Below are 72089 nucleotides of genomic sequence, written 5' to 3' on the forward strand. Positions count from 1 at the left end.
TTGTTAAAGACACACTTATAAGGATGACAAAATATTCTGAACTCGAGTCGTCAAATACTTCGCAACCAATTCACGGTGTAACAAATTTAGTTTTAAAATCGCAGGATGATCCTAGTTATAATTTAAGTATTCAACCACTAGTATTAAATAAGATAACCGATAACCTTCCAGTTTCCGAGATTAATACCTCATCTCTCAACTATTTAAATGACTTGTCCTTAGCTGACAGAGACTTCCACATTTCAAGACCAGTAGACATATTACTGGGTGCTGAAGTCTTTACTGAAAATCTGCGAGATAAAAGAATACGTGGACCGCCAGGAAACTCAGACGCTATGGAGACCGCATTTGGGTTTAAAATTGTAGGTTCGGCCAATTCTTTGATAAGTTACGATAAGGACGATACTCGTCCTCCTATTCATAATTTTTTGACTACTTCTAAGGAATCAATTGAGACACTAGTATCCAGATTTTGGACATTAGAAGAAGCACCTTCGAGTGAAAAACCAAGTTTTTCATCTGAGGAAAAACAGTGTGAAAAATTTTATAAATCAAACATACATCAGGATAGCACTGGGCGCTACGTGACAGCACTACCCTTTAATAGAGATCCATCTTGTTTAGGAGATTCACTTACAACTGCGACACTTCGCTATCAGAAGTTAGAACGCAAAATTAACCAAAATGACACTCTGCGTCGTGACTATGATAAGGTCATGGAAGAATATCTCGAAAATAAATTTATTTCTCCCATACCACTTAGTAATTATAACGAGCCATTTTATGTCATACCTCATCACGGAGTTCAACGAGCGGACAAACTCACTACAAAACTTAGAGTTGTCCTAAACGCCAGTCAGGTGACTACGTCGGGTCTTTCTCTGAATGATTGTTTACATCCAGGTCCTAATTTACAAGCAGAATTACCCGACGTTATTCTAAAATTCAGATTATTTCCAATTGCACTCAGCGCGGATATCAAGCAAATGTTTCTAAATTTAATTGTACGTCCTGAAGATCGTCGTTTTCTCAATATCCTGTATGAATTTAAAACTGATGACGTAATAAAGATGTACCAGTTTAATCGCGTGTGCTTCGGTTTGAGATGTAGTCCTTACTTAGCTATGCGTACCGTAAAGCAGCTAGCTAAAGATGAACATGATAAATATCCATACGCTACCAAAATCGCGTCCGAAGATTTTTATATGGACGATTTAGGCACGTCCACTCGCACAACGGAAGAAGGTGTTAAGTTGGCGCTAAGTCTAATTGAACTTTTCAAATTAGGAGGTTTTGAATTAGTTAAATTTGTAAGCAACTCGGCGGAAGTAATGAATGCTATTCCGGAAAGTAATCGTTTAACTAGTAAAGTTAAATTTGACAATGAAGAGGATAACCTTAAGATTCTCGGATTAGATTGGTGTCCTAAGGAAGATGTTTTAACAGTTTCTGTAAAATGTAGCCCAATACCTAAATGTACCAAACGCACAATGTTGTCAACGGTGGCAAAGTTGTGGGACATCAATGGCTATTGTTCTCCAGTAATCTTATATGCGAAATTATTAATCAAAGCTTTATGGATTCGTAAGTTAGGGTGGTATGAATTGCCACCTGAGGAAATAAAAACTACCTGGCAAAAGTTCTTAAAAGAATTGCCTCTGCTAAAAAGATTTAAATTGCATCGATTTTTAGGCTTTGAATCGGAATTATGTACTTTAAACATATTAGGGTTTGCAGACGCCAGCGAACGCGCGAACGGCGCCTGTGTTTATACGTGCATAGAAGTTCCAAATAATCCCAATAAAATAAGTCTAATTCTAGCCAAGAGTCGTGTAGCTCCACTCAAAATTGTGTCTTTAGCTCGATTAGAACTTTGCGCAGTCTTATTATTAGCAAAGCTTATTAAATTCGTCATCGATACAATTTCCTTAAGGTGTACAGTAAAAAATATATATGTCTTTAGTGACTCGACAGTCGCTCCACACTGGACTCACTCATCACCACATCGTTTTGACACATTCGTCGCAAATAGGATCACCAAGATTCAAGAACTTCTTGATCCCAAATATTTTTACCATATCAATGGTAAGCAAAATCCAAGCGACTGTATATCTCGCGGGTTGACACCCGCGCAATTAATTGACCACCCTCTGTGGTTAAACGGTCCACCGTGGGCTAGGGAAGATTGCTCTACGTGGCCTATAAATAAATTTTCCTTTGAAGAATCCGAAGATAAAAAATTGGAATACAAACGTTCTAAAGTTTTTCTAACAACGAATACATTCGTTAATAATTGTTTGGAGTTTTACGAATTGTCTAAAAGAGTTTCGTGTTGGGACAGGCTTCTTCGTATAATTGTATATTGTTTACGTTTTTTAAAACGGTTACCTCGTTCGGTGACAGTTACAGTCTCAGATTTGATAGAAGCTGAGAAGGTGGTTATTAGAGCGGTCCAAAGCATGCATTTTTCAGACGAAATAAGCCAATTAAAGGGGTCTCAGGTCATATCAAAACAGTTGAAACGTCTGAGTCCCTTTATAGACGAAGAAGGTATTTTACGCATTGAAGGAAGATTATCCAAAGCAGATCTTCCTTTTGAAACCAAACACCCAGCGCTTCTTCCAAAACGAGACCATGTGGTCGATTTAATAATAGATCGGTACCACAAATTTCACTTACATACGGGATCGGGACTCCTTATGTCTATCCTGCGCCAAAGATTTTGGATTCTTTCTGCCAGAAGCGTCATTAGAGGGCGAGTAAATAAATGCAATGCCTGCTTCCGCATGTCTCCGTCACATCCAACTCCGAAAATGGCTGATCTTCCATCATATCGGATACAGGAGGCAAAAGCTTTTGTCCACACAGGTGTTGATTACGCGGGTCCTCTAAACATTACTCTCACTAGAAAGCGCGGACAACGTTCTCAAAAGGCTTATCTGTGTCTTTTTATTTGCTTAACAACTAAGGCCGTACATATTGAACTTGCTTCGGACTTATCCTCCGATACTTTCTTAGCCGCGTTCAAACGTTTTTTGTCGCGAAGAGGACCTGTATCATGTTTGTACTCAGATAATGGTACAAATTTTATTGGAGCTAAGGCACAGTTAGAAGATATTTATAAGTTAACCGTATCGCAGGAATACCACAATATTATAAGCAAAGAAATGCTTAAGCGTCGTATAGAATGGAAATTAATTCCACCTCATAGTCCACATTTTGGTGGAATCTGGGAGTCAAATATTAAGAGTTTCAAATCACACTTATATAGAGTAATAGGAAGTCAATTACTGACTTATGAAGAACTCCTTACGGTATTAGTACAGATAGAGGCTCTCCTCAATTCTAGACCCCTTTGTGTGTTATCGGGCGAACCTCATCCGGAAGTCCTTACTCCCGCCCACTTTCTCATGTCTACACCTTTGCAATCTCTTCCGGCCTTGGAAACAAACAGTTATAGTCTAGGTTATCGTAAACGGTTATTAGACAGTTTAGTCCAAGAATATTGGAAAAAGTGGAGGTTGGAATACTTGCATACATTGCAAGTGCGCCAAAAGTGGTGTACACCCGATCACCCGGTAACTGTGGGTACTTTAGTTCTAATTATACAAGACGACATCCCTCCTTTACGTTGGCCTCTAGGAAGAATAGAAGAATTATACCCTGGCACCGATGGTATTGCCAGAGTGGCTTTGGTCAGAACCCAAACCACCAGCTTCAAAAGGCCAGTTGTTAAACTGTGTCCAATTCCAAATCAATAGTAGTTTGTTTATCTATTGTTTTTGCATTTTTTTATCTCAGTTTTTCTTTTGTTTGTTTGTTTTTGCATTAAGTTTCCAATTGTATTGAATTGGACGTTTCCGAACAAGTGAAAGTGTTGAGAGAATTACCTCAAACCTCTTATGGTTCAAATTGAAATGAATTATTTAATTATCCCTTTATTTAAGTATTTTTCCATATTATTTCTCTCTCTTCAACATTCGTGTTTGATCGTTTTGGAGTTCGTGGTTCTTTCGGTTTGCGTCGACGGTTTCGGAAGCTCTAGGAACTTCCAAGGCGGGGGGCATGGTTTGGCCGGTACTTATCGGTAGTACGTTTTGAATTTCGAACGACGCCCGACTGCCCGAATACAAGACAAAAGAAAACAAAAAGTAAAAAATAGTTGCAATTTGACTCTTCACGCGGGCGCTCTATATATTGAATTGTTGTGAATACCTCGCTGTATTTTATTGAATTGTTGTGAATACCTCGCTGTATTTTGTGACCCCATCACCACCATCAAGAGAGAATCGCCCTGATCCCAGCGCTGGATCAAGACCATCTATAAGAATAAAAGGTTAGTTCTTTATTCATACGTGCTATTTGATATTTATCGAACTCGCCTTCCCTTGGTACTTGAAAGTTCGAGCATAAATCATCGAACTAACTCGGGAGAGTATCACGACTCCAAATCGATCTAAATATTTCTACCTTGTAGAATCGTCGTCTTATTGTTAATACCATAAGACTGGTCCTTCGAATTATTTTTTTTTGAGTTTCATTTCGCACTGTGGCGAAACCATTATATATATATATATATATATATATATATATATATATATATATATATATATATATATATATATATATATATATATATATATATATGTATATATATAAATATATATATATATATATATATATATATATATATATATATATATATATATATATATATATATATATATATATATATATATATATATATATATATATATATATATATATGTGTATATATAGGGTCCGCCATCTAAAGTTTTTTTTTTCAACTAGTGCTTATTTCGTGAATGGTAACACTTAGCTCATGTCTGATTTAACAGATAATTAGTTTTATTCTTCCGCTGAGCGAATATGGTTGTGTATACGCTTGAACAACGCTGGGAAATATTGCGACATTACTTTGAAAATCATGGTAATGTTGCAGAATGTGTGCGAAAATTGCGTACGGTTTTTGGAAGAAGAGAAGCACCGTCAGCTCCGTATGTTCGTTATCTTGTGAAAAAAGTGAAAGAAACTGGCATCCTCATCGATAAACCAAAGCGTGAAAAGCCAAAAACAGTGCGTACACCCGAGAATATCGATGTTGTGGCAGAAAGTGTGCGTGAAGCGCCATCAACATCAATTCACCGTCGTTCTCAACAATTGAACATTTCGGAGACATCATTGAGACGAATTTTGCATAATGACCTTGGTATGACGCCATACAAAGTCCAATTGGTTCAGGAGTTGAAGCCAACTGACCATCCAATGCGTTTTCGCTTCGCTGAGTGGGCCTGCGATCGACTTACAGAAGATGCCGATTTTGCCAAAAAAATCATCTTTTCGGATGAAGCTCATTTTGATCTTGGCGGGTATGTAAACAAGCAAAATTGTCGTATTTGGGGCACAGAAAACCCGCACGCATACATTGAAAAGCCGGTACACCCAAAACGAGTCACTGTTTGGTGCGGATTTTGGTCCAGAGGCATAATTGGGCCATTTTTCTTTGAAAATGAGCAAGGAGTGGCCGTTACAGTCAATGGCGATCGTTATCGGGCCATGTTGAACGAATTTTTGTTCACAAAAATTGAAGAGGAGGATATTGGCAACATTTGGTTTCAACAGGACGGCGCTACGTGCCACACAGCCGAAGCTACACTCGATGTTTTTTATAGCATTTTCAAAAAAAAAAAGTTATTTGGCGGACCCTTTATATATAAATATATATAATACATATAATCAAGGATAATTAAGCATATCTGAGGTCAAAACTAGAAATAAAATCATTTTACGCAGACAATTTCTCTGTACTTATGTTTGCTTTCTCTGTACTTAAGTTTTTTTATCAAATCTTACCATTTTTGTTTTAAAAATCACCTTAAGACACACATTTAGGGGTTAGCTAGAGAAGTGGTATGAACTTTTGAGGGGATAATTTTAGGGTCCTAAAAACACTTATGCTAAAATAAAAAGTATCTATAAAAAATGAATTTGATGTCTAATTCCTCTGGTCACAAAAACATATTTATCCGTTTGGTTCTATGTAGTTCCTACTGTATCCCAACTAACCCACTACCTACAAGAGTTGCAGTTTAACTTTTTACTTTTTCCTAATATATCACCAACACTACGTGCTCCAAACGGAGTCCCAAATCTCTATATAATATGACGTATATACATTTTCCAAAGCAGAAAAGCAGCTGAGTTTGCCTTGAGGAATAAAGTACCCATCCAAAGAGTCTTAGTTTTGACTTACCTACTGACAAAGCGACATTTTACTATGAAATAAAATAAGTGAGCTAAAACGAATATTCTCGAAGCACCTATTTTGCGATGCTGGTTTGGAACTATACAAAAAGGTAAGTACCCATTCTTACATCGATACAAAATAACCCAGTTTCAATTATCTAACGCTTGTTTAAAAATTTATTTGTTTGTAAAATATTTGCAGCTTATACGTAATATAACATAATAATAAAACCCTTATCCGCACCCCAATGGTGCATAGGGCACGGTGTCATATAAACGCAGTGTTATCTTAATCGTTTACGCATGAAGGAAAGGTGATCAGCCCGCCGCTTCAAGTACCAGTCCATGGTAATATTGAATAAACATTACAGTGAAAACATCACTTATATTTATTTTACCCCCCTTGGGAATCGAACCCGGGACCTCCAGAACGGTAGCCAAGCGTGCTGACCATTACACTACGGAGGCGGACAAAATACGTAATAGGCTGACAAATATCTACTTTGCCATGTTGGTTTGGAAATGTATAAAATAATATACTTATTTTTTAAGTGAATATACTTATTTTACTCAGTATAAAAAATAAGTATATTTTTTTATACTGAGACAAAATAACTTAATGTAAATTATCTTTTGCTTCTCTGTATGTTTAATGTTTTGTATTTACAGCTTATACGTGACTTGATACCTACTTACTTTTAATACCTACTTTGTGATATTGGTTTGGAACGGTATAAAAAGGTACGATGCTATTTTTTATATCAAAACAATATAACCCTATGGAAATTTTGTTTTCGCTTGCTTGAAATTTTTTTTTTATATTTAAAGCTTATGCGTAACAGGTTAACAAGTGCCGACTTTGCGATGCTGGTTTAGAAAGATAAAAAATAGGTGAGTACTTATGTTTATACTGGGACAAAATAACCCAATGTAAATTATCTTGCGCTTGTTTACAAATCTATTCGTATTTTATTTATTGTTTCGGCATTAACTTTGAGGGAAGACATGTTACAACGATTAAAGAAAACACTTGTTTTATACCACTTGAGTTTTATTATAGACTACATGTTCCATATAAAGGCCAAATTATGAATTATCTTGAAAATTTAGAAATCCAAAAAAACCTGAATTCTAATAATAATTTATTAAATAATATATTGTTTCAAAATTCTTCACCCTTGCTTTCCATTTTTCCTTTGTTTTCAAACTCCGTTCCTTGACTAACCCCTTCCCCTTACTTTCCCCTCTCCTTATTTTTAGAACAATATTATATTTTATATTTTAGTTATTATACAGACCTGAATGATGGAAGTTTAACTTCTGAAACATGTAGTCTATAATAAAACTCAAGTGGTAAAAAACGAAGTGTTTTCTTTAATCAATATATTCGTATTTACAGCTTATACGTAACAGGCTGACATGAGACAAAAAGCAAGTTATATATTGCACTACACCAGTATTACATTTGGATTATGGCTGTATCGTTTGCATAGCTATTGCTAATATTTATCCAACATATCAGCTGATTGCTTTTATCGTTATTGAATATTGAACTAATATTTGCTTTTGATAATATTCCCTCTAGGGATAAATTCAGTATATATATGTGGAAATAGTAAAATTTGAAAAGTCAGGATATACCAGTAAATATTTTTTTTTTATAAATGCACTTTTAAAGATTTACTGATGTTTAATAAAATAACATCTACAATATACATTTTTTTACAAATATTTATTTGTCTAGTGACTGGGTTTTATCGTTACCTACATCATCAACTGGTGCAATACTAGACAAAATTCGATTTTATACACACAATAAGAAAGGAGTTGAAAACCATGATTTTATATATTTTTTCTGTCCAAATATATCTAGGTTCAAACAAATGTTTCCAATATTAATATTCCACCAATACGTTCCTTCTGCATACCGTCCCTTGCACTTGCACCCAGTACAAACCCCTATTTGCGTTACCATAGATTCAGGAATGAGGTCACTAGGGTAAAATTCAAATAAATTTTGTACTTTTTATATCTGTGAAAACGTTCCAAGAAATTGTTAAAAAAAACGACTTTATGTCTCTTGATTTATCTTTTTTTAATCACCCATAAAGTCTTAATTTTAAAGGATCTACAAAACTGTCATAAAGTGATGCTTACATATTTCTTACGAATTTATACAAATGTGTAACATGACAGCATATCTGTATAAATCAGTTGGGTAGTTTTTGAAATGAATGAAATTTAGTATCAGGAGAGCATCTTTGTAACATCGTACCTACTCATAACAAGTAGACTTATATTATAGATCTTTAAGTCAGATTCAAATTTAAATTGAAAATATGGATCGAGTAAGATGTAATTCCACAAGCTTTTGTTAGTTTTTAACAAATTTTTTTCAAAAAACAATAAAACAACCGTTTCTTTTTTGAATTAATGATCTCTTTTTGTAATTACTATTTTTTATATACTTTAGGCGATTTACATAGTTAGATAGACCATATATGAACTCTTCATATCTCCAAAGAGCCTTCAACAAGCTTATCTTTTTTCCAAAGAGTTATAAGTTTTAGTTCTCATATACATAAATTGTATAGAAATCATCCTTTTTAAGTCTTGGTATGAGTTTCATAAAGCAAAAGTCTAATTACTGGTTCAAAACCTTTTTTGGTGTGGTCAGGACTTTCCAGAAAGGAAGAATGAATAAAAAATATATATTCGCAGTCCTCCCCTGTATCTTAGGGCTTCTAGAAGCTCACAGAAAGATCTCTTCATCGCCTATAGGGTGGCAGCACTTCCCTCATAGGCAATCTATAAGATAAATTATATCGAAGGGCGGAAGGTAGAATTATATTTCTTTAGATTGTCATTTCAGTATTTGGCAAACCATTAGGAACTTAATTTATCTTGTATTGTTTGAGCATATTTCCAATATAAGAAGATATATAGCTAGCATCTTTTATATCGGCATATTCGCAACACGATCTCGTAATTCGCCAACCTTTTGTGCGGTTCTAGAAATAGTTTATATTAAGAGAATTGGCTATTGGATTGTTCTCGACTCGGACGATATCTGTTATTTAATATTGAGTTTCCAAAATCAATTTGGTAAATATTTCTCCCCTAAAACTATTCTGAGCAAAGCACGTTTAGTAATGTTATTCAAATCAATTAATACGAAATACAACGGTCGGGCTGGGGTTTAATGTAACTTTATATAATATTATAATGCAATTAGTTGATTGTAACAGCTTGAACTCACTACCAAGAACTAAGGAGAATAATCATTGTGGGGTAATATATCCAGAATGAAATACGGTTTTTGGATTGAATTCAACTTTTATTTACAAATATGATATGTGACGCGTTTCGTCTTATTAAGTATGTATTCAGACGTTTTTTTTTACTAATTAACTAAATAAATAACCACCACGCCGCTTCACTGCAAGGATAGGCAGAGATAATAAAACATCACACCAATCTGTCTTTTCAAACATTCTTCGGCTCTACTGCGTTCATACATTTCTTCATACATACCCACCGATTATTCCGACTCCAGAGACCTGACCACTTTAAAAGATAAAAATTTCTTGATCATCTAAATTTTTCTCAGTCTTTCTCTTATACCATCTCCAACTACATTTGCCTCGTGTATTTGTTTTTCCGCCCATTCCTTACTCATTCATTCCACGTGCTCAAACCATTTCAAAACACATTTCTTAATTTTATGGGTAGTACTTATCTGAGCTTTTCATTATCTTATTTACAGTATTTACATTTTTATACGATTCAAAAAACACTTTTTTTCTGATTTTGATTACTGAAAGTATCCCCTTTGTCTACAAATTGAAAGGTTAACAAAAATGATTTACTTATATTTTGTTTATTAAGAGCATTTTAAACTTTGTGGTACGGTAATATAACACTCGCTTATCATTCATCGTTTAAAGTGGTATTGCATAAAGTGAACGATGAATGATAACGAGAGTGTTAAAAATGATACACCTTACAGCGAAATAAATCATTATAATATGATACATTTACACAGCAGGATGTATTCATTCGCAAGATGATGCACTTCAGTTTCACGACGCGTAATATTTTATACAAGACATCGAGGGAAAAGAGAACGCTCCAAATCGATTCATATGGGAAAACTAAAATTTATTGCGAACATAAAAAACGTTTTTTACAACTTCCATATACCGTGTTTTGCGATTGCCCCAAATTACGTTTTTACTTTTCTCTAATCTTACTTATTAATAATAATAAAAATAATATCTCTGAGAAATTCGATCCGGTTTTTCCAGACCTAAAATTTTTGTCTTTTTAAATTAATGAATAATTTTCTTGTCTTTGTTCGTTCGATTTAAAAAAAGCATTAATCTATTAATATTTAATATTAATATTAATATTAATCTTAATATTTTTTAACAAATGTTTTTTACAGGTTTCTAGTTTTATATTGTTCATATGGGATATATTGCTTGTACATTACTTAAAGGCAAAATAAAAAAAATACTAATTATAATGAGTTTCAGTATGAATGATGATTTTTTTTATCTTTTATTTTATTTATATTCTTAAAAACGTAGTTAATTACTAATTCATAACAAAACGAAAAATTTTCTTTAATAATGTATGCTTATGTATTGATTTCGCATTTGTTTTATCGAATAATATGATGATTTAAATATAAAAATAAAAACCACTTTTTGAGTAAGTACCTATATTAATGTTAACACGACTAGTTTTTAATACTATTGGAGCTCTCATTAACAGGTGAAAATACAAGCTATTGGTATTTACAAACTGGAGTTTGTATTTTCACATCTTGATGAAAACTTCTGCAATTCTTGAAACTAGTCGCTGTTATTTTATTTTATTTTCTTTGTTCGGGAATTGTATAGCTTTACATTTTAAAAAAGTATTTAATAAACAATAGATACATTTACAATAAAAAAAAACATTACATTACATTAACAAAAATAGTTACATTAATAAAAATAAACCCAATTAAAATTCCACATTTATGTTATAATAACGATTAAACAACATTAAAAATTATTAACTCAAAAATGGTCTAATTAATCTGTTTTTTTTTATATTAAAATCAATGTATGGCGTATGGTTTTACGCGTATTACAAAACATAGTCATATAAAAAATATAAATAAAATATTTATTACTTTGCAAAAGTAATGTTAAAACATTATCATGCCTTCTAAATCTCTAAAAAAAACAAGTTTGTTTATTGTATTATAGGGTAGATTGCAACATACAAGGTTTTTACGAGATTTAGCAGAAAAGTCTTAGTAGATTTAGTAGAAAAGTCTTTATTAATTTAGTCGGTATAGAGGAGACAAAAGACGGTATATATGGATTTATAAAGTACCTAATAGCAAATGTGTAGTTACTCCGCACTGTGTTCTTGTTAACACCCCAAAGTTACTGTAAAAGTGTCACTTCCGACCAACATCCGACATTCATCCTTGTCTACGAGTTTGGCACTAAACAGAGTTTACGAGAGAAGTCCTCCGATACAATATATTGTGAAGAATTGCTTCGAGCGAGAGGATGCCAGCGACTCTTTGTAGCTACTTACGCGGATTAAAAGTCGTGAGTTTATTTTGCTGTGAAAAAGCGATAAAGATTTTACTAAGATACCACGCGTAACACGCGTCAACAACGTAAAGAACCTAACTAGTTAATTTTCTAGGTATCTCAACTTGGTATGAAACATCGATCGTTCCCCTTTATATGAAATAAGATGTAAGTCTGAGCATCCCAGGGCTTGAAACTTGGCATTTGGATGGCCGAAGCGTTCACTTTATACACTTTTGTAACGTTCACCATTCTGCCTATTACCGAATATCCATATTGCATTAATTTTTTAAACCTGTATATATGCAATGGTCTTGGATCCCATTTTGCCAACTCCGTGCTATACTTCCAAATATTAGGGTTGAAACCAAGACTTCATTACTTGGAAGCAAATCACATTCCTTGTACACGTTACTTACCTTTGATACCAGCTCCTGCAGGACTTCTGTACTATTGACAATACGTTACAGCAGTTTTTTTTCTTCAAGTACGCGGTCCGGCACCTTTTTTAACGGATCACTTTTTTTAAATTTTCGAAATCAATTAGACAAAACAGTATTTGTGCTTACGTATTTACAAAATGTTTTAACATAATTCGTCAAAATGGTAAAATATGGCATTGTAATGAATATTTAAATTATATTTGAATATTTATTTTTTGTGAGTTCCGGGACCTTTTCCGGGAGTTTAGAAGTGAGTTCCGGCACCTTTTTTGTTTTAAAAAAAACCCTGCGTTCTAGTAATTATAGAAGCAATCTTTTGAAACTGAGTTTGTTTTACCAATAGAGGTTATAGGCATTGCGGCGCCCGTTATCCATAATTTTAACAGTAAGTAAATATATGTTGACGCAGTGACCTGGAAGTGAAGGGGTGAGGAGAGAGCAAGGGAGCCATAAACGTGGCCAAGAGGGGGACAGAGGGAGTGAGTAAATTCATAATTTCTATAGTACATTGCCATCGCTCTGTACCCTAGAGAAAATCTTTTAGGCAGTTTACAGTTGGCTTTCTTGTTATTTTTTTCGATTATTGGTCACTTTTAAATGAAAACATATCATTTTACTCTATGAAAATATCAAACACACGCCTATGCTAAAAAATGTGGAAAATGTGAGCATCGTCCTCTCGACGTTGACTTTTCACTTTTGAGAATGTGTTCCCATTTTGGGCAGGCCAAAACACCTCCTCGATGCTCCATACTCCTGTCCACTCGTGTATATTATGAAGCTAGGAGATCCGCCTTCTTTCAACACCTCTTTGAACCTCGATTTTACTCGCGATGACCAATTGCAGTAGCTTGTACTTTTCTCTTCTGAGCACATGTTCCAAATAGAACTATTTCCAGGATTTAATGTTCGATATTAGTTCCCCATTCGTTCTGGGTCATTGGAGAACTCTTGCATTGTTAACCATGTCCGTCCAGGGTATCCGAAGCATTTATCGATGTATCCGCATCCCAAATGCCTCGAGCCGGTTAACGCTACTCATTAGAATAAAAAAAAAGTAAACGGATTCTTTTTAAGTCCATTTAAAATATTTGTTGTTAGTCAGGTGGCAATTAACTTGACGAAAAAATAAATAATTAAATATTTAAATAATGTGCATTGGATCTCCATGAAAATTTAACCAGTATTCAAATAATGACATATTTAATACATATCGCTCACTCCTTTCAAGAACGTCATAAATCAAAAAACTTGATTTTTTAGGAGAACGTTTTTAAAGTTTAAAAATATAACATTATGTATTAAAAATAAATATCAATTGAACTTTTTATTGTGCAACAGATCTTTTTCGGTAAAACCTGAAGGTTTTTTATCCATTTGAAAAATATTTAGTTTATTTTTAAATAAATAATTAAACAATACCTTTTCTTCAAAATGCAAAAACGACATTTTCTGCCCTGTAGCGGGTAAATATTAAGTTAAAAATATGAAAATCTGAAAATTGACGATTTTTGATTTATGACGTTCTTGAAAGGAGTATCATTATTCATTCAGTTAAAGGATATGTCATTATTCATTACAGTTTGTATTCTGTTACTCTTGAGTTCATTGCGTAAAGCCTTGTTGAAAGAAAGTTATTCCTCATTAGAGCTAGTTTGGGCGCCTCGCCCTCTAATTGCGTGAGTCCCCAAACCCTTCGTAATGTCGTTAAAGCGCTACCTCATGGATCACGACTTTGATGCCAATTGAGGAAAATAATCTTCATCGTTAAAAAAACCTTTTTTATTGCTTGAATGATGTTTATCAATGTTAGAAACGGAACGTTTTAGTGCCCGTAGTAGAATTTAACTACCATGAGCTGTCAATTACTGTCGTGAATTTCAGAAACTAAAGTTATGTTTCCACGTTCCTCACAAACCGAGTAGTGTTTCGATTAGTTCTCTTATGTCAGCATACTCGTATATGTATTGCAAGTGCTCAGAATTATTATTAATACACACACTTTACATTTGTATATCATGGCATGCACTCCTAGCTTCCTCTACATCCATACATCTAGTCACATATCGACGGCCCCTACGTAGAGTACTCCATCTGCAAATCTGTTACTTTATAGGAGAGAGCTTAGAAGATTTTTTCAACGTATTTTTTCTATTAACTAACGTTTTTAACTGAAATTCTAAACTAGTATTATACATTCAAAAACACGATAAAATAATGTTTTAAATCATTTTAAAACTTAATGTTTTGTCAAAATTAAGTAGTTAGCGTTTTAGGAGTTCAGTTCATTTCGAAAATTCGATGTAGATAGCGTCCTATACGCCTAAAAACTAAGCGTATTTTTTTAATTTTTTTTTTATATTTGTTGATAACGGTCAGTTGATAACATACACCAAATATCTCAAAATTGACAAAAATGGAGTTAGAGCACTTTACGTAGAGCACGTCGATATGACCTTCAATTACGTTGACTTTTGTCACGTACGGATTTCAGATTTTGATTAATTTAAGTCGTTCTTGATCGCCCTCGTTCTGTTCTCTCATTTTCTCGTCATTCGTTCGCTCCATATATCCAAACCACCCACAATGTAGTCTTATGTAGGGGTGCAACGAAGACGATGGAACGAACCAGAGTCATATGTGGTAATTAATTTTATTTTGTTCATGTCTGTTTTATTGTATACAATAAAAATCATATTAAATAAAATGAAAACACATTTATCAGTTATTATTATTTATTTATTCAAGTATCATGTTTTGTAAATATTGAAATTTTATCAATGTTTCTTTATTTGCGGCTTATTTCACTCTTCTGATATGTTCAATTGATAATGCTTCCCATTTTTATTTAAAAAAACTTGTTAGAAGTTTGTCTGAACTAAAAAATTTTACTAAAATTATATAATGTATGATAAAAATATAAAATCTTTATTTTGGTTATTTTATTATTATATAAAAAATAAACGAATGATTTACTAAAGCATATTTTTTTAGTTCAAACATTTTTGGATAGTTTATTTTTAAATATATTTACGTGTATAGACATCTTCACATAGTTTCTGAAAGCTCTTAAGTTTTTAATCCCGAGCAGTTTACTTCATCATACTAACTTGGCAAGAAGTTTGTAACAGGCTAGTTAAGTTCAGCGTTTTGTCAATAGATGTCACTAGTATAAATATATATTTTTAAATCATATTTCAATTTTTAAATCAATCAGAGTCAATTCATTGTGGATTTGTTTTTCAAAATGGAACTACATTCAGTAAAACCCATATTTTACGTTTTTTTAAGGGACTGAAAAATAAAAACTTAAATTGAGGGAAAATTTAAATGCATTTTTATTTATTTATTTTTTGTGAAAATTGTGAACATAAGTTTTTTTTTCATACAAAAACGTAAATGAAGGGAAAAATGTAAATGTATTGAAAAAAAACATTCAAATATTATTTGTTTGAACATAACGACATCTCAACATAGATGAATCTATGACAGATCACGTAAGCCCTGTAAATACCCAGACATCAATATTCTTCTTCATCCATGCTGAGATGTCAAAATGTAAATATAACCCTCGTGTAAAAGAAACCCAGATTTGTGCACAAGGATTTCAACAAACCCAAAATGTTGTGTATAAAATTACTGGTCAAATGGTAAGCTGCATAAAAAACAGAAAATCATATTTTCAGGCGTCGGCAGTTTTTGTCTGAACTTCGGAACGCGGACCTGACTCGCGAGGATGCAAGTGTTTTTTTTTAAATTACCTTACGTCCAAGTGACTGAAATCTATCTACGGCTTTTGCAACACCGCTTATCATGACCCTACGCAGGCTTCAACTTTTTAAGTTTTATAGCCTATGGCTACTCTTGAGTGGATTTACTCTTTATGTTTAAAAGTTACTATAATTTCATGTAATTCATGAGTGAAAATTCTAGTCAAAAACACTCGCTGGATACAAGTGATGCTCGCGACCTATTATAAGTTAGTCCGCGCTCAGCTAAGAAAAGGCGAGAGATAGCACGGGCATTGGCCCGATAAACGTAAGTTCAAAGTAAAGTGATCACTCAACCAGCCTATGACAGGGTCAGACGTGGCTATTAACTTACATAAACTCAGTCGTGTGGCGGTTGACCTACGAGTTTAAAGGTGGATTGTGACGCAATACGTTTTTGACATCCTATTAGGATGCTGACCACCTATTGACAAGCTATCCCGCGTCCAAGTCTGCGCCCAACTAAGCACAGCACTTACGAGAGAGAGGGAGAGTTATTAGAGTTCAAGATGGGCCGATCCCGGCGGCACTGCAATGCCGGGCCAACCCGCGACAGGAGTGGAGCAAGCCCCGAGCATCCCGTCACATTCCAAAAATCAGTTTAATATACTGGTCCCGCATTGCGGGAACTATCAGATATTAAGCTGATAAGAACAGATACTACACTTTGATCTTAGCCAACAGGCCGAGAAGCGATACCTGATACGGCAAAGCCCCGGGTATATATTGAACGCGAAAGACGTTAGGTGTGCGCGTTGCGAACGAATGTAGCGCCATCTGGTTTGAAAATTGGAACTAAAATTCGTCACAGGGGATGCTAAGACGACAAAATAATATAGCGTATACACCAATGAAATTCCATAATATTACATATAGCTCACTCCTTTCAACAACGTCATATATCAAAAACTTGATTTCTCAGGAGATCGTTTTTAACATTTAAGAATATATTGGGTTGATGCAAAAGTAATGACCGTTTTTTATGATCCCAGGTAAAAAAAATTTTTTTCACAAATTATGAATAGTATCTTCATTTTTATGATTTCATTGTACAAAGGATGCTTTTCCTCTACTTTCTATTCAGTTTTGGCCTAGCCAGAGTACAGTTATGACCCTTTGTATTTTTTCAAAATGTCGCTCGATAAAGTGCATTTAGTCATTGTTTACTTTATGAATTCCGTAAAGACAATACCGCGAGTGTGGCAACCAAAAACATTTGTGAAGTGTTTGGAGCAGATGTCATCAAAGTTCGACAGGTACGAAGATGGTTTACAAAATTCCGATCTGGAGATTTTTCACTCATTGATAAACCACATACCGGGCGGCCATTGAAGTCTGATGACGACAAGTTGAAAGTCATAATTGACACCAATCCACGTCTAACCATCAGGGAGATTGTGTTAACCAAACAACCGTATTAAGAAATTTGAAGCGTATGGAAATGGTTTCGCGGTACGACATTTGGATACCTCATCAATTGTCGGCTGCCAATTTATTGGATCGTGTTTTAACGTGCGTTGTTTTGAGTGCGAGACAAAAACATGAACCTTTTTTGCATCGTTTGGTGACGGGAGATGAGAAATGGGTCGTGTACAACAACGTGACAAGAAAAAGACATTGGGCTATTCCTGGACAAGCCCCATTAACAACTTCGAAGGCCGAAATCCATAAAAAAAGGTTATACTTTGTGTTTGGTGGAATAATAACGGTATTGTGTATTTTGAACTCTTGGAACATGATAAGACAAGTACAGCAGAACGATATTGTCAGCAATTATCCAAATTGAACATGGACCTTCAAAAGTATAGACCAGAATTGGTAAACAGAAAAGGGGCAGTGTTTCATCACGACAACGCGCGACCATATGTGGCTATGATGACCCAACACAGGCTAAATGAGTTAAATTGGGATGTTATCAAGCATCCACCGTATTTTTCAGATCTTGTTCTTTCTGAATTTCATTTACTCCGATCACTGCAAAAAAATTTAAATGATGAAAAAAATTATACAATACAGCAGGTAAAAACATCCCTTACTTAATTTTTCGAATCAAAATCCACGGAATTTTTTACTACTGGTATTAATAAGTTGATAGAAAGATGGGAGAAGGTTATAAAACTGATGGAAATTATATAATTTATTAAATAAATAATTTACAAAAAAAAAAATAAAAAAATTAAAAAATGTAAAAAACGGTCAAAACTTTTGCATCAACCCAATAATAAAATGTATACAAAAAATATATCAAGCCATTTATTGAACTTTTTACTGTGCAACTGATCTTTTTAGGTAAAACCTGCAGGTTTTTTCTCCATTATAAAAAAATTCTATTTGAAAAATACTTAAAGAATACATTTTCTTCAAAATGCAGAAGCAACACTTTCTGTCATGTAGCGGGTAAATAGTATCTAAGTTAAAAATATGCCGCTTTTGCTGGGATATAATACATTTCCAGGGCATTCCGCAAACATGCACAACTGAAAATTGACGATTTTTGATATATGACGTTGTTGAAAGGAGTAGTTCAATTTTTTTTTAAACCAACTGTAAGGGTAGGCAGAGAAAATAGAACGCCACACTACTCTGTCTTTACAAACATTCTAACGACTCATAATAATGCATCTCCTCCATACATACTCGACGATTTTTTCAACTCCTGATCTGAACGCTTTCAAGTATGTATTCGACATATCTGATAATGATTTATAAATAGATTTTATATATGTATATGGTATTGAAAAGCACAACATTTTTGGTGTGTTCTAATCCTTGTTCCTTAATCTGGATTTTAACTTATTTTTTGGAGTTATTTTTCCCTTTTAACTTCTCAAGATAGATGAAGAAGAATATGGAAGTCTGGGTATTTACAGAGCTTACAACCTCTCATAGGCCGGCTTCAGTGATTGGTAGAATGTTGAATATCACACTTGTAAAAAACAATATCACTTAAACCAGCCCTGTAAATACCCAGACTTCCATGTTCTTCCTTATCTTTGTTAAAATGTTTGAATTGTGTTTAATATATATATCGCGTGTATTACATATTATATAAATAATGGTCTACTGCAAATCATACATCACTTTGTCGCACATTTGTAGATATGTATGTTCATTCTTATTTCATCCTATTTTGCCGACTCCATTTTTGGGGTTGCCATTACATAAATGGTTATACTTTTCAAGTCAGTTAAACTTTTTTAAACTCTTATTTGTTATTGTTTTTCTTCTCATGCCACTCTTGTCGGAGGTTGGCGACCATCTCCTTAAACATCACTCGATCCTGGACCAGCCTGATGAGAGCCGCTGCTTCCGGTATTCCAAACCACTGTCGAAGATTTTTGAGCCAAAATGTTTTTTTACCCAAGCCCCGTCTGCCCTCCACCTTTCCCTCTACTATTAGCTGTAGAAGGGCATATCTCTTATCTCCACGGAATATGTGGTCAAAGTACACTCTGTTCACAGATATTTTACCTCCATTTTGATTTTTTTATGATTTATACTTTAATTAATTTAATTATTTTTAAAAAATAGAGGTAAAATATCTGTTAACAGAGAGCATGTGGCTTTTCGTCTTTTGACAGTAGTTATGTTATTTGTTATGGAGTCTTAATTACTTGCTTTAATTTTTTCATGAGAATCATAAACATGAATTAATCGTTGATTTCTATTACATATTTCCTTGGATTCCCGAAGTAAGGATATGTAATACCTTGTTCACCCCTCCAAGATGGATATCAGTTTCACCGTCCTTCCTTTTTTCATATCCTGATCACCTCAAGTCCCATCTGTAATCATACAAAAATAAAGTAATATTTTAATACTATCTTTTCTTTTCTGCGGATGATCCAGAATGTTTAATTTACAGAGAAATTATTATATTTTTGTGATTTATACAAAAATATAAATTCAGTAATATATTGTATATGTGTTGCCTACTTTCAAAATCCGCCAGATCCATGTAAGTCGATTTTTAAAAAAAATATTAAATTCTCCGGGTAACATATTTATATGTTTCAAAGATTTGTGTATCATTATATAAAATATTGTGCAATAAATAATTTTCCCATTTTTAGGAATTTTATCAGTGTTTTAAAAAAAAAACATGAGAAACAAACCGATAATGACGTCATCTTAATTTTTGAACTATCCCCGCTCTCTGATTGGCCGATATGGGTCAGAGGGCAAGTTTCATAAATATATCGCGAAATTTGAAATATAACGCTGTTTTTGAGTATTTTGTAGCAGGGTTTTCAATTATATAAATATTTTAAACAATAAAACCTACGATTGGCATTCCGATAGATTTATTTTTACATTTATTTTAAAATCTTATAAAATTGGATCTTGCGGATTTTGAAATTGGGAGACAAATATAAAACATTAATTCAACAAATTTACATGGCATCAATATGTTTGTTTCAATTTGTGTATGTTTATTTAGGTAGAATGTTTTCTAGGGATGGAAAGATTGACGAATATAAAGAAAGGAAAATGAATGCTGAAAACATAATGAATGGTGCACTAAAATCAATTATGGCAAATGAAAACCTTCAGCGAAAGGTAAACTGGCAGTACACAACGAAGTCCTGGTTCCAACCCTAATGTATGGAAGAGAAGCATGCAGTTGGCAAAAGAAGGACAAAATGCAGTCAAAATGTAATCCCTCGGAGGAATGTGCATCAAAACGGTGTATGAAAGATGATCGAATGGTGAAATAAGGAAAAAATGCAAGGCTGAAATAAGCGTTATAGATATACTTATATTATTAAATTAAGAAATCTGTGGTAGCTTGAGATGGTTTGGGCATGTGGAACGAATAAGTGAGGAAAGAACGGTAAAACAAGTTAACATTTAATGTCTTTTTTGTTGTTTTTTTCTAATTTTTTTTATAACAAAGAAGAACAAAATGTAATAAGCCAAAGTGGCTTGTATTAAGTATTAAGAAAATATAAATCGAATTGAGGTCGACTTATGACTACACTAACCGCGGGACCACATTTATTTTATCAATAATATATTTTTTTTTAAATAGACAGTATCGCTTCTAGAGAGGGTTGTGGTCTAACTAAGGGGCCCAAGGTACTCACTCTTTATGGTAATGGAAGCGATCTACTTGATCTCTACGCCCTGAAAGATTCTGATAACCTTAAAATAGATAAGCGCCGAATCTACCTTCCCGGTTGAACGTTATCAGTAACGTAAGTAAAAAAAATCTACTTTAGTCGTTCATATAAAATTAGACGAAATTTTTTATATATATAAGGAACTTACAATAAACCATTTTCAAGAGTATTTTTATTCTATTTTTTTATTATTTTAAGTTCAGTAGGTACTTTTAGTTGCATAAAATAATTACATCAAAATACATACAAAAATGTCTGAGCATTTTTTTCATAATATGACTTAAGACACATTGCTTTGTGATAACCGATATATAGATTTAGACTTGCAAAAGTTGTGGATAATATCGATAAGATTATAAAACATAGTGTGGCGTTCTATTATCTTTGCCTACCCTTGCAGTAATGGCGTGATGGTGGTAGTAGTACTAACATTTTGTCACATTCTACTTGATAATCTCGAAGTCGAAATAGGGTGGCATTTTCTTTTTAGGGTGGGACCACACAGATTTGCAGAATTCGTTATGATCGGTTCGACAAATTCCATTCGACATCCGTAGACCACCCCTAGGAAACGTGTCACATTCCTTTCTCGATATCTACCCCCACGGTTCCCGTTTTTCCGTGTTAATTGCATATTGTAATTCATTCAAAAAGGGTACTTGCATATTGCATTATTATCTCTTGAAAAATAATAGAGAAAACGATTTAAAGGAACATTTATAAGGCCCAGTATTAAGTTAAATCACAATTTTTTTTAAAAACCCAGGTAACAATTGAGTTTATTGATTTTTTTTCATACAACAACGTTTTTGTCTTGAAAAAAATAAAAGTTTTTCTTCTTAATAAACATTTGGTTATGTAAAGAAAAGCGTTTTTGAAAGGTAAGGAGTTGCAAAAATATGAAAACTTATTCTAAAAAAACAAATAAAGACTAATGTGTTTTCTAAAAAAAATTGACTTGACCTGACGTCTGGCTTTATGTATTGCTGAAAGCTAACTGAATTTTACTATTGCGAGTATGTCCTTAACAGTGAAGTTTGAATATTTAAAACGTACATTGAGTACCTATAATAAATAATAGATTCTGGAAGTTGTATTGTGTTACGATAATGTTATTTCATTTCACTCATTCCTAATCGTTCATAGTTCACTTTGAGTTATACCAGTAAAAATCTCTACTTCATGACTACCAGTTTTGGAATAACAATTAGGGTTACAAGACAACTAAAATCTATAGACCTGAAGAGAGAATGGTTATTTCTCTGAAACCGGTAGACGTTAATGTAGAGTGGCTAATACCATTCCAAAAAAGTGTGTCATCACAAAATCAACGATGAATGATAAGTAGAGTGTTATATAACTTTTTTTTAAATTATTTATTTGGCAGTCACCCAGTGAAACGATGTTTCTGCCAGTGTCAAGTATTATTCTTATTTACAAACAATAAAATAATAGATAATAATAATAATCAATACAAAATTTATATACAACCTTTTGAGTGTGTCCAAATACTTGTTCACAAAATCTGGATTATCTCCAATTAAAGGAGTTATTTTCATATTATTTTTAACATCTCATCAAAGATGAAGAAGAATATGGAAGTCTGGGCATTTACGGGGCTGACGACCGTCATAGGCTGGTTTAAGTGATCACTTTACACACGTGTAACATTCACCAATTCTACCCATTATTGACAACCACACTACTCAAATTCTTGGAAGTTCTATATATATGAACCAATTTAGAAACCTTGTTCTTGAATCACTAGAACTTCACTAAATGCCCAGACTTCCATATTCTTCTTCATCTTTGATGAGATGTTAAAAATAATACAAAATTTATAGTTTAAATGCGTTTAGCTTTATCATTTTAGAAATTATGCCCGCAATTCTAGAATTAGGTTCAGAAAGAAGGGTGGATAATTGAGTAAGGGGTTGAATTCCTGCCCGTGGTTATATAACTTACCGTACCGTTAAGTTAATAATGCTTTTAAAATAAGTTTTTTTAAATCATTTCAGACTTATCTACGTATTTTGTAATGGTAACAGGGATATGTAGATACGTAGGTCCCTATCTATGTACTTAAATTTGAAAAAATATATAGGTCCCTTTTTGCGGTTGACACGTTGACAGTTGACAATGGCTTGGAATTCGCTTCCAACACGTGTCATAATCTTTGGACACGTGAGTATTGAGGAAGTGCGGAGTAGGGCCGGGCCGGGTCGGTTCTGGAAGTTGAACAAGATGGCACACTGCGTGCCGACAGAGGTAATTAGGACGACAGGAGCAGACAGATTGCTCATTAGGAGGAGGAAAGGGCAAAACGGGCCCTTTGATGTTCAAAGTGTCGCCGCTTAAGCGTTTAACGGTTATTTCGGGACATCGTGACAACAGATTTGAGTTTTGCTAAGAAAAGTACCTATATATATAAAAATGTCTCTCTCTCTAACCCTTATCCCTACCCAACGATGCATAGGGCACTGAATCGTAAAGAAGCAGCAGTAAAATCCACGATGGAAATGTGATCGGCCTTCCGCTTCAGGTACTAGTCCAGGGTTATATTAAATAAATATTAGAAAGAAAAATCATTAATATTCATTTTGACCCTCTTGGAAATCGAACATGAGATCTCCAGCATGGTAGCCAAGCGTGCTACCACTACACTTTGGAGGCGGATATAAAAATATTTAAATATATTTTTTTTAATGTGGGTAGACCTTAGTATTATTGTTATACGTACTTATTATTCGTCTCAGATAAATGTGCGGCAAAACGATGTATGATAGATGTTAGAATAGTGAAATGAGGAAGGAATGCAAAACTGAGATAAGCTTTATCGATAAAATTGAGGAGGGTGTGTTCAGATGGGTTGGACATGTAGAACGAATGAGTGAGGAAAGAACGGTAAAATAAAATTTATGAGGCGAATCTAGTTAGAAAAAAAACATGTCCTTGCATGGTCAGGTATGCCAAATACTTGAAAGCGGCCGGGTCAGCAGTCAAAATAATACTCTCCCTGCCTACCTTTGCGGAGAAGCGGCGTGATAGTTAGTTAGTTGGTTTAGAAAAAAAATATAAAGATTTACAGGTCTTTTTAAGATCATTTTTGAGATGCAATCGATAACTTTTCCCCAAAGACCAACAAATATCCAATATTTAAATATTTAAATATAAAAATAAAACAATTGTATAATACCATTTTGATGAATTAATTAATGTTAAAACGACTAGTTTAGTCAAATAAATGTGTTCTCTTCAACTAAGAATTATAAAATATCATGTGTGTTATCATAAACAAGGAATCAAGAAATACTTTTAAATAATATTGTTTGTCATATTATCTATTGATTGGCATTATATTATTTATTGATTCGGCATTAACATTGTGGAATGACATAATGATACAAATATACCATCAACAAAAAATACTCGTATGGGTGTTTGTGCACTACACGGAATTCTACCGTCCGGCACTCCAGTTAGCGTGATAAAACGATGATTGACTTGGATTGGCTTGTGCTTTTGTCCATCTTTCTTCGGATCGGTGCTCTTGATCGGTGCGTGAACGCGTTGCGCATAAATTCGATCACGCTAAACCGTCGTAGTCGCTTTTATTTTTCAAAACCGGACTGCCGGACGGTAAAAGTCCGTGTAGTGCACAAGCGGCTTTTGTTTGCATGATTTATTCAAAACCGATAATAATTTTGAACAATCTGTTATTTGCAAGTAGGTCCAAATGGAAGCCAAAAGTTTTTTTACCGGATGTGGGAATAGAAGTTTTTAGAGTACTGTACCTACCTAGCGGTCTTTGGATGGGTTGGGGTACAGAAATGTATGAGGACGCCAGGGGCGCCCAATGCAATCCGTCTTACATGGCACTTCCTGTCTTGACATTGAAGGTGTTCTGAAAATTTAAACGTAAATATTTTAATGACATAAAGTAAAAAATGGTAAATCATTTCAAAAGTAAAATAAATGAAAACAATGTTTTAAAAACATCGAAAAAATTAGAGCAATATCCCTCTCCACACCTCTACCGAAAATTTTAATTTTTATTAAATTTTTAAAAATATTTCTAAAATGTCTTTAAAGATAAAATAAATTATGGGAAAAAAATCCTTTCTGTCGACCTACCTAATAGTTGAGTTTCTATTATTCAATATTTTTTGTACCTAGACCTACATATAGTCGAACATAATAATATAATTTACAAATAATAATAGTATAAAATTACAAATAACCGTATAAAATACGCCTATCTTAAGAATAATTTTACAACAAACAAACACACAACTATAACATATATAATAGTATAAAATTACAAATAACCGTATAAAAGACACCTATATTGGAAATAATTTTACAAAAAACAAACAAAAAAACTGTGAAAAATAAACCCCCTGAAAAAATACGACTATATTATAAAACATTGCCTAAAACAAAAGGATACTATATTTTACCGTTCCATACTCCAGAGATAGGCAAATCAAACATCACACCGATATATAAACAAGTATTAATAAGTAAAAAGTATTAATCAGTTAAATAAATCACAAATGTAATTAAGGTAAAGTCTTTCTTGATTTATTTTTATATACATAAATAAATAAATAATCAGATTTATTTTGTTTTGTACTGACAATTTTGTTTGGAAATGCATTTTATATAATTAAATAACCACTGTATAGTCCGTCAAATAAAATATACGTGGGTTTCGTCGTCACACACAACATCAATCTAGTGATGTCGGTAAGGATGAAACCCGGTCACTGTTTACACTGCACTTACACTGTAACAACTTACAACGCACACTGTAAGCGCACTATTGATGTAGGTACCTAATCGTTCTCGTTATTATTTTTAGGCGTATATTTTTCAAGCTTGTTTACTATTTTCAGTTTTTGTTTCATAAAATATATCAAGAGCTAGAAATACTCAATAAATTTGTTTACTCATAAGCGTGATTGATGTTGAGATAATTGAATTCAAAAACCAAATTAAGTAACGACTTCTCTTTACAATGTTTTTTTGGATTCAATGGTTCTTCACTGTCGAGCTTACAGTTTCATTCGTTTACAGGGGTAGTACATAAAACATTTAAAGTACATACTTAAAACAATTATTCTTATAATATGTACATTTCTTTAATGTAAAAAAACCCTTTTTTTCTGTTTTGATTTATATTTCACTAAGTAAATACTATTTTTCTTAAAATCGATTTTAATACTGTTAATGATGCGATATACATCGAAACACTTATTCCAATAGGTTTTAAGGAAAAGTGATAATTATTAATTGAAATAAAAATAATGAATTATTGGATACTTCCACCATTTTACAATTTTAACGTAATTACCATTTTTTCTTATGATTTTAGCATACTTACTTTTGAAATTCGTTAAAACCTACATGGTAAATATTAAAACTAATTGTTAATACTTTAACGTACGAAGTAAGGTACATATTTAAGAAATGCCATTTTCGCGAAATCAGTGGTGTTACTCATCACTACCAGATTTTTTTTTAAATTCAATGAAACTAAACGATTTCATATCCCTGACTTGAGCGAACTGTACATTTCATGTTGACAGCTGACTCGGGGCCAATAAGAAGGCGTGGGTGTGGCCTGGTCCGGTGGTCATCCGCCATTGGTCCATCCCGAGTCCAGTGGCGGCGAGAGGAATGTCGGTTACTGCTGTCTTTTTAAATGATGCTGTCATCAATCTATTTCGCTTTGCGTAAAGATTCTGGGAGATAATTTAAATTAGGAATGCATAGATTTCAAATCTCTGGCTTCTGAAGCGATGCTGAACTAAAACTAAGTAACAATTAGTTGAATGAAATCAATTTATGAAAACAAAACCAAATATTTTATTATTATTATTGATTAACTAAACATAACTCAATTGACTATGCGAATTAAGGATAAGCGGGTTAAGCATTTTCTTCAATTAAAAAAAAACATTTTCTTCTTTGTTACAAGCCGCTTGTGCACTACACGGAATTTTACCGTCCGGCAGTCCAGTTTTGAAAAATGATAACGACAACGACAGTTTATCGTGATCGAATTTACGCGCAACGTGTTCACGCACCGATCAAGAGCTCCGATCCGAAGAAAGATGAACAAAAGCACAAGCCAATCCAAGCCAATCGTCGTTTTAAAACGCTAACTGAAAATTCCGCGTAATTCCGTGTAGTGCACAAGCGCCCTTACTCTTCTCATTACTGAGGGTTGTGACCCTTGTCGAAGCATTTCTATTTTAAAAAACCCTGTATTTTATTTAACGTTTAATATTTTATTTTATTTTTATCTATCATTATCATCATCATTATCATTTTATTACTATGCAAATATTGAGGTACCAAAAAGGTGTTTTATAAATTATCCAAATTTATATTTTTATTCTATTATATATCAGAGACAATGCTTTGCGACCCTGCATATCTTTTGCGATCTCGGGATTTCGGAATTACAAAAAATCAATCCCGGAACTGGTCTCGGAATTGAATAATTAGAATTTTCGTGCTAATTAAATTTGTTCATTTTTTTACTCTAAATTGTGGTGATTTAATTAGAAAGTAATGTCAATTTATTTATATTCATTATTAGAAAGAATAATAAAGTACGTACGATGAATTATTTTATGTTAATTAAGTATGTAGGTACTTTCTATAACAGTCTCCCTAATATGCGAGATTTTTTTTACCAACGTTCGGAAACAAACAAATCTGTCTACATATCTAAAAGTAACTACATATATATAGTTTACAAACAAAACATATTACTACTACTATACTACCATCACGCCGTTTCCCCGCAGGGGTAGGCAGACAGGATAAAACGCCACACTCTTCCGGAAGGCATGTATGACATCTAGTCATACATGCCTTCCGATTACGCACAATTTTGATACCACTAAAAATATTAGGATCCTGAAAACCTGAATATATCGTTGGTGTAAGAAAGTGCAGTGGTGATTTTTCACTATAAACTTATTTCATATTATCCTGGACAGTCACCTTAGGCGCAGAATTAATCACCCCGCCTTAAGTGATGATCAAGATAACACTGCGTAAAGACGATTCAGTACACTATGTACCGTTGAGTACGGATAAGGGTTAAAAGAAGATAAATTAAGTCGGATATTTTAGTAAAAAAGGACTGTCTGGGAAAAATATGGCAGCCCTGAAATAGGAAGGTACTTACCATATTTAGTATAATACAATACGTTATGATAATAAGATAACCGTGATTTATAATTAGATAATTTTATCTAACTTGATATTGGCAAAAGCATTGAATTCTCATATTTTTTTTTACGTCTCATCAAAGATGAAGAAGAATATGGAAGTCTGAAAATAACTCCTTAAATTGTAGATAATTCCAGATTTGTGAACAAGTATTTGGACACACTCAAAATGTTGTATTAAATTCTATACGCAACGCCCTTCTATATAAAAAAAAAAAATATGCAGAATGATAAAAAGACATCATTATCTTCAAGTCAATTTATTTATATCAATTATTCATGGTAGGTACTTTTCAACCACGTATAACCAAAAACAAATAACTGGTTACAATTGTTACCAAGCTAGAATAATATCCCCGTTTACCCTTTATTATGTATTATTCTTTTTTTATATTAAATTCTAATTTCATGTAATTATTAACACATTTTTCGCTTCTGGTATTCAATAAAAAAATCTTAAATTCTAATATCTGTTTTTTCCCAATATATATTTTTTATTTTACGAGTATATTTTTGTTTTTTTTTGTATCAGTTGGATTACTATCCCGATTCTGAGTCAGATTTTATTGGTTCCCCATTCTTTCGTTACTTGATTCCCATTTTGAAACACAAGTCGCTTAAGCGTTTCTAAAAAAAAACAGTATTGAGTTTAAATATTTAGGTACTCATACCTATATAGGAACAACACATTTTTAAACATTAAATTTTCAGGGATTGTTAAATTATTTTTAGAAAAACAAGGAACAATATTTTTTCACATTGTTCTGGATCCAATAGGCCATTTTCTTAGTGATGCAGTGTTACCCTGATAGTTATTTAAATACATTTGCATTTCAGAGACCAGTCCAGGTTGATATTATACATAATAGAGAATCTTTGTTTTAAAGATTTAAACATATTTTTGTAAATGATTTTGCAAAACATATTCTTCTTCAGGTATTAATATTATATTATATTTAATAAGCTATGAATTGCACTCTTTTACATTAAACACTTGTTATTAATTAAATATTTGAACAAGAAAATTTCGTATTACAAAACTATTTAAAAAAATTAATAGCCTACGTTTATTTATTCATTCAGATGTATTTTTTCAGACTACTTCTGAAAAAACTAACTGCACTTTAGTAGTCACTGTGCGATATTACACTTTTAGGAGGCACTGAATAATTTGTCACTTTGTAAGCGATGGTTTCAGGAAAACTATTTGTTTATAAGGAAAACCGTAAAGAAGAAAACTCACAATAGGACTGTCAGAAGCTCGCCACACTTGCACTAAAAGTTTCGTCCTGAAAGTAATAATTTACTATAAGTCACGTCAACTATTATTTACATCCCTTTCTGTCGCACGATAACCACGGGCAACCGGAGAGAGATGTTATTATTAATATATGCTTAGTAAGCCTTCTCATTCACTCGTATTCATAGTTAGAAGAAAGAAATGAGACGCGTAATATTAGTTATTAGCACACTACTTTGAATAAATAAATGGAACAAGAGTAAAAAATGACTTAAGTTTTTGTTTCCTTCAAATTTGTATACTAATAAATTGTTTGTACTTTTTTACTAATGGTATTTAATTTAGCTGTAACGTGTGGATTGTGGAAAAGCGCGGGACGTCACGGAACAGATGAAAAACGAAGTATCGTATAAGTATATCTAGAAACGTCGGAGAATAAGGCACTCTTTGATAGTTGACCGAACAGTGCGGTGGCATTCACTCTACTATATTTACTGTGAAAAGATCGCGAGAGTTACTAATATTAGATGTGAATCGGAATAATAGTCTACTCTTCTCGAGGTGTCAGTCTGCGAACAATTCGGAAAGACAAAAACCCCGCTGTGTACTATTTTAAGGAGTTCCCTGGCAATATGGCAAGTGGTGGCATGAATGAAAATTAATTATTGGCGAAACAAGGGGTGTCTGTTGAGAGCGGGAACTTCACCATCGGTCTTCTCGGCCTATTTATCTCTAATCAACGTCATTTACTAGTGCCTCGTTTGCCCAAAAACTATTTACTCAAGTGCTCGGACACATGTCGCGGTGAATGATATCAATCAGTGTATTTGTTTAAAACACTTATCATCAGTAATACATTGTCGCTCTTTTATTTTATTAATTAATAGCGATAATAGCGGTTAAAAACAGAGACAATCTCTTTTTATTATACTATCGAAATATAATTATATATTAAAGTAAGAATAAAAAAAAACATTAATTCTATATAATTTGAGTAATGCTCCCATCTATTTCTTCAAGTATGGATATAGTAAATCTGCCAGACATGAAAGAAAAGGAGGTTTCGTATCAAAACCAAGTTCAGATGAACCCGTACAAGATGAAGGAGGTGCAGAGGATATCCGGAGGGGAAATGGCAGCCCACAGAGAGGCCATGAGAGAGTCCATGATGCACAGGGAGAACATGATCCAGATGGCTCACCGGGAGTCCATAATCCACCGAGAGTCCCCGGGCCTCAGGGAGTGTGTGGCGGGGAACGCCAGTTCGGCGGAGAGCTCCAGAAGGTTCCCCGACGGAGTCCCGAGGGAAGGCAGAGCGGAGCTTCCTCTGGCTCTAGGAGGACCCAGAAGAGCTGCAGCGGTCCACAACTTGGAGCATACGGAGATCACCGCCGCGGTTACCAAAGTTCTTCAAGGATACGACTGGAACTTTGTCCCCGTCGCTTCGAAGTAAGTAAAACCTTTTCAATTTATATTAACACACCTTTTAATTCTAGGATATTTGGCAAAGCTTCTTCGTTGATTTTTTATGCAATGGACATCCTTAATAATGGTCAAACATACAATGATCGGAAATATTCGAACAATTATATTAATGACGGCTTATGTTAATTATTTATTTCATTATTTATTTACATGTTTATTATTACATCACATTTACGTTTATTATTTATTAGCGGTACGAATAAAACATACCTAAGGTTTTTTTGTTGTTATAACACAGCTTGCGTAAAAGATATGATAAAAATTTAATGTAAACTTTAATTCATGTATTTAAATTTACTATATGAGCCAATGGCTTTCCCTCCCATTATCTTTCAATTTTCTTCAATTTATAGCAAAATACGGAAACAAATTAAAATAAAATAAAGGTTTAGCCGATAAAGATTGAATTTAGACTAATGTCGTTACGTCTTAGTCGCCTACTTGCGATTTAATCAGCTTTCAAGTTTTGTTTCCAAAAAACAACCTACTGATAAATGCAAACAAAAATTAACTACAAATATTTTTTTAATGTTTAAGTTAATGGGTTATAAATATTTGCCCATGAATGAATTTACCTTAATGAAAAAAGAATCTTAAAAATACGTATCATAACATTCACTGCATTACAAATTGTTAGAAATAAAAAAAGATATCATTTTTATTTTTATTCTCATAAAGAAAATTATTTTCTTCGTGCACTTGAGATTATATGTACTAATTGAAAAACTTTTATGAAACTAAAAAAATAAGAAGTCTACACTCATGACCACACGTGTAAATAATTTCTTAAGGCAAAAAATTCCATAAAAACAAAAAAAAATATTTTATATCGTAAGGCTATCAAGATATGTCATTCTTCTCCTTTATTTATAAAGGTTATAAAAAATAATTCACTGACTCACGGCATTTTTTTTACATCCTTTATTAGATAAGCCTACCCCTACTTCAGTTTGTGAAAAGCAAATATTGTAACACCTTTGTATCAAATAATGATGGGTTGTTCAAATATAATATCCCTTGCTGTTGTGTTAAGGTAATCCTATCCTGGGAACAAAAGGGTTGACTTCTAGAAGAAAATGGGGAAATTAATAATAAAACACTCTCCTTATCATTCATCGTTCACTTTGTGTAATCCACTTTAATATTATAATATTCACTTATTTTTTACCAGAATATGAAAACATGTGTATGTTTTCGAAACTAATCGCATATATATTCCACAAAGTTAATGCCGAATCAATAAATTATATAACATCCAAAATAATTATTATTACATATTTCAATTCACATATCTATTTAAAAAATAAATTTCACTTGGTAAATACCAATAAAATCTATTGTGACACGCGTTTCGATGCATTCCGTATCATTTTCAAATACAGTTCGATGCAAAATAATGCGCAAGGCATCAAAACACGTGTTACAAAAGATTTTAAGGTATAGTTGCATCAAATTTAAATTAAAACTAGATACATATTATAAAAATGTGACAGCCGAATCAAGTTATAGTTTTATGTACATACGTTTGCAATTTGAGTTTTTTTTTATTTTAATATGAATACTTATATTTTTTAATATAAAAGAATTTAGATGAAAATATTTTTACTTATTTATTTTTTTACAAAAATGTTAATAAAATTAGTATATAACCACTCACCGAGATTTTTACGTCTACGGGTTTCGAGACGTACCCGTCTCTTCGTCAGGACAATCACTAACATAAAATATTTTTAGTTCAAATGCCGAAATAAGGAAGGAATGCAAGGCTGTGATAAGCATCGTCGATAAATTAAGACAGGTGTATTGAGGTGGTTTGAATATATGGAACGAATGAGTGAGGAAATTACGGTAATACAAATCTATGATGCGAATGTAGTTGAAAAAAGAGCAGATGAATACCGAGGAAAAATTTGAATGATCAAGTGTCCCTAATATTTCAAATTCTTGGGGTCAGGCCAGGAGTCGGAATAATTGGCGGATATGTTCAGGGTTGCGTAAAATTAATCACCCGACGCAAAATTAATATTAAAATTAAAATTTATTAATTTTTGCTAATAGCGTATGTACGTCGATCATATTTGAAAATTTTAAATTAAATATCAGAAGGTCTAAATAAAGATATAGACCTTTTATTCCAGTCCAAATAGATTATTAATTTGGCGCAACCCTGTATAAGGAAATGCATGCATGTAGAAGTGCCAAAGACTGTTTTGCAAAGACAGAATTGTGTGGCGTTTATTATCTCTGCCTACCCCTGCTGGGAGGTGGCATGATGGTAAATTAGTTAGTTAGAATTTTTGAGATATCAATAAAAGCTTGATCTGAGATGTAAAGGGAAACATAAGGGAATGCAAGAAAAACTGTATTTTAATGTAGTAATATATATGCAAACGATATTTTTTTTCAATTCAGGATATCTTGCAGTGTCTCTACCAGAGTATCATGAATGTGTGAATGTAATGTAGGGTATGAAGTACTGGTAGCAGTTTCCACTTCTCCGTTCTGTTCCCACTCGAGAGTATGAAGTCAATAATCCCACGGTATCCGCATGGCCGGGATGCACATCCACTTGAGTTCCTTCCAAACCTTGTTGATATGACAATTAATATTTTTCAATATTTCTTTACAAGTCTTTACCCTCTTCTGATTCTGATCTCCTGATACTATAAATACGAAGCGGGCAACTAAAAATGAATTATGACTATTTTTTGCTACTAGTATACGTTTTCTTTATCTAACCCTTATCCACGCACAATGGTGCATATGGCACTACATCGTAGCGACGCAGTGTTATCTTGATCGTTAATAATAGCATGAAGATAATGTGATCAGCCCCACGCTTCTTGTATCAGTCAAGGATGACATCAAATAAATATGCGAGTGAAAATCACCCATATTTATTTTGACCCTCATGGAAATCGAGCCGGGGACCTCCAGCACGGCAGACAACCATTACACTACGGATGTGGACCGTAGGATAATGGTCAAATCTATTAATTAAGTTAAACAATGAAACTTTGTTTTAAATAGATATTCATAATTGGATAATAGAAGTGGGTAAATTTGTAATAGATCAAAGCATCATTCGGCCATATCATCCATAATTCATCATACGACAAATTACTAAGCAAATAATTTATTTGAAAAAATGGTATTCCAAATATACCCTCGGCACGGAAAGCCTTGTGAGGGCACATTATTGTAAATTTGAAATTGTAAACATGGGTATTATGAAAAATAAATTATTTAATATACATTTTTTTGACATCTCATCAAGGATGATGAAATAATGTGAAAATAACTCCTGTAATTGGAGATTATCCAGATTATGTGAACAAGTATTTGAAACCACTCAAAATTTTGTAGATTAAACATATTTTTCGTTCAATTTATTGTTTTTACATTTTTTTACAAACTGTTGTAATTTCTTTTAGAAACGCATGATATTTCCGAATATAATGGTTATACATATATGTACGTACAATATGTTGACAGAACGCGTTTTAACAGTTGACCAAAACATTAAAAAAACCTCACTCCTTAATTACACTTTCGAATGACTCATTTTTAACACGTTCAATAGCAACTGTTTCAACTGTTAATTAAAGCACCTACAACGAGTGACCGGTGTTTCCTTTGAACTTCTGCCTTGATCTGTTTTGTTTGACCGAATAATAAATATCGGGAGCTAATAGAAATGGAAGGAGCGGAGATTTTTGTTTGCCATTGTGACCAGTGGTCAATTTCGTTATAACCACTTAAAAATTAAAACAATGAGATCACAGCGCCTGTTGGTCAATTCAAAGTGGTCCGTAGGGCCACACTTATTACAATAAAAGGTATAATACTTATGGAAAAAATGCATATTCAATACCATATATGAAGAGAGACAAAACAGTACAAAATTAATTGATTACAAACACATCACAGAAAAAATAACAGATATATTTCAGGATTCAAAACTTGGACCACTTATCACTCATTCCTTTCAATAACGTCATAAATCAAAAAACAATATTTTTCAGGAGATCGTTTTTAAAGTTTAAACATGTAATGAAATGTATTAAAAATAAATATCAAGCCACTTATTAAACTTTTTACTGTGCAACAGATCTTTTTAGGTAAAACTTGAATGTTTTTTCTTTATTTGAAAATATTTAGCATTTTTAAAAAATAATTAAACAATACTTTTTCTTCAAAATGCAAAAACAACACTTTCTGCCCTGTAGCGTGTAAATATAAAGTTAAAAATATGCCGCTTTTGCTGGGATATAGAACATTTTCCGGGCATTTCGAAAACATGCACAACTGAAAATTGGCGATTTTTGATATATGACGTTGTTAAAAGGAGCGATCGTTATATCCGGTCAGGCGCTTCACCCAATGAAAGATAGTTGTCTTCTATACATAGGTACCAACAAATAAATTAAAAAATAAAAACCTACGAAAAAAAGCAAAGAAGTAAATAAATTTTACATATTTTTACGTCTGAACATAGGTGAAGGAGATAGTATTTGCATGTCTCATAAGCTGGTTAATTGATTACTTTTCACACCTGTAGCATTCACCATTCTACCCGGGATCGACAACCACACTACTCGATTTATTAAAACTCCTACATACGTCAATCTCATGACGCTTTATGTGTGAGTTCACTGGAGCCATCCATAGTTGGCTTGAGAAACCTTTTTTTTGTAAGAGACCCTTTCGTTAAGATGTATGCAAGATCCTAACCGGATAACTTTACATTCTGGGAAACGCCTAAAAACCTTATTTTTATTTTTTATGCAGCTTACACTTTGACCAGTTATATTAGTTATACCATGTAAGTATTGATCATGATGTATATGTATGACTTCCAAAAATTTGAGTACTGTGGTTTCTGTGATTGCTAAACTAGCCTATGAATACCCAGACATCTATATTCTTCTTCATCTATGTTGAGATGTCAAAAATGTTAATTGACTTGCGCTTGAATCTGCATCTAAAAAATCTTCACGATTGAGCTCAGAAATTTCAGATTTTTTAAAAAATAATAACAAAATATTAGGTTTAATACGACGCGTTGTATGACTAAATATGTAAATATTTAATGCAAATAAGTAGGTAAATACAAACATATTATGTACAAATGGCTCTTAATTTCTTGCAAAAGTTAACACAAGAGCTGGCCTAGAAAATATTTTAACACCATGTAGATATTTCGAAATCCCTCATAATGAAATGAATTTTTCGAGAGACACTTCACTTGATATCACATTACAGTATTTAAAAATAATCTTTTTTCTTTTTTTCTTCTTCTTCCTTCTTATAGATCCTCGGATCTCTATGTTCCGTTATTCGTTTCTTGTGATGTGAACTGTCAGCTGTCACGCCATCGCTTGGAGGTCTTCTAGGCACTCTTCTCTCGTCTAGGTTCTCTTGACCAATTCAAGCCAGTCATTTTTTTGTATTCTTTTCACATGGGCATTCCAGAATCGCCTTCTATATCCTCCGGGCTATATCCTCCATACTACACATTTTCCAAATGTTCGTGTTCCTTATTCGGTCTTTTAACCGGTTATTCGTTTTTTTTTGTTTCCGGTTAATTCACCTTAATGTCGTAATTTCTGAAGTTCTTTGACATAGTTGAGCAGACGCTCAGCTGCGAAACTGGCATCGCAGGTTTGATTCTTGTCGATTGCAAAATAAATTCCAGAACCTTTTTTCTTCAATTGTTCTTGATGTTTGTGATGTATATATATTTTACATTTTCTATCATTACTATCCTTCCTCTAGACAAGCCTTCAAAATTAGAGACATTGAGTTTATACTTTTTAAAAAAATACAAACGTTTCCACTTTTCACCACCTTCAATTCCTTGATTAGAGAAAACCTATTCTACATTTAAAACTCATTTAAAATATTGCGTATTTAAAATATAATTTTAATAGTGTCCGCTTCCTTAACTGCATTCAACATATTCTCACAGTTTCTACACTTTATATCCTCGCTAATGAACACGTTATGTACACATTACTGTTGCCATTAGTAAAGATTTGCTAATGTGGTATAGTATGTCAAAGGTTATATTAACGGTAAACAAGAATCTGCGAGTATTTCCCACAGTAAGAAATCACTTCAAAAATTACTTACAACATAGAAAAAAATAGTTACATCTCAACTTTGATGAAGAAGAATGTGAATTTATTCAAATAATTCATCTATTATTTTTTTATCTGTGCATTTGTGGAAGCCTGGATGTGACGGACATGAATAGTTAGTTGAAGGAGAAGCTATTGAGCTTGTATGAGCATAGGATACAGAGAACCTGAACATATTGTGAACCAGGTAAGTGCCGTGGATCTTCCTCGAAAGATATCTAGAGGAAGACTAAAATCATGGATGCTACAGAAAGTTAAGATGATTCGAAGGCATGGCCTAGGTGACGTTATCCATGATAGAAGGACCTACAACAGAGTACATAAACGACAAGTTGGGATGAAAAGCTAGGAAGAAGAAGATATATATATATATATATATATATATATATATATATATATATATATATATATATATATATATATATGTGTGTGTGTAAATGTATTTATATGTAAATATATGTGTATATATATATATATATATATATATATATATATATATATATATATATATATATACATATATATTTATTTATATGTGTGTGTGTGTATACGTACAAACATATATAAGTTGTTTTGAATATTGAAAGCATTAACTTTGTGGATCATATTGATATATTATTTCGAGAAATAAAAATACTTTGTGTTCCGATCCACTCACATTTTTATTAACCAACTAGTTTCGGCAACAACCTGTTGAGGGCAACAGGTTGTTGCCGAAACTAGTTGGTTAATAAAAATGTGAGTGGATCGGAACACAAAGTATTTTTATTTCTCGAAATAATATATATAAGTTGGGTTAATTTTAAGTAAACATCTGTTTAACGATCGAATGATTGCATAGAGAACGCCATAACTTGTTGAAAGTGTTATTTTTGAAGTTGCAATACGTCTGGACCAGATGTTTACATAATTTAATCGCTTCTTATTCCCCGAATGCAGATAGGCCAAACCCATAATATCAACGTTATGTCTATGGAGATTTTACTACTGTCGTGAAACCTCTTAGTAAAGGAAACGGTGAGGATGTTCGGCATATAGAAAATCATCTTCATTTCAGACCTTTCTTCCTTCCGTGTTCTCACGCACTTGCGACTAACTAACTGACTAACCATCACGCCACCTCCCGCAGGGGTAGGCAAAGAGAATAGAACGCTACAACACTTTGTCTTTGCAAACAATCCTGTCCTGTTCCACATGCATGCATTTCCTCTTACATACCGTCCTATAGTATATGATCGTACCAAGCTTTCTTTGATCTTTCTCAGCTCCTATTTTTCTAGTTGGCAAAAGGAGATTGAAAGAAGACTGAATGCAGTCGAAATGCGATCCTCAGATGAATGTGCGGTAAAAAAACCTATGATACATGTTCGAATGGTGAAATAAAAATAAAATGCAAAGCTAAGATAAGCATCATCGATAAAAGTAAGAAAGGTGCGTTGAGATGCTTTGAACATATAGAACGAGTGAGTGAGGATAGAACGGTAAAATAAATTGACGAGGCAAATGTTGTTGGAAAAAGAAGCAGAGGAAGACCGAGAAAAACTTGGCACGATTAGGCATGTTAAATATGTACTTCAAAGTACAACAAGGTCAGGAGACGAAATAATCGGCGGGTATGTATGAGAAGGTTCCGGGTATGATTCCCAGGGGGGGTCAAGTAAGTATATGATTTTTCACTCTAATATCAATTTAATATTACTCTGGTATCTTAACCTTTCTTTCATGTATTATCGATCAAAATAACACGATGATTTTTTATTCAGTGCCCTATGCACCATATTGGATGCAGATAACGGTTAAAAGAAGAACAAGAACGTATGAGGAGAGGGATGGAATGTTTGCTAAGACATAGTGTGTGGCGTTCTAATCTCTCTGCTTATCCCTACGGAGAAGAGGCGTGATGTTTAGTTAAGTTAGTTAGTTCAAAATGTTTTGTAGCGATGCACATCGTGGGTAGGTACTATGTGTGATTGTGTTGGTGAGTGAGTACTTCAAGTACACCACTACATCTGTATGAGAGCATGCATCACATTTAGTTGAGATGAGACCTGAACATTAGTGACTTTAATATGACATAAAGCTGCCAGCTCCCGTTTACAGTTCACAGATTTATCTCTCGTAAAACTAGAGTCGAGAGCTTTGGTCCGCCAGACATTGATTCCAAACAACTTATCGTAATTTTGAATGACCGTGTGTATTTTCTTTTCTTACATAAATCTCCTCGCTTTCATTATAAAATACAATATGTAACATGATATATTACAAAAAAAATATATGAATTTTAATCTTTGTTAGATATTATTATATTTATTACTATTAAGGCTTAGATCTCAAGCTTGTATTAAGCGTTTAAATCAGAATGCATTCAGCTACGCTCAAGGCTGGTCGTGTACTCACGCTCATTTTTTTCACAAAATGTTTATTTGATATTTTTTGTTTTTTTAGGATATATCGTAGTCGTGCAGGAGTTTTACGTGGTTTCCTCCCAGCAATGAGCAAATGCTGAGAAGTTCCTATTTGACCCACACTAGATCATCCCTCCTGTTCCCAACACAGATTCAAATAAAATATATTTAATTAGCTAGAAGAAACAAAAATCCACTAAATGATCTATAAACCTTGTACATAATAAGCAAGGTAAATAATAAATGCAATTCCCATCTAAAAAAAAAAAGTCGTGCAGGAGAAAGTGACCATCTAACAAAAGGTAAAATGTTCAGGAGGGCCATTTCAGTCACGTTTGCTTGGCAACAAAATAAACATCAATGCAGTTAGTCATTTTTACCAAGTCAATATATTATACTCCCAAGTTTAAAATCCTTTAGGATGTTTTTCAGGGCAATATTAAGCTAGTAACATATCAAATAGTCAATCATCACGTTTTAGTAAAAAATGCACTTGGTCACTTTCTCCTGTATGACTACGATATATGGAAAAAAATCTTTTTATGTATTTTTTTATCCTTACCTTTAAATAACCTTTTCTTTTCAAAACCATGTAATTATTTCGAAGGATATTTTATTTTTTCGATGCACAAACGATATTTTAAGAAAAAAAAATAGGTAAAAAACGTTAGCTGAATTTAGAGAAAATAATGTTGCCACTTAACGAATACTTGGCCTTAATGCATATTGATATTAATTTGTACCCAATTTTTAAAAACTTTATCTTTAACAAATTTTTGACATGTCAAAATAGATGTAGAGGAATATAGAATTCTGAGTATTTGCAGGGCTTATGACCTGTCCTAGATTAGTTAAGTGATCACTTTACTCACGTGCAACATGCATCAATTGACATGGTTGACCACCACACTACTTAAATTTTTGGAACTCCTATATATATTGATCAATCTCGTAACAGTACATATGAGTTCACAACTGTAATATATGGTGGATTGAAGAAAGCTTTTATTAAGCAGAGACTCTTTTATTTGTATGCAAAACCCGAACCCCCACTTATATTCACACACTGAGAATTTTTCAACTTTTAGATTTTGTTTTTCCTGTTTTTGGGCGATTCCATTCGTAGCTTACAAGTTGTCATTCGGAGTTGACGTATTCGCTACGCAATGCACAATAAAAACAACATTTAGGAGTTTTTTAAACCATATTTTTTAATATGGTGTACGGAGTGCGTGGAAGTTTTAGGTAAGGGAAGGGTAATCAACTATGAGTATTTCAATGTTTTAAAATTAAGTACATAAACCCTGATGATTATAAGGTTCTTGTCGAAACCGGTTGGATAAAGTGTACCAATAAAAATTGGTTAAAACAAAGTTGTTTTATTTTATAAAGTTTTTACATTTTCATTTTTAAACCTTATAAAACAATAATTCGCGCATGCCTTTTTACTTTTTAAATTCAGAAAATAAAGTTGACAGATTTTCTTTAAAAAAATTAAGAGTAATTGACGAAAATAATAAACAATGCATAACGTCAAAGTGCAAGCAGAACGCAAGGAGTATTTTTTCTAAAAATCCACATAAAAATTATGTTATTTGTAAGTATGAAGATTCTAGTGATTTGATTTTTACGTCTTGTATTTTCTGACTAGGTGAATACCATAAACTTCAAAGCTGACGACCGAAAGTTTCTCACACCAAATAAATTATAGTATTATTGTTATGGCAGTAAGAAGTATCAAACAATACCGAAAATCTGATCTGTGTCACTAAATCTATAAATCAAGTTTAGTAGTCAAATAGTCTGAAATATTTACTTTCAGCCTAGTAAAAATAAGGTGATGCTAACTAGCTCATACGCATTTTATCCAATAAACGATGTATGATCGATGTTCAAATGGTGAAATAAGAAAATAATGTATGGCTCAGATAAGTGTTATCGGTTTAATTAAGAAAGGTATATTTATGTATTTATTTTTAAAAAAAAACACACAGATTTTTTGAGTCTAGTAGACTCTAGTAGAGATAGGTTGTATTTTATTGGAAAACACATAAAAATGTATATTGTGACAATTGTTTCGCCTAGTTATGGCATTTTTAAACGAATGTTTTGTTTGAAAATGCCATAACTAGGCGAAACAACTGTCACAATATTAATTTTTATGTGTTTTTTTTAATAAAATACAACTATTTTACTGAAAAAATCTGTGTTTGATTTAAAAATTAATACATTAATTAAACTGGAGTTCTACAAATTAAAAGCCAAATCAATAAATAAAATGTGTATTTCTTTACGATCAGATCAAGCGGAACCTATAATCTGCTGGTGTTAAAAGTCTGCGTAATCAGAGGGCATGTATGATTAGATGTATGGATGTGAAGGAGGCGAGGAGTGTCATGTCATGACAGAAGATTGTGGCGTTCCATCCTCTCTGCCTACTCCTGCGAGGAAACGGCGTGATGATAGTAGTATTGGTTGTAGTATTGGGATGGTTTAGGGATGTGAATCGAATGAGTTATGAAAGAACAGTGAAACAAATTTATGAGGCGAATATGGTTGGTAATTGAAGCACAGGAAGACCGGGGAATGAACCCAAATATCTCCACTTAAAACCATTTTTCTAAATGTCAAGTTTTATAAGCTCGTGCCGTAAAACTGTATTTTTTGTTCAAAATTATAGGGGTTCAATATTTACGAGTATTTGAGAAATAAGAAAAAAAACTCATTTGAACATGTAACTTTTCAAAAATAAAAACATACAGTAATTTGTAGTTCTCGTCAGATGTCGAGGGGTAATGAAGGGCTTAGAAAATTAAAATATTAACATTTTTGGGTTAAATGGAATGATCGTAAACGGTCGGTGAGTATACTCCGTTCGATTCAAATATGAAGGCTATAAGTATTTTACCAATCGCCTAGAGAAAACATTTTAAAGTGTTTAAAAAAACAGTTACACATATTTAGGCAATAAAATTGTTTGAAGCATTAATCAATTTGATTCTTCTGCTACATATATAAGGGGAAACAGTTGCAATATAAATTAATTAATTAAGTGAAATCGTTTTACATTCATATCGATCAAAGTATACAATTCAATAAATCAATTTTATTTTAAATAAAGATTCGATGCCAAAAAGATTTTTCATGCATCTATTTACTTATTTATTTTTAATAGTTTAATTAACAGAAGGATCTGATGACGTCGGTAGCGATGAAACCCAATCAATGGTCAAATAAAACAAAATTGGAAAAAAGCTATGCATGTGTGTTGTTAATTATATATTTACTATATATTTATTATATATTTATATATATATGCATTTATATATTTATATATATGTATATATATATATATATATATATATATATATATATATATATATATATATATATATATATATATATATATATATATATATATATATATATATTGGGCAACGGAGGTAGGTAGATTTGAAAAATATCATTTCGCTATGTCATTCACGATTGCATTACATAGACAAATTACTTTTCCTATAATTTTACAAACAAACATCGTAAAATGTGCCCTCGGCACGTGCAAACTCCATAAGAACACATTAATGTAAATTGTAATTTTTTGTTTGATGAAAGTTTTACTTATTAAATACCTTTATTTCATAAAATCTATTGTTGCATTTTCAAAACCGTACAGTGTTTAAAAATGATGGTAAATTCATAAAACACGTGTCACAATAGGTTTTAAGAAATAGTGATATTAACCAAGTAAAACATAAATTAAAAGTTAATAAATATCCGCAAAGTGACTGCCGAATCAATTAATGAGATTTTAATCGAGATGAATTCTCCGAAAATATAATAATATTGATAATTTTAAATATGAAAATATAATTATTTGAAATACGTTTAGTTCAAATGAACGATCTATACAAATGGCGACATTTTTTCATGGCGACGTCAAAAAGTTGAAGCGTAGCACTTTTTCATGAATGTTTTTTTTTTACTTCCATCAACATGTGTTCGGGAGTCATTAAAGCGGTTCGGAATCACCTCCAAAGGCGATGTTGAGAGCTTGACGAATTAGCTGTGTGATTGGTGAAGAAAGGGGAAGAGTTGGAGCCACTATATCATCAGCATACTCGTTTACACGCATGCGTGACGTCTCACTTCTTTCAGAACGATATCAAAGTCAAAACTCTCTTTTGAAGAATTCCGAAAACTATCTGCTCTTACGACCGAACCACGTATTTTTTTCAGAATTTCAGAACATTTTACGTGGAAATTAGTTCAGAATATACATTTTAAAAAACTACTTTTTTGATTGTTTGATCTGAACATCTAAGGGACAAAAATGTATTGCAAATATATATTTATTCATTTATTTCTAAATCACTTACACATTTTATTTATTTTGTTAATTTTTACAGTATTTACTTTGTGGTTAGTCATTTTTACTTTTTTTACAGTAGCTACGAGTATTAAGCTATATATGAAAATAATAACAAAGCTTAATTTACTTTTGTAATTGTCGTATTTTTAATTAAGGACATCTTTAAATTTTTATGGATTTCACGGGAGCTATACTATTAGGACGATGAAGGTCAATGAATAAAACAGTGATGTTTTTTATATGATTATTTTTATGATTATTTAAAAATTGAGGAATTTCGCTATTGTTATATCGTTAATTATAGATTTATTACCTCGTTTAAGAAATAGTAATAAGTCCATAATCAACGATATAACGATACAAAATAATAAATGCTTTATTAATAGTGGTATTTACTAAGTAAGATTTAAAATAAAAATGGATAGATTTTACGACAAAATGACTGCCGAATCGATTCATTAACTTTATCTTTTTATCCCTTTGCAGGTCATCGTCAGACAAGCGCCGCATGCATGTGAAGAGGCCCATGAACGCGTTCATGGTGTGGGCGCAGGCCGCCAGGCGCAAGCTTGCTGACCAGTACCCGCAGCTACACAACGCCGAGCTCAGCAAGACCCTGGGCAAGATATGGAAGTGAGTATGCATTTTGTTCAACTTTTACCACTCTGTAGGCCAGACATTCTGGCCCGTATGGTTCTAGTAGGCAGCTCCGTGGGCCGCAATGTCTGGCCCGGCGCAGGTATAATTCTAATCACTGATTTCTCTATCACCCAAGTATATTCTACCAAAAAATATTTGAGGTAAATGCGGTTAATCATCGCAACATATTGAATTTACCAAAATTTATTCAATAAAACTTTCCATTACCTAGACATAATCTAGAAAAAATAGATTATCATTTTGGGTGATAGAATATTTGTCATACGCTAATATTTTTTGGGACAGTCAGTTGTTATCCTTCATTTATGATGGTTCTCCAAGGATACTCCCACTTTTTGTGACCATATTTTTTTCGTTTTGTGGATATTTAAAAATTTTGTGATATTAGTGTTAGGAGTTAAAATAACTGAAATTGCATTTTATGTGTTTATAATAAATACCATATTTTATAATTAATCCGCCATGGAAAACGATGAAACCTACACTTTCAAGCTCAGTTATAAAAACGAATGGTCATACGAATTGCCAGACAGAGTGTCCCAAAATTAGGGAACCAAAATATTTATTTCAATGGTAGAAAAACGTCGATTTTTTTATCAGAGTAGCTGATCAGTTATGAGAAAAAATGGTCAAAGTGGAAAAGGTTAATGGTCCATTTTTACTAACCATCAGGGAGCTACGCTTTTCACTGCAATACTTGCAGGGGGATAAAATTTTAATTTTGACTTTGGTGAAAAAAAACTTATTTATTTATTTTTTGATAATAATATGAAAATAATTCCTGTAATTGGAGATAATCCAGATTTTGTGAACAAGTATTTGGACACAATCAAAATGTTGTTAATAAATTATCTGGTCAAATTATAAGCTTAAATAATAAAAATGAAAATGATCTTTTCTGGCGTTTCTCATGTGAGTGATTATAATTCAGGATTCGGACCTCACATACTAATAAAAGAGTTTACGCTCAATAAAAAGCTTATTTTCATCTCACCAATAGATGTCGCTAGTGAAGTTCTAGTGATTCAAGAAAAATGTTTCAAAATTGGTTCATATATATAGAACTTCCAAGAATTTGAGTAGTGTGGTTGTCAATAATGGGTAGAATTGGTGGATGTTACACGTGTGTAAAGTGATCACTTAAACCAGCCTTTGACGGTCGTCAGCCCCAGAAAATGCTCAGACTTCCATATTCTTCTTCATCTTTGATGAGATGTCAAAAAATAATAAAAAAACTCTTGTTTCATCGTCAAAGCTCATACTGGCAGTGCACAACAAAGTCCTTGATACCAACCCTTATGTTTGAAAGTGAAGTATGGAGTTTTCAAACGAGGATAAAAGTTGACTGAATGTAGTAGAAACGTAATCATTGTGATGAATATACGGCAAAACGATAAATCCTATATTTTGAGTGTGTCCAAATACTTGTTCCCAAATCTGAGTTCCACTTAAGAGTTATTTTACATTTTTAACATCTCAATAAAGATAAAGAAGAATATGGAAGTCTGGGAATTTACTTCCCTACTCTTATTCCTTATGTTGATAAGTCAAAAATGTAAAACAATATACATATGATTAATGTTCGAACAGTGTACAATGTGATCACTCCAACCGCTCATTAACAGTCGTAAGCCCGGACATTCAAATTAACGAATTTAAAAAATATAAGCCCAACAACAAAAGCTAAAGTGGCAGTATACAACGGAGTCCTAGTGCCGACCCTTTTGTATGAAAATGAAACAAGGAGTCGGTAAAAGAAGGATGAAAGTAGACTGAATGTAGTGTGTGGGAAAACAATGAATGATTAATATTACAATTTTTAATATATTATTAGATTAAAACCAATATTTTTAGCTTTTCCACTTTATTTTAATTTGACCAGCGACCGGGTTTCGTCGTTACCGACATCATCAGACTGGTCACCAGTCTGATGGTGTCGGTAACGACGAAACCCGGTCGCTGGTCAAATTAAAATAAAGTGGAAAAGCTAAAAATATTGGTTTTTATCTAATAATATATTAAAAATGCAATTCCATCACGAAGTGTCAGTGGATAATATAAATCTATTAATATTACAATTATTAATTTTGTAAAGCAGATAAGCATTATCATTAATATTAAGAAGGTGACATGATTTGGACACGTGGATTGAAAGAGTAAGGAAAGGACAGTAAAACAAATCCAAGCGGTGAATATACTTAGATATAGGAGTAATAATTCAAGTATTTGAGAAACTTGTCATTATCAAGTGTTTAAAATACTTGGATGTGACCTGGTCAGAAGTCGGAATAGTCGGTGGGTATCTATGAGGAGATGCATAAATCTGTGCAAAGAATGATTTCAAAGTCAGATTGGTGTGGCATTCTATCCTCTTTGCCTTCCCAAAGCATCGAAATGGTTAGTTAGTTCAGTTTATTATTTAGTCCTTTACGGGTATCGAATTTAATAAAAAGACCCGTCTCTTGCGGCACACACTTTTTATTTATTTTTATAAACATAAACTGTTCCCAATGCACGCGCCATTTAAGAATGTCTACAGCTCTATCGCTAAGTTATAGGTCTTATCAAAAGTGACGATCACATGGCTTTCTCCGCCAAAAATAAGATTTATTCTCTATTATTTTTAAATACTTCGTCTGGGATTTTTCAAAAAAATCTTATTTTGTATGTACTTTGACAGAAACATCACAGTATAAGCCTTGGGATTTATACGTATGTTATGTTGGTAATTTTTTAAATTAAGTGCACTTACTCTTGTATTTACAAATCTTCTTAATATTTAACCCCGTAACAAAAAGTTTATACAAAAAAACTGTTCGTGTCCTACTCTCATTCATATTAAACTTTAAATTTTCGCGTTAATTATCACCGCTCTATATCTCATGTGCTAAAATTAATGTAAAAACAGCCAGTTTACTTACGTTAAACGAAATTTACATCGAATGTCAGAAAAGTTCGGAATAATCATTTATCTTTCATTTGATTGACGAAGAAATGTAACTTCGACATTTGGTTTATATTATTAATTTAAATAGTCGTTTTATTTACATACGTCTTTGATCGATTCATAATTAATATTAGATGAAAAAGTTTTTTTCTATCTAAAAATCTCACCACACCAGATTGTTGTGTTGAACAATAAGAAAAACTGTGGCACAATGGCTCAAAAAAGATGTGTATTTTTACTTTCTTCATTATGATAAAAATTATCGTGTGTTAGAGTTATATTTTGAACTATCATTTCTTAGTGGAACTGCATTTTATATTATAAAATACAACTCTTTAGTTTTTTCCACTATTATTTTATTTGACCAGTAACCGGGTCACTAGTTACTGGTCAAATAAAAAAAAATCGCATGACAAATACCACAATTTCTCGTGGTAATGTATATCCATTTTTAATTTAAATTTCATCTGGTAAATACCATTATTTTTATGGAAATAGTTGTACTTTTTTACCAAGTGAGATTAAAATAAAAAGTGGATAGATATTACAAAGTGACTGTCAAATTAATTTATAGTGAAACATATTATATTAAAGTGGTTAATTTAATAAGTAAATAAATTTTAAAATTAAGGAATAAAATTTTAAAACTTATATTTTATAACTATCGGGCACTCATCGTGTGAATTTGGTGAAAGTAATTCAATAAATAAAATCAATATATTTATTTAGTCGAAACAAATACAGAGGCCGTCAACTCGACGAACCGCGGTCTGGCGCCATTAGAAGAAAAAAAATTAGGCTTATGAAAGTCGGATTGGTAATATGAACGTCGTACATTCACAAATTGCCGCTTATTACCGTCCAGGCGCCACATTTATAGGCATCAAGATAAAAAGATAAGTTGTTGTATTTAAATTGGTCCGTACAGGCGCCAAAAGGTGATTGTTTTTATTTTGTTACTGCCATTTAGTTAAAATAAAAGAGCTGGTGATTTTTTTTCATTGTTCAAAGCGTTCTCGAACCAATGTGTGATAGACAATGTTTGCAGTGTAAAAATTAATTTATTCCTAGAAAATTCCTTACATTAACCAAGTAATAAAATTACTAACCATAACGCCGCTACCTTGCAGTGGTAGTCAGAGAGAATAGAACGTCACACCAATTTGTATTTGAAATTTATTTGAAAATTATTTTGCGAAAATATTTACTTTATTAAAAATAATTTAACAATACCTTTTTGTCAAAATGAAAAAATAACTTTTTCTGCCCTGTAGCGGGTACATATTAAGTTAAAAATATGCCGCTTTTACTGGGATATTCAGCAATATATTAGATATTAGCATTCCAAAAACATGCACAGCTGAAAATTTACGATTTTTGAAATATGACCTTTTTGAAAGGAGTGAGCGATTTGTCTTATTATGCCACTGTACGATGAAGGTTAGCAATCATCATGCCAACATTTACTTTGTATGTTTCTTTGATCTAAATAGCGACTTAGTGCAACAGTGGAACTACATTCCCGAGTTCTTAAGTCTTATTCCTGTATGATTGTTATGAAGGTACTCCAATTGTATGACATAATATAAATATTTTTTTTCCGATTTCTATTTTTATATTATTAATAACAATTTGTAACATTGTTGTATGTAAAATTGAGTAGTATGATTGTCAATCGTGGGTAAATTAGTAAATACTACACGTGTATAAAGTGTTAAACCAGTCTATGACAGGTCTTAAGCCCTGTAAATATCCAGACTTCATATTCTTCTTCATCTATGTTGAGATGTCAAAATATACCTTTATTAAAATGGCTCTCTTTGGGCATCTCTTTTGTGAAAGTATAAGAAATTTTTCATTGTCATTTTTTTGCATAAATATATTTTTACATCTGCATATCAAGCTGAACTAAATAAATTGATTGATAAGGCCTGCAAGAGATTGTAAATTCTGCCGTGATGGGTGGTAGGTACAAAAATGACCCACCAATGATATCGATGATTCGGAATCATCTCCGTCATTAGCTGTGGTGACTTGTATTATCTGGTCTTTGAGGTTTTCGAATACCGCCAACCACTTCGACCTAACTAACTACGTAGGACTGTATGTATTAATCATACAAAAATACAGTTATAATTTCAAATTCAAAAAACATAGTAAAGTAACATTAAATGTAGGTTTTGTGTTAAGGGTGTACTCTCAAATATGCAATTCAGTACGCGACCGGAGAATTCCAACATTATTATTTTTCAAAATTAATGCAATATGGATGATCAATAATAGGCTGAATGGTCAACGATATACATATGTATAAGTGATCACTTTATCCAGCCGAAAGTCAGGTCGTAAGGTCTGGAATTCGTAGACCGCCATCTTTTCAAAATGATAGATGCCTCGTCTTGATAAAGACACTTAAAATATGTATAGTGTATACCGTTTTTTGTTAAATTCAAGTATTGTGATTATTCTGATGAAGAGACATGTAAGTAGACTGAAATTTTGGAAAGTGATTATGTACTTACAAAATTAATGCTATAAATATTACGAATAATCATTGTATTTTGATATTAAATCAACATTAATACAACGTTTCATATTATCTCTTCCAAATACCTAATAACTCACAACATGACATAAAATTTATTAATTATTCATTCATCTGTTGTGATAAATAAAAAATACTCTCTGAATGAGTCTATAAAACAACAATTATCTCTCAGTACTGGTACTTAAACTCATTTACAGTTAGCTTTGATTTCGCAAATCGTTGTTTTTTTCTTGTATAAATTTAGTGTAACGACCACACATAGTCTGGGTGAATTCTGAGTGAAGTAGACTATAAAATGTCTATAACGCTACACGTCGGTAATTAGTTAACCTCTTATCTAGATGGGCCCAAGATGTAAACATAACTGAAGCAAGGAATGCTATTTGCGTTCTGAAGGGTAGATACAAATTATTTTGCGAAATTGTCGCGATAGTTATTGCGCAGACTGTAAAATGTAATATGTAAAATGGTTCAATTTGCATGCGATTTTTATATTTGTATTGTTTTATAGTAACATATATTTTTCTTGTATGTCGTTAGATGTGAATTGGGCCCTTCGCGCTTGTACCAATCGCTGAGAGCCAACTAATTTAAATATTAAAATAAAACATTTGTACCGGACCCCTTCTTTGTTCATTAATATAAAAATTTAAGTTTGTATTTTCATTTGCCGATGACAATATCTGTATACAACAATTTGAGTGTGTGCAAATACTTGTTCACAAATCTCGACTATCTCCAATTAGGAGTTATTATTTCTTGGCATCTCAACATATGTAGATGAAGAAGAATACGGAAGTCTGAGCATTTAAACCTGCCTATGACAGCCGTAAGCCCCATAAATGCCCAAACTTTCATATTCTTCTTCATCTACATATGTTAAGATGTCAAAAAATAATGTCGAATATCTGTAGTTCACAAAACTGGTCGTGTTAACATTAATAAACTCACAAGTGGTTTTACACAATGTTTAATTTTAATATGTGAATCATTATGTTATTCCACAAAACGCCAAATCAGAAAAATGTTTTTTTTTATGAAAGAATAAACAATGTCATGTCGATGTCGAATTATCCAAAATTATTATCATTATATTATTAATACATAAAATCTCAATTTAATGCTACTATCCCCTGTTTTATAGTTATTTCAATCAAAGCAAATACTTTTAACAATGATATTATCCATTTTTATTCATAGAAATAATATTAACATGTCATTAAACACATTTTTCACAGGGTTTTAACCCCTAAATATTGTCATTGAAATATAACAAATTGTGTAAATATTGTAATACTTCATTGTCCGTGAGAAATTTATTCCTGGTTTATTTCACACTCAAATTATGTATATATTTTTATTAACCAACAGGAAATAAGCCCCCTTTCTTAATCTCATCCGATATCCTATCTCTTATCTGTTCTTCCCCTTCACCGGATGTTTGAGTAGGTAGTTCTTTTGTTGTATAATTCCATTACATGGTTTAGTTTGTATAAGTAAACGAAATTTTCAAGCTTTTTGCTGATAATTTTATTAAAACGAGGGGGAATCAGAGTGCGAAAGTTAAGAAGAAATAAAAAGTGGGTTTTTTTTTACTTTTAAAAAATAAAACACTTGTTTAAGACTACTTTTGCGTTTATTCGAGTAACACACAACTAGTTAAGCGAACTACAAATCATCAATATGTAAAAATACAAACTGCGTTACTATAATAAACTCAAAAAAGTGGTACAGTTATTTAAATATTTTATGTTATTATATATTTCATCATATCTTTCCACAAAGTTCAGTCGTGAGTTACATGACTCATGTAGGTCTTGGCAGAATACAGAGGGAAGTCACAATAGACCTAATATGGTCGCAGTGACATAAGGGATGCAAGATCCCTTGACCCCAAAAAAATTACTTTACTGCTATGATAACCCAACTTCAGTGCAACAGTTGGTTTACTCCAAGCTTCCATTTACAGATCCTCTAGTTACGTAGACTATTCACTAGGCCAGATTTCATACACTTACTTATTTGTTAGATTTGGCCGTCATTATTCTTGTTATTGGCCGTGTTATTCTTTCGTTCCTACTAGCTAAAAATTACTGATTTGTCATTCTTTCATGATCCATTTACTCCACATGTCGAAACCATCTCAACCTCATGTAATCTTTTAATTTGCATGTACATTATTCTTATTTTCGAATTCAAAATGGCCATAAACAACATCTGTCATCAATAGCTAGATTGCCGCTCCTTATCCGAATCTTGTGAACCTCGGTGAACTATTAATATCGAAACAAGCGGTACTTTCATATAAGAGCAATCACAAAATGTAACAATAATTTTTTGGCGAATTATCGCTCACAGATATTTTTTGACGTATTATTTTTTTGACGTATGTAGTAAAGATATCGCCATATATTTTTAAGGGATTAAAATTAAATTACTCTGCTAACTTTTCGTTTAAAAATAACAGAAAAATACTCATTCACAATTAGTAAAATAGCAACTATAACTGGTCTGATGATGTCGGTAACAAAGAAACCTGGTATCTTGTCAATTAAAATAAATTTGAAAAAACTGTGTAGTTGTTTTTTTATTATATCAACTGTAGCTCTACCAATAAATATCAGTACAAAACTTAACTCTTAAGCCGTTTGTACACTACACGGAATATTAATAAATTGAATAAACGCCCTAAGAGCGTTTATTTAATACACGGAACTACACGGAATTTTACTGTCCGGCTCGTCAGTTAACGTTAAAACGACATTGGCTTGGATTGGCTTGTGCTTTTGTCCATCATTCTTCGGATCGGTGCTCTTGATCGGTGCGTGAACACGTTGCGCGTAAATTCGATCACGCTAAACTGTCGTAGTCGCTTTCATTTTTCAAAACCGGACTGCCGGACGGTGAAATTCCGCGTAGTGGACAAGCGCCCTTAGGGCGGTTGTGTACTACTGGAAAAATAATTGACGTAATTTGTCAATTAACCATTTTATGAGACTTACTTGAAAAAATAGCCTAATGTTGGGTCCTCTCCCGTATATATTTTGCATATTCATACATATTTCATCTATTATAAACTCTTAACTTACGAATCACAAACAATACTAATATGCAAATAATAATAATTTTTGAGAATAGATATAGCGCCATTTTTTAATGAATTAATTTCATAAGTATACAATAAAATTCTCTAATTGCGAGTTTATCGTTAAATTAAATATCTTTATAGACCTCCCATGAGTCAAGAGTATAAATTAATATTGTTAAAGATGGATACTATATGTATATACGTGTATACGTTATTTTTACTTGACGTTAAAAAAATACATTAGTATCTAAAAAAAATTCTGTTAGTAAATAATATATCAATGAACTTTTACAGTAAGTAATTAAATGCTTGAATTACCAAATATACAAATATTGTATTATTGTATATCAATTAAAGATAATTGCGATTTTCGACCGGAAACTGAATTGACCCGTTGATATTTTATCATGTGAATAATTCATAATAATTATTCATCTACCGATATAGAAACGGACTTAAAAAAATTAAATATACATAAACAAATGTGAATGAATCATATTAATATAAAAATAATTTCAAATAACTGTATGGAAGTGTAGCATGGAGTTGTAAAAAGAAGGATGAGGGTAGACCGAATGCAGCGGAAATTCGATCACTCAGGCGAATGTGCGTCAAAACGACGTATGTAATTGATTTTCACTTGTTGAAATGAGGAGATAATGCAAGGCTAAGATAGACAGTATCAATAAAATTAAGAAAGATGCCTTGAGATGGTTTGAGCAAGTGGAACGAGGAGGAAAGTGAGCGAGGAAAAAACGGTAAACACAAATATATAAGACGAATATGTTTGGAAATAGAAGCCTATGAAAACCAATAAAATCTTGGCATGATAAAAATATTTGAAAGCGGTCAGGTTTGGAATAATTGGGGGGCATGTATGAGGAGATGCATGAATATGGAAGAGGCGAAGAATGATTGCAAAGACTGAGTATTTTGAGATTTTATTCTCTCTGCCTACCCCTGTGGATAATCAGTGTCACAGTTGGTCACTTAGTTAGTTAATAACTATGCAGATATTCATTTTAAATATTCATATTTGCGAAGGATAAATTATTAGTATTTTCTTATTTACAAAACGTATTGTACGCACAGTAAATCCCTAGAATACCACATTTGATCCCAAAAAACTTCTTCATCTCTTTTGAGATATAAATGTATACAAATTGCTCCTACGTGGGGTTAATTAAAGCATTCGTGAACAAATATTTAGACGCATTCAAAGTTTTAAAAAAAATAATCAAAATTTATATCAATTTAATTTTCTTAATCGTATAATATTACTGTGCAAATACCAACTTTAATTAATTATCTGATTAAAATGTTTAATTGAAAAATATGTGTTTCGTTTAAAAAAATATTTTATCAATGAGTCCCTTTGAGATGATAGTTGGGTTAAAAGATCACATTTAAAATAAATTTATTTTACTGATAACCCACGAATCAAATAAGTATAAATTGCATCGACTAACAACAAACGGCAGAAAATTCCAACTTGAAACGCACTAAAAATAAATCGACCATATGTGAATATTATAATTGTTGAAATATAACATACTTTACAATATGTCCCCCTCTAAATTTTGCACGGTATTTTATATTTTGTTTGTATGTTTTTTATTATTATCAAACTTTACGAAAACACATTTTTAATCCGATATGTGTGGTAGATAGAACTATAATATATTTTATTTATTATGAAACACTGGAACATTTTGAAAACAAATTTTATTGATTTTTGCATTTTGATTTTTTTTATATTTGCATGGACGCAGAATTGATCACCTAACCTTCACGTCAGTAACAATCAAGATAATACTGCTTCTATTCGAAGCAGTGCTCTATGAAGCATGTAAAAATGTTAAATGCTTTTTTTCTGATTTTTCATATATTTTTTTAATGAAAGTTAATATAATTTGTGTTTTTATAATAGTCCATATTATTTTGTAATAAAGGTAAAAAATATAACATAGTAATATAACTGTAATTATAAAATATGTTTAAGTTTTTTCTTCTTCTTATATTTGATACTGAGTCAGTGTAGAAAGAGTATGTCTAAAAGCATTTCCTATAATAATATGAAATCAGCATTTTTCATAATCTAAATAGAAGACAATGAGTTCCCGATATAAAAATTATAGAAGATCTTTACTCACCTGCGAACAAAGGAATCCTTGTCGATACGGGGGAATAAAGTACTTACTTATCTTTCACAGGTTTATTTACTTATTATTTATCCAATATCCTCAAACTTCCACAATTATTGATGGTTTTTCTTATTTAAATTATAAATTTTTATTTAAAAATCAAACATTGATTTTTGAGTCTAATAAATTGTATTTTATTGTTAAAAACACACAAAACATAAAAATTTTGTGACAATTGTTTCACCTTATTATGGCATTTTCAAACGAATTAAAAATTCAACATTCGTTTGTAAACGCCATAACAAGGCAAAATAATTACCAAAATATGTATTTTTTATGTGTTTTTAACAGTAAAATACAATTTATTAGACTCAAAAATCAATGTTTGATTTTTACATTTAATATAAACTCATAAATTAGAAAGGAGTTATAAAAATTAAACGCCAAATTTATAAATTTTTCCATTTTTAGTTTATAATACATATCGACCCTTAGCAAAATATCAATCTAAATAACCTTGTGTCGCATACAGTGCCGCTAGTACGGGTACGGAAAAGGGTAAAAAGTTGAATATGTTGTAATGAGGTAGCTTTTCTTGCGTGGATTACAATTTGTGTTGATTGGTTTGTTTCTTCGTGAGTCAGTCAGTCTCCACCCATTCTTCTTCCGCTCGTCTCTTCAACTCGGCGTGCCCGCTACAGCGCACGTTGGAGATAATTTGGTCCATACAGTTAAGGCGGGGTCATCTTCTGTAGTTTTTGTCTTCGCACATGCCCTCAGTCGTAAGAAGCAGGCCTAGGTGTCTTACACTAGGCCTCTTCATTTGGCTCGCTGTTGAGCTACTTTATTTAGTAGACATGTAGACTCTCCAGCCTTGCTTAATACCGCTTATAAAATACTATTATTGATCCCTACATGAAGTGGCTAGCTATCATTATTAATTACATACAAGAATTTATCTGTCTTGCGTCTTATGCTGATATTGACGATCACAAAATGCCGAATCCTCTTCTTCTAGTGGATTAATTCTAGTGGAACGGAAGGTCTGCTGATGACTGTGGTTTCCTCCCAGCAATGAGGAAATGTTGAGAAGTTTCTGATTGGCCAACACTAGATTTTCCCTCCTGTTCCCAACACCGATTTAAAAAAATATCTTTATTTAGTTAGAAGAAACTAAAATCCGCTTAATGATCTTTAAACCTTCTACGTAATAAGCCCGGTAAATAACAAATTCAATTCCCATAAATATATATACATCTATATATATATATATATATATATATATATATATATATATATATATATATATATATATATATATATATATATATATATATATATATATATATATATATATATATATATATATATATATATATATATATATATATATATATATATATATATATATATATATATATATATATTTATGTATATATATATTTATATATATTTATATATATATATATATATTTATATATATATATATATATATATATATATAAATATATATATATATATATATATATATATATATATATATATATATATATATATATATATATATATATATATATATATATATATATATATATATATATATATGTATATATATATATATATATATATATATATAAATATATATATATATATATATATATATATATATATATATATATATATATATATATATATATATATATATATATCTAAAATCTTAAGTGTGCGAGTATTTCTCAAAAACTGTGGGTTACATTTTTTTTAATAAAAGTTTTTGTAACTATACTTTTTTGACATCTAATGTATGTAGATAGAGAATATGAGAAGAATATGGATGTTTAGATATTTATACGGCTTAAAACCTGTCATAACATGGTTAAGTGTTCACTTTATACACTTCAAAATCATATTTTAAACTTATTACAGACAACGTAAATAAGTAAAACATGTTCTCTGGCCTTCATATCATGCTTTCTCTTGCGCTGTCACCTGTTGTAGGAGGTTTCACTTGTATTAGAACCAGGCTAGCCCCTACATTGATATATAAATATATATATATATATATATATATATATATATATATATATATATATATATATATATATATATATATATATATATATATATATACATATATATATATATATATATATATATATATATATATATATATATATATATATATATATATATATATATTTATGTATATATATATTTATATATATTTATATATATATATATATATATATATATATATATATATATAAATATATATATATATATATATATATATATATATATATATATATATATATATATATGTATATATATATATATATATATATATATAAATAATATATATATATATATATATATATATATATATATATATATATATATATATATATATATATATATATATATATATCTAAAATCTTAAGTGTGCGAGTATTTCTCAAAAACTGTGGGTTACATTTTTTTTAATAAAAGTTTTTGGGTTATCAGACAGTATATACAGTTTGAGAATGACTATCTGGAAGAAAAAGGCGAATGTTAATCTTGGGCCAAGTTTAGGGGAGATTGTCGCCTTATTGTAATGAACACGTGCGCAATATAAATATTACAATATTAATAGTTAACTGCAAGCCCCCTCACATACAGCTGCTACGGAATACGCTTCCGAGTTCCGGTATTCGTATCAAGAATTCAAAACTGATAACGTAAATATCTGAGGTTTGCGCGAATCTCAAAGCGTTTAATATAATTTAAGAAACACCTGGAATCATTATACTTTTTTGACATCTAATGTATGTAGATAGAGAATATGAGAAGAATATGGATGTTTAGATATTTATACGGCTTAAAACCTGTCATAACATGGTTAAGTGTTCACTTTATACACTTCAAAATCATATTTTAAACTTATTACAGACAACGTAAATAAGTAAAACATGTTCTCTGGCCTTCATATCATGCTTTCTCTTGCGCTGTCACCTGTTGTAGGAGGTTTCACTTGTATTAGAACCAGGCTAGCCCCTACATTGATATATTTTATTACGTTTTGAGCGTAACCAATTATTTAAAAAATCTGAGAAAAATTATGTATTCAGGCGTCTCTCAGTATGTAAAATAATTAGGTAACAATCTTATTTACATTTTCATAAGGGTATCTGCTAAATAAAAAGCTTATCAAACTCAAACAGAGATGCTGCCAAGAACCTCAATTATAAGATATACTATATATGTACAATTTCCTAAAATTCGAGAAGTTGTGATATGTTAAAGTGATCACTTAAAATAGCAAATGAAAATACCCAGACTTCTTTATTCTTCTTCATCTATATTAAGTTGTCAACACATTTTGGCAAGATAAAAATCAAAGACTATTCCTTTGAAATAAATAATTTCATATTAATTGCTATCTTTGTTTCAGAGAGCTGAGCGAGAACGACAAACGCCCGTTCATCGAAGAAGCCGAGCGTCTGCGAGTAATCCACAAGAGAGAACACCCCGACTACAAGTACCAGCCGAGGAGACGCAAGCAGCCCAGGGGAGCCAGTCCCCTTCACGGATCTCACCCTCGTCCCCCCAAACTGGAGGACCAAGGACTCAAGACTGAAGACTCTCTGAGCTGCGGCGCTTCATCCCCTCTATCTTCATCGCCTAGATCCTCCATAGATACTCCGACGCCTCCCGTCTCGATGCCTCAAGGAGAAACCCAAAACCATAATACGAGCAGTATTGACTTCTCTCGCATCGACGTCGATCCTTTCAACGTAGATTGCGTCGACGGATCGGAGTTTGATCAATACCTGTCTCACCACGCCGTTCCGCACTATCCTCAGGCTTCTCTTCATCACCATCACCAGAATTATTGGTTCAAGTATCAGCAGGGTGTCGGGGAAGATTTCGGTCATCAAGGGTGGTTCGGGGATCGAGTAAGGGGCGGGGAAGGTGAGGAGAGTCGCTACCACGAGCTTCAACCCCCTTCGACCCGCTACCCGGGTGGCGTAGCGCCTTTACCACCCCTCCCTCCCTGTCTTCCTGCTTACCAGTGCCTTCCGACACAGACCCCGTCTTCTTCTGCCCCATGGCAAGGTGGTTTTGTATAAAAAAAATGAAAAATAATCATATTTTTATCTTGTCGAATTCCATTCGTGTATCGTTAAAAACATATTATATTCGTGTTATTTATTGACATATTTTAAGCGGAGTGTGTTTTTTGTCAATGTTTTTTTTCCTTACGATAATATTTAAAAATGTTACATATAATAATAATTCAGTATTAATTTGTTATGCCATTCATTATTCAAGCATTTTAGTTTTCAAATTATATATTATATATAATCAGGAAATCTCAAATTCTGTTGATCGATATATTTCCAAATATAAGTAGATGGTGGAAAACGATATTAGGTGTAAAATGACAAAATTGTAGTGTTTTCTTGTATTCTTTATAGTGATATGAGAGAAGATAAATATTTTCGGTCAAATAAACTATCAAATTCTGCAAACTTTCTCAAAAATTAAAGCATTTTTTATGAAATTGAGGAATATGAGAAAGCTAGATATTTTCATTCGAACAAACTATCAAACTTTGTAAACTTTTTAGAAATTACTCATTTTATTTGAAATTGGGGAATATGAATAAGAATAAGAGAAAGCAAGATATTTTCTTTCAAACAAACTATCAGACTGCAACATTCTCAAAAATTTACTCATTTAATGAAATTGAGGTTATGGCTCAAAGTAAAATGCGCACATAACATTTTTATAAGGAAGGTATACAGATATTGTGTATACGATTATGTTTTAAAACATGTAGGTATTTGGTTAGTTTTATTTAATTGTTAAATACGAAGTAAAGTGTGAGTCAGGTCTAAATAACAGACGGCTGACATTTTTGCATTTGCCCTGATTCGCTTCGGAAACAAAGAAGAAGTTTATAATTAACATAATTTCCTAGAAATCAACCATCGAAATAAATGCCGGGGAGGAGTTTATTTTCGTAAGAAAAATAGTATTTGTCACTTCTCATCAGTCTCATGAATCAAAAATGCTGACAGCAATTTGGCCGAGATGTAATATCTTTTTTAACGAAGTTGACGACGTGTGAAAGTCGCTTAAAACTATTTTTCTGTATTAAAGATGTAATTAGTGAAATTCTTATCTACTTTATCATTATTTAAAAGTGTTGTATCGAACGATAAAATCTCAAATAAATATTGTATTCTTAATTTTCCACATTGTTCTTTGCGGCTTGTGATTTACGAGTATTTTCATTGTTTCGGTTTGAAAAAGATACATATTGTATGCCAAAAGATTTTTAAATTTGACACAGTTTAAATTTTTTTTAAATTTTTACTATTTCATTGTTTTACACCCTTTCTCTTAGAAACTTTATGAATACTTTATGAAACAAACATTTATAACATTTTCAGATTTAAAAAAAAAACTTGTTAAAATTTAAGTATTTATAGGTCAAAGGTTTTCTTGAGAAGGGTATATGGTCTACAATCAACAGGTATTACTACCTGTCATTGGATTTTTTTTAAATAATAGCTTTATACTTATGTAAGATTCACCATTTCTCCTGATCTTTATGTTCCGTTTAAAAATTGTACCTAATGTGATGGAAAATCTTTGTTTTTTAAATGATATGAAAACGGTTGAGCTCCAAAGACATGTTATAGATTGCAAAGTATTATTTAAGTATGAGAAATTAATATAATTTTAAAAATTGCTTTATTGAATCAATTTAACCATAATATTTTTTATTAAATAATTCAATCTTTTTTATCTTTTATTCTTCAATATCTTTTATCATATCCTCGCCATAATAAATGCATAAGAGGAATGACTCTTAATAAATATTACGATATCGATTAGGTTAATTTTTATAAATAGCTGTACCTAGCTGCGCGTTAGTCAATTAAAAAAACATGTCTTTCTAATATATTTAAATAGATTTCACAATGCTTGGGGAGCAAAGAAAATATTGAAAATCCAGGAAATAACAATTCAATCGAAAACATGGAAAATGCTATGTTACAGCAGCTGTCAAAAACCACGGTGACTATGAGCTAGTTTAATTTTGTTAAAATTGCTGTTGCGCTCAACAGATTGCCTGCCATTACGGCCAAAGATGTTTGCAAAAAAAGTCTTTACCTGTGAATTACTTTAGAAGATTGAAGAGTTTGAGCAAATGAATACTGACATATTGATTAATATAGAATTATATTTGTTTGAAGCATAAGTTAACCTTTGGAAAAATGTCTATTTTTCACACAGAGTTTTTCAAATATAATAATAATAAAACCCTTATCCGCACCCCAATGGTGCATAGGGCACTTGCATCATATAAACGCAGTGTTATCTTGATCGTTTACACATGAAGGAAAGGTGATCAGCCCTCCGCTTCAGGTACCAGTCCAGGGTAATATTGAATAAATATGACAGTGAAAAAAATCACTTTTATTTATTTTACCCCCCGTGGGGACCATTACACTACGGAGGCGGACGAAATATCAAATATAAAATTTATTTTATAAATACATTTTAATAGATTTATATTATCCACTGACACTTCGTGATGGAATTGCATTTTTAATTTATTATTAGATTAAAACCAATATTTTTAGCTTTTCCACTTTTTTATTTGACCAGCGACCGGGTTTCGTCGTTACCGACATCACCAGTCTGATGATGTCGGTAACGACGAAACCCGGTCGCTGGTCAAATAAAAAAGTGGAAAAGCTAAAAATATTGGTTTTAATCTAATAATAAATTATAAATACATTTTGTTACGTGGTTTATAGAGCATATGTTTTTTATAGTATCAAAGAACCTACCAATTAAAAAAAAGTCATACATTTATTCTAAATACGTTACAAAAAAAAAGTTAATTAAAAATTTCACACTGAACAGCACCAAAATATCAAGTATTTTTTCCTTTTCTCTCACTTTATATAGACATATTTTAGTGCGGAAAAATATGAATTAATTAAAAGTGAATTTAAGTATTTTTTTAATGAAAAAGTCGTATTATTTTTAAAATTCATTTACTATTATAACAAATTAAATTATTCAATGAAACAACACAATTTTCTAATCTAAGAAGTGCCTTTTAATGTAAAGAAAAAAATACAAATATCAAAAACGTATTATTTCAGTTAAATTGAATTTTACTCTTGTCAGCTTTTTCTACAACACAAGGTAGTATTTTACGAAAATGGGCTACATAAAATATCCCAAAATGATTATAACTTTCCAATGTTTTTTTCTCTTTATCTGTACCAAACACTAAGAAACATAATAATCACAAAAATATTGTAAAAAAGTGATGTTCTGACAGTATAAAATTTGTGTCATCTATGACTCTATGTTCTAGATTATAAATTAGACGTTGAGAGTATTGAGTTCCTGAATGCTTTGAATCGCTCATTACAATCTGGCAAACCTTAAGTTAACACTGAAAACATCATATTTCAAATTTTAAACTGAAAAAAAAAATGTGTTTTTTACCCACGAACACATTTTTCAAAAATACGAGTTAACCAAAAAAATAATAATAATACAAAACAGTGTAAAAAAAATACGAATTTATTGAAAATATATTCGCTTAGTATAATTTATTAGAAATAACAAAATATTTTATAAATATGTTTTTAAGTTCTGTACATAAAAAAGTATTGTAAAATTTAAACCACTTTTAAAATATAAAATATAATTTTTAGTAAAATATTATTTGTTGTCATTCTTACCTTTTAAAACATCCCATAAACAATTAAATAACTCCTAGTATTTTTAGTGTGTCCAAATCTTTGTTCACTAATATCAGCATAATTTAAGAACAAAACGGGCGTCTGGGTATTTACAGGGTTCAAGATCTGACAAATGCTGGTTTAAGTGATCACTTTATACACTATTGTAGCCATGATAGACAACCACACTACTCAAATTATGAAGATGGTTCTGGGGACCATCTATGGCACATACACATGCATAATAGTATCTGCTAATAATTAAAAAATAAAACTTACAAATCTCAACCATAGAAAACCAAGCACTCAAATGTGATTTGAAGAATTTCCTAGAAACTTCCTAAATTAGTATTATTTTTTGACATCTAATCAATGATGAAAAAAATTGTGGAAGTACTCAAATTCTTGGAAGTTCTATATATATGAACCAATTTTGAAACATTGTTCTTGAATCACTAGAACTTCACTAGAAACATCTATCGGTGAGATAAAAAGAAGCTTTTTATTGAGCAGAAACTCTTTTATTAGTGTGTGAGGTCTGAATCCTGGATTATAATCGCACACATGAGAGACGCCAGAAAATATCATTTTCATTTTTATCATTTTAGCTTATAATTTGACCAAATAATCCAGATTTGTGAAAAAGTATTTGGACATACTCAAAATGTTGTTCCTAAATTTGAGTAATGTGGTTTTCAATCATGGGTAGGATGGTAAAAGTTTAACATGTATAAAGTGATAACTTAACCAGCATATGACAGGTTCTTCACTGTTAACAATCAAAACAAGTGTTTTCTTTAATCATAGTTAACAATAAAATCCTCAAAATAGATAAATATGTTTATCTTACACATAAAACTGGATAAAGAAAACCAAACGGCGAAACTGCAAAGAAAAATAAGAATGAGATGTCTAACTTTTTGACAAACTTAGGCACATACTAGAAAATTAAGAGATTCTTACTTATCTGAAATGGAAACACATGAATCATGTAAACTGCCAGTTACTACATATGTATAAGAGATCATGGTTTTTACAAAAAGAAATGTAGAAAAGCTCAAATGCACACAGTGATCCGTTGAAAGATCCGTGCTTGGTAAAAACCTTAGATGCAGAATAAGAAATGAGGATATTAGGAGCAGAACCAGATTAGCAAATATGATGGATCGCGTAGCAAGACTGAAGTGACAATGGGCTAGACATATTGCAAGATAAGACCCTACAACATGGTCCTCTCAACATTTATGATGGAGACCTTGGGAGAATAAGAGGAGCGTCGGAAGACCTCAAAAAAGATGGTCCCATGACAAAGCCGCTGTGAGGGGTAAAAAATAAGTGCGAGCGGCAACTATCCGAAAGAAATAGTACACGAAAGAGGCCTATTTCCTGCAGTAGAAGACAAAAGGCTGAAATTGAAAAAGACGAAAGCAGTCCGTAGCCCTGTAAATACCAGTATAAGTCACATCTTTGTTGTGATACCAATATTATTACAGTAACGCCTGCCTATAGAGCAGATTTGAGAAATCTTGAAATCAGAAATACAGAGGAACCTTTCATAACGAGCACCTGTCATAACGAGTAATTTGCATAACAATTTTTTTTTAAAGTGGAGAAGTTGCTCCCTTGACAAGCGGCATTTCTCATAACGAGTTACAGAAAAGTCCCCTTTTCACGACATTCACTTGTGAGCCAGGACTTCCGCGTCAGTCAAAACAAAGTATATTTCGCTTAACGAGTAAGATTCTGGAACAAATTTTGCTCGTTATGAGAGATTCCGCTGTACTCTTAGGCCATTCGCACATATTCACTCCTTTCAACATCGTCATATATCAAATAACTTGATTTTTCAGTAGATTGTTTTTAAAGTTTAAAAATAAAATTAAATGTATTAAAAATAAATATCAAGGCACTTATTGAGCTTTTTACTATGCAACAGATCTTTTTAGGTAAAACCTGAATGTTTTTTCTCCATTTGAAAAATATTTAGTAAATATATAAAAAAATAATTAAACAATACCTTTTCTTCAAATGCAAAAACAACATTTTCTGCCTTGTAGCGGGTAAATAGTACATTTTCTGGGCATTCCGAAAACATGCACAGCTGAAAATTGACGATTGTTTTATTTATGACGTTCTTGAAAGGAGTGAGCGATGTTTGTGTGTATAAAATATCAAAAATGCATATGTTTAATTACGATAGTAGGTAGAGACTGCTTAGATGCAATATGGTATCAATTAATACTTGAGATAGCGGTTCATCCTCAGTTAAGTTGACCATGGCATGACCCGCCCGTGGGTAGCAGTGGCCGCCGGTTCGGCTGTAATCAATCTTCATGCATGTGTGCATTCCTTATTACTCATTCCCTCCGACCCTTCACCAACTATTCAATGAGGTCTTTTCACGTATATATTTTATTTTATCTAAAAAAATACTCGTATGCAAAAAATACCATGAAACAGAATGCTTGTTTGTACGACGTTTAATTAATTTTGATAGATTATTAACAACATTTCGAGTGTGTCCAAATACTTGTTCATAAAATCTGGATTATCTCCAATTACAGGAGTTATTTTCATACTATTTTTTGACATCTCATCAAAGATTAAGAAGAATTTGGAAGTGTGGCATTTTACGGGACTGACGACCTTCATAGGCTTTTTAATAATAAAAATAAAATGAAAATGATATTTTGTTAATTATTGTCGTCAGCCCCGTAAATGCCCAGACTTCCATATTCTTCTTCATCTTTGATGTCAAAAAATAATAGAGATTATTAAAATCTTTGATGTCAAAAAATAATAGAGATTATTAAAATTATTCACAAAAGAATTGTTTCACCCATTGGAAATTTACATTTTTTTATATCTCAACATACAAGAAGAAGAATATAGATATCTGGGTATTTATAGAGCTTATGACCTGTCGTAGGCTGGTTAAGTGATCATTTTCTACCCAAGATTGACAACCGCACCACAATTTTTTTTATATCATTTTTCACTGTAAATTTTATATCACGTTGTCATCCTCTAGCGTTATGCAGAAAGGAGACGGTACCTAAATTTTAAGAAAAAATGCGTGCTATTTTTCGTGATCAATTCTACACTCGAAATTCTAGGATGTGATTGAAATAAATTAAATGGGACACAAACGAGAGAGGGAAAGAGAGATTTTTGCAGAATCAAGACATCGAGGGTCCTTTCATCTTGGGAATATGACAAGGGCAAAAAATTGGTAGTACAATACTTTATAATAAGTTTTATTTTGTGAATTACTTTTAGTGGAAAGTTATTTTATATGTACAAGTAAATATTTACTTCATAATGCATTACATATTAATTTATTGAATAATAATATGACAAATTGATATTTTGAAAAACACATCCAAACACTGGCTACTTGCATATTTCTCAATATTCCTCATGTTGGAAGTGTTCGCATAAGCTCCACATGTGGTCAGGATGGTACATAAATGCAATTATAACTCCTTATATAAAATCTATAGCCCGTGCTGCCCGTTGCATTCGTCTTGCATTTAGTTGCAGTCCGGTCGCGGCACATTAGCAGGAAATTACACTAGATATCGGTCATTTCTGAGAAGAAAAAAACGCGTTCAGACAACCCGCGCGATTAGCGCTGTATCAAATACCGTCAGATGTAAATGTTTAAATTAATTAATATAAATGATTTCATCGTTTTACTGAGAAAATACAGACAAAATTATCAATTAAATGATAGTGAATTCTTTTTACAATTAGTGATCCGTTTCAACATTAGTTTTTCGGATATTTTGATGTCTCAACAAAGATGAAGAAGAATTTGGATGTCTGGGTATTTACAGGGCTTATGACCTGTCATATGTTAAGTGATCACTTTACATAGCGCAACATTTACCATTCTAACCATGATTGACAGCAACACTACTAAAATTTTCGGAAATCCTAAATATCATTATATATTGATCAATCTCGTGACACATTACATTCGAGTTCACAGCAGCTATCTATGTCACAATGTTAATAACTCCTAAGTGGAGTTATTAATATCTCTTCACATACAAATATAAGAGTTTTTGCTTAGTAAAAAGCTTCTTTACATCTCACCAATAGATGTCTCTAGTGAAGTTCTAGTGATTCAAGAACAAGGTTTCTAAATTAGTTCATATATATATAGAACTTCCAAGAATTTGAGTAGTGTGGTTGTCAATAATGGGTAAAATTGGTGAATGTTACACGTGTGAGCCCCGTAAATGCCCAGACTTCCATATTTTTCTTCATCTTTGATGAGATGTAAAAAAATAATATAAAAATAAGTGATTTTTTTACTGTAATATTTATTCGATACTACCCTAGACTGGTACCTAAAGCGGGGAGGGCTTATCGCTTTTCCTTCATGTTTTAACTATCAAGATAACACTGCGTTTATATGATGCAGTGCCCTATGCACCAATGGGGTGCGGATAAAGGTTTGAAGATAGTGACTCTGGGGACTAAGTCCTGTTGGAGTTGGAAATTCATCCCATGACGTCATGATTTAGAGTCCAGTAGGTAGGAACCTAACACACAACGTTTAGTCACCTAACATGTTCAGGACATTACTGTAATAACATTCTATCCTTCGTTGGTTATGGACCATATATGGTGTATATTGACATAAATAAACATATCACCCTGAGCTTCCCTTCAAGGGTTTTTTTCTCTCTCTCATAATCTGTAATATTATCCGCAAACCAAAAGGAGAAAATAATATCCTTTTGGTCTGTAAAAATATCAAGGATATAATCACTTCAGTACAATGATATGCCGACACCACGAAAAGGGAGCTTCTCAACAATTCTAAAACTTAACATTAGTAACAACGTTTATTTATATATTAATTTTTTATATTTTACACAGTTTTTTTTTAGAATTAAGAAACCTCACTAGGCACAGCCTGTATCGAGGAATTCATTAAAATAGTGTATTATCAAAATCGTTTACTATTTAAACTATTAACATCTCAACAAAAATGAGAAATAGAATAGTAATCTGGGTACTTTAAGAGCTATCATAGGCTGGTTTAATTGATCACTTTATATACGTGTTACATTCAATAATTTGTACCCATTTTTGTACAAATTTTGGAACTTGTATACATATATCTTGTAATTGACATTTTTTTCATATATGAGTTCTCGGCAGCATGTTAGGTTGAGTATAGTAAACTTTTTAAAAAGCCTTTTATTTATTAATAAAACCTATTTCTTCATCTTCTTTTTTCTATTCATCCTGGGGATTTGTCTGTACCGCTGCCTATTATGTCGTGATAAGAACTGCTAACAATCTCTTTACTTTTTCGGCGGTCTGCCTGGGGGTCTACGTCATTCGGAGATTCATTGAAGGGCGACTCGTGAAAGTTTGTCTTCTGATATTCTGTTGAAATGCTTATTCCAGAATTGCCTTTATTGTTGTCCCCACCTCACGATATCTTCCATCTTGCCAAGTTGGCCGGCAACGTTGCCAGATACAACAAGAAGACTAGAATACCCCCACCATCTGCAGTTGGCCATCCACAATGACGAGGAGCTTAACAAGCTGATCTCCGGTATGACCATCGCTCAGAGATTCGTCCTGCCTAACATCTTGGCCATACTCCATACCAAGAAGAGCAAGAAGAAGGCTCAATAAAATAGCGGCTCCTAACAAATTGTCGATGTTTTTTAAAAATATTTTTTGATCTATCACTATCATTTTCATATCATGATTCACACCTGTATAAGTGCCCTTGAGGTGGTAGTATTCAACAAAAATGACGCTGTTGAAATCATCTAAAATTATAATTATTATATATCAATGTTTTCCCGTAACAAATAGTAGGAGAGATCTATATCAAAAGCAGTTTGAGAAGGTTCGTATATAGCCGCGGTACTTTTCAAGTGGTCGATCCATATGGCCAGCGTTACTACATATAGTAGGCACTGCTGGCACTATACTATAGTATGGTCTTGGCAGTGAAGACTTGCACCCGTTAGATCGTGAGGCTATGGAAACCTGATATTATGATGTTCAGGCCTAATAGTACATAATCCTAGTACATTATTTACCTACTGATAAATATGAAATGTTCGTTATATACATACACTTCTAGGGAGATACGAATAATGAAAAAAATGCTTTGACGTTTTTAAATGCTGTAAAACTTCTTATTCTTCGCAAGTTATCGAGGATCAGAAGTTGAAAAGGATTAAACTTTTGAACATGTGAATGATTACGTAAAAGCCAGGCAACACAAACCTTTCTTTATTCTAAAATTCAGAATCAATCTTCCGTTAGTAAATGTTTGTAGAAAAAATGATTAGTCTGCTGAATAGTCTACCAAAAGAAATGGATCTTTTTATTTAATGGTTTTTAAATTTTTTATTTTTTATTTTATTTTATTTTCGCCTGTCACTTTTTCTAAATAGGCTTATAAACAATCAATCCGTTTCCGCAGAAGTACGCAGAGAGAATATTACTTCACAATGCTCTGTATTAAATTCCGAATTGTAGTTTAACTACTTAAAAGAGTTTGAATATAAAAGTGATAAAAATGTAAGAAGAAAAAAATTGTTATCGAAAAGAAAAAGTGATAATTTTTTAGGAAGTAAGAAATGATTTTAAACCAAACGCAAAAAGTGATGAGTCATCGTGAGATGGAATCAGTTTAGTTTAGATCCACTGCGCAGGCGCACTGCCTTTCTTGATATCAGGTCCATTCTCATCCTTTGTCGGGCATCTTTCATCTCCGTATCTCGAATCATCTAGTCACTAGATTCTAGTGTAAACAGCATCGAGTGATCCAGGCACGAGGTCTTTACGCGACGACGCAAAGAGAAAGAAAATCGATTTCATCGTCTGGTGAACTATCGGCAGATAACATATTTTAGGTCAAAAAAGTATAATTTTACCACATTTTGAGTGTGACCAAATATCAATTTACAAATCAAGGTATTTTTCACTTAGGAATTATTTAAATAATTCCTAAGTATAAAAAATCACAGATTTATGAGCAAGTATTTGGACACCTTAAGTCATTGTGAATAAAAATAACTGGTCAAATTGTATACTGCATAAAAAATAATGTTTTCAAGCGTTTGCAAAATTAATCCGGGGTACGGATCTCGCATAAATCCAAACAAAAGGGTCTCTGCTAAACAAAAATATTTCCTCATACAACTGTAGATGACTCTAGTGAACTCTCGTGTATTGTGTTACAAATTTAATGATATGTATGGGAATTCCAAAAAAAAATATATAGTGTGGTTGTCAATCATGGTGTGGTTACTTAACCAGACAATGATAGGTCATAAGCGCTGTAATATCTTCTTCATCTACGTTAAAATGTAGAAAATGCAAAAAGTATTATTTATTATGATCACATGTAGACTGTCTAAACGCGAAATAAATATTTTGAATTTCCAATATAAAAGTGTAAAATTTTAACTATCTATATCTGGCTTGAATTGTTTGGTCGATGGCTTAAAGGCATATTTTACTTTAATTAACAAATTTACTTCGTAAAATAAATAAAAATCACTTAAGTTTGAGTATAGGAATATAAAAGTAGGTGTTTCGTCGAACGACGTTATGCTTACCCATCGAATTAATAGTATTTAGTGCAGAGCTAGTAAAATAAATAAATAGACAAATAAAACTATGATGAGTCCATTATTAATTATTATTATTATCATCAATTATCATTTTTCATATTTTTTTAAAGGTTATGCAATAAAAAGGCCTTACACGTGTGCGTTGTAAAAAATCGTAGAGTTGTTTATATAAAACATCAACAGAATTTAAATTAAGGTCAAATTTAACAAAGAAGTACGAATGTGAAAACAAATTTCTGTATAGTGTTTATATCACATGATGTATAATATCTTTACCTTAAAAACGTTGGTTTTGTGTCTAATTATGTACATAAATTCCACACTAGAGATATTTTTGCTTATTTAAAAAAATATGTACGAGAGTTTTAAAGGCGCATGAAAAATGTGAAAAAAATAATATACAGCAAACAAAACAATGTACTTTTAAGAAGTGAGAGAGATACAAAAAAAATATGTATTATATTACATTACAAGATAAAGTCATGGTTTTCTTTTTTTTATGTATTCTGACGTTTCCCAGTATGTAAACATAATCTGGGGTTGGAATTATGCAAACAAATTAATTTTAAAAATAAAAGGGTCTTTTCTAAATAAAAGCTTTTCTCAATCCAACATAAGTGGTTGTTGTGAACTCATGTGTACTGTGTCATGAGATCGATCAATAAATTTAGGAGTTCCCAAAATTTGAGTAGTGTAGTTGTCAATCATGAGTAGAATGGTGAATGTTTTACGTGTGTAAAGTGATCACTTAACTGTAACGGTACTTACTGTCCAGTAAGTACCCAGACTTCCATATTTTTCTTCATCTCTGTTAAGTTGTTAAAATGTAAATATAACTCCTAAATGGAGATAACCAAAATTTGTAAACAAGCATTTAGACACACTCAAAATGTTGTAAACATCTAGTTTCTTTTTAAAAGCATTCATTTCCTCTCTATTTAATGTTTCCTCTTCTATTGCAAGATGTTATATAAACAATTTGGCATAGTACAGATGCTTCATTTAAATTTCAAGTCAACAAAATAAGCCATTATCGAAGTCGTTAAAAACCCAGGAAAATTAAAACGCACCGTAAAATTCATGTAAAGTTTTAATTACCTTGTTTGGGGGTTTATGAAGGGCAGTAAAGTTTTAACCATGATTTGAGGCATGTACCCTTCCTTGTCAATCATGTGACTTGACTTCAGACCCCATTTTAGTACCGAATAGGTCCAAATCT

The 72089-nt window shown here is 32.0% G+C and overlaps 1 protein-coding gene, 1 long non-coding RNA gene and 1 other non-coding gene across 3 annotated transcripts; 1 reads left to right on the plus strand and 2 right to left on the minus strand.

The window, feature by feature from the left end:
• Positions 1-16584: 16584 nt before the first annotated feature.
• On the minus strand, positions 16585-16777 carry LOC148300354 (U2 spliceosomal RNA). The gene has a single exon (XR_015838953.1). It is a non-coding gene; the product is annotated as a U2 spliceosomal RNA (small nuclear RNA).
• A 2275-nt stretch (positions 16778-19052) lies between these two features.
• On the minus strand, positions 19053-29637 carry LOC148300355 (uncharacterized). Its single transcript, XR_015838952.1, has 3 exons — positions 29519-29637; positions 25002-25107; positions 19053-19865 (listed from the first exon to the last, which is right to left on the minus strand). It is a non-coding gene; the product is annotated as an uncharacterized LOC148300355 (long non-coding RNA).
• A 498-nt stretch (positions 29638-30135) lies between these two features.
• On the plus strand, positions 30136-59607 carry LOC148300356 (transcription factor SOX-9-like). The gene is made up of 3 exons (XM_088274905.1): positions 30136-31142; positions 44582-44728; positions 58916-59607. Exons 1-3 carry the CDS (start codon positions 30691-30693, stop codon positions 59592-59594), a joined length of 1278 nt encoding a protein of 425 aa, XP_088131031.1. The 5' UTR covers positions 30136-30690; the 3' UTR covers positions 59595-59607.
• Positions 59608-72089: the final 12482 nt, after the last annotated feature.

The sequence above is a fragment of the Brachycentrus maculatus genome, unplaced genomic scaffold (assembly GCF_059751285.1).
Source record: "Brachycentrus maculatus isolate JH-2025_06_01 unplaced genomic scaffold, ASM5975128v1 h1tg000746l, whole genome shotgun sequence".
Taxonomy (NCBI): Eukaryota; Metazoa; Arthropoda; class Insecta; order Trichoptera; family Brachycentridae; genus Brachycentrus; species Brachycentrus maculatus.

Coding starts and splice junctions, on each gene's coding strand:
- LOC148300356 (XM_088274905.1), top strand. CDS start 30,691: ATGCTCCCATCTATTTCTTCAAGTATGGATATAGTAAATCTGCCAGAC. Junction 31,143..44,581: donor TTTGTCCCCGTCGCTTCGAA/GTAAGTAAAACC, acceptor ATCCCTTTGCAG/GTCATCGTCAGACAAGCGCC. Junction 44,729..58,915: donor ACCCTGGGCAAGATATGGAA/GTGAGTATGCAT, acceptor TCTTTGTTTCAG/AGAGCTGAGCGAGAACGACA.